General features: G+C 43.9%; 1 protein-coding gene and 1 pseudogene across 1 annotated transcript; both read left to right on the top strand.

Annotated features, from left to right (window-relative positions):
* Positions 1-25,143: 25,143 nt before the first annotated feature.
* On the top strand, positions 25,144-26,900 carry LOC146174443 (uncharacterized; annotated as a pseudogene).
* Positions 26,901-39,212: 12,312 nt separating this feature from the next.
* Positions 39,213-69,022, top strand: LOC146174442 (gastric triacylglycerol lipase-like). The gene is made up of 9 exons (XM_084585394.1): positions 39,213-39,272; positions 40,114-40,327; positions 45,869-45,983; positions 49,805-49,955; positions 52,774-52,866; positions 55,407-55,559; positions 60,530-60,601; positions 63,266-63,334; positions 68,759-69,022. The coding sequence occupies exons 1-9, from the start codon at positions 39,213-39,215 to the stop codon at positions 68,999-69,001; spliced, it is 1,170 nt and encodes a 389-aa protein (XP_084441520.1). The 3' UTR covers positions 69,002-69,022.
* The last annotated feature ends 3,067 nt before the right edge of the window (positions 69,023-72,089 follow it).

Here is a 72,089-nt window from a genome sequence, read left to right as displayed (position 1 = left end):
AGTACGCAGCGTCATTCTTTGCGTGCGCAAAACAAAAAGTTCCCGTAAGGCTCATGATTTTTTGCCGATCTCAACAGCTGGATATTTATGAATGCGGCAGCTGAACCGCATAAATAATGCTTTATTATTAGCTCTGCCAAACTGTGCTGAACAGCCTGCGCAGCCTGTGCAGTATTAAAATCACTGAAACTAGTAGGACAAGACATAAAAATGAAACCGAAAGCTTTTCAATAATGAATCTGCTTGGTTTTGAGTTGTGGTGCCCATTTTATTCTTATGTTCCTATTAGATCGGTTGTCAAATGAAAATTAGTGTCCGTAAAGTTTGTCCGATTAATTGTGTATAACCTTTGTCTCAAGGATATTTCAGGCTGATTATGTTAACCACCTCAATAACTTCGAAACACTGAGAATATTAGGTAAGAGAAGTAAAACATTGCGCATCGCTAGAACTACCAATTTAAAAACGTTCTTTTATCCAAAATCCGCGTAAAATAATAAAGCGCGACCATGTAAGGTGAAGCTTTCGTTGAGTATCATCTCTTTACAATGACCTCAGACCGCCATGCCCAGGCCTTGTGCAGTCTCGCTGATGTTGGCTGAGCCAAATGGTACAACTACCGCTGAGAAGTGGGCGTGTTCACCCGTCTGCGCTCCATATTAGTTACGGTCAACGGTCTGTTAAAACACTCGCCTCGTAGCAGTGAGGGCTGCGCGACTCGTGGGACCCTTCCTTTTTCTCTCCGAATAATTTCCTCTCGCGGGTAGAAAACGTCGATTGGACACTGGCTGATGGTGATATCCCGGCATTACAGGATCTCGTTTATTTGTATATGCCATTCAGAAAAGCTGCTTACCAAGAACTGCGGCTAAATCCTCCTCGAAATATGTTTGTCTCCACTTCTGGTGCGTGTATTTATGTTCAGTTCAGTTCAGTCATTCTTTCGGGTCCGACTCTTCGTGGCCCTATGGACCATGTCACGCCACGCTTTTCGGTTTTTCACCATCTTCCCAATATCACTTAACTTCATCTGCAGCGCCTCGAGGATGTCATCTAACTAGGATGTCATCTAAGTACCATGTCATCTAAGTAAGTGGATGATTTTCTGATTGTTCTTAACAAGCTACCAAACTCGACGTACACTGACGCGATGGGTGGGATTTTGGACAACTTTCGGCAGAATGGGAGAGGTCTGGTTTTCACTCATGAGCTTCCTTCACAGGGTTCATTGCAGTTTTTAGATATTAACGTTACTTTAGGGAATGATCATGTTTGTTGGTTGTACGCTCCGCGGGCACAGAAACAACTTTTGCCCTACTCTTCGGCACATTCTAAAACTGTTAAAAGAGCTATCACTAGCCAATGCTTAGGGTCTGCCCTCACGAAGTCGTGCCCGCATGCTGTGCAGTCGAGTTTTAATAGGCAAATACAGCAGTTGCTGTCTGCTGGGTACCCCTGCGCGGTCATTATGTCAGTGACGGAAGCCCTGCTCCAGAAAACCAAGCGAGCCATGTTTGGAAAGAAAACTGCTCCGGTGAGAAATACGGCTAAACCTGTTGTGGTACCGTATATGCATAAGGTTGCGCACCACGTGAAGAAAGTGGCGAACAGACATGGCGTGCCGGTGGTGTTCTCCGCTCCGAAGAAGATGGCGGAGCTTTGCTCACGCATTTCGCGTGCTGGAAAACCGAGCGGTTGGGAGAAAAAACATGCTAAGCGGTTTGTCGACTGCTGCATGGGGGTCGTTTATGATATCCCGCTGACCTGTGGGAAGGCCTACATTGGCCAGACCGGGCGCTGTATTAATGATCGAGCAGGGGATCATTTGCGGGCTTTAAGGGGTGGAGGGTCAAATTTGGCAGCGCATTGCGCGAACTGCACTGCGTGCGAGCCGCGACTGGCTGACATTAAGATTCTGGGCAGAGGCCGTGACAAGACAGCTCGTGAGCTTTTGGAGGCATTCCATATCGGGAAAAGGGGAGATAGGTGTGTCATCGATACGTCGGTGCGGTTCTGGAAGGCAGAGATCAGTTTTCTTGATCGGGTTTTGTGATATTCCTTGATAATGTTTTGTAATATTCCTTATATTTTTTTTCCTCTGTCTTTATGTGATTTTTATGTACTGCGCATGACCCCTTTTCAGCATATATTTGCTGTTATTGCTGCAATAAACCAGATGTGAGTTAGCGCGTGTCCTGTGTCTTCTTCTTTTGTGTGTGTCTTCCCGTGCGCTTTATCTTCAGTCAAATTACAATGCACCATCTAGCCCAACTTCAAGTTTTGTTAAGTACCACAATTCAAACGCTTCAATTCTTCGGTGGTAAACCATCTTCACAGCCCAACTTCGCATCCATACATCCCAACTGGAAAGACCATAGCACGCGTTATACGGATCTTGGTTGGCAGACTAATGTCTCTGCTCTTTACTAGGCGGTCAAGGCTAACCATGGCTCTCTTTCCCAGAAGCAGGCGTCTCCTAATTTCATGGCCGCAGTCTCCTTCCGGAGTAACCTTGGAGCCCAAGAAGAGAAAATCTGTCACAGCTTCCACTTCTCGTCCCTTGATGCTCCATAACTTGATAGGGCAAGACGCCATGATCATTGTCCTTTTAATGTTCAGTTTAAGCCCAAACTTCTCACTTCCTTCTTGTACGCGCATGAGAAGTCTCTTGAATTTCAATTCACTTTCTGCCATCAAAGTGGTATCATCCGCATATCTAAGGTCATTTATACGTTTTCTAGCAATCTTAACTACAGCTGACGACTCGTCCAGACCGGCCTTCCACATGATGCACTCTGCACATAGGTTAAATAGGCAGGGCGACAGTATGCAGCCTTGTCTTACTTCTTTATCAATCGGAAACCAATCAGTAAGACCATGCCCAGTTCTGACTGTGGCCTCTTGCCCTTCATACAGGTTCCCGAGGAGACAGATGGGGTGGATTGGAACTCCCATCTCTTGGAGAGCTTGCCACAATCTGCTGTGATCTACGCAGTCGAACGCTTTCGCATAATCAATAAAGCAGATGTAGATGGATTTCTGGAACTCTCTCGCTTTTTCCATAATTCAGCGAAGGTTGGCAATTTGGTCTCTAGTTCCTCTGCCCTAGCGAAACCCAGCTTGCACACCCGGAAGCTCCTGATCCACATACTGCTGGAGCCTACCTAGAAGGATTTTCAACATCACCTTGCTAGCATGCGAAATAAGCGCGATCGTGCGGTAGTTGGAACAATCTTTGCAATGCCTTTCTTTGGAATGGGGATGTAAACTGACCTCCTGCAATCATGTGGCCACCGCAGGGTTGTCCAAATCTTCTGACATAATGTATGCAGAATGTTAACAGCGCCACGGTTGAGATTTTGAAGCAACTCAGCTGGAATGCTATCAATTCTGCTAGCTTTGTTTTTAGCAAGGCTGGGTAAGGCCCATTCAACTTCCCTCTTCAGGATGCCCTGCTCGAGATCAGTAATCACAACCGTCCTATGTTGGGTTTGCACATCCGGGTCCTTCTTGTACAGTTCTTCTGTGTATTCCTGCCACCTCTTCTTTATCTCTGGTGCTTCAGTGAGGTCCTTGCCTCGTTTGTCCTTTATCACGCCCAGCTTAGCACAGAAGCTTCCTTTGATATCTTTGATTGCCTTATGCAGAGCTCTTGTGTTCCTTAATTGGCTGTTGTCCTCAACTGCTTGGCGATGTATGTTCAGGAAGGCATTCTTATCTCTCCTTGCTATTTTCTGAAAAATCCGCATTGAGACCCTTGTATCTTTCTCTTTCCCCCATAACTTTTGCCATCCTCCTTTCCTCAGCTATTTTGAAAGCCTGTTCAGATAACCAGTTTACTTTCTTGCATTTCTTTTGCTTTGGCACTACCTTAGTAGCGACTTGTATTATATCACGAACATCAGTCCACATCTCTTCAGGATCTAATTCTTGAAATCGATTCCTCACTTCCAAAGCATATTCTGATGGAATTTGATCCAGATCATACCTGAAAGGCCTTCTAGTTATCTGTGTTTTCCTCAATCGAAGCTTAATTTTGGCGACAAGAAGCTAATTATCGGTGCCACAATTGGCCCCAGGCCTTGTTTTTACTGCTTATAAAGTGCTTCTACATCTCTGCCGGCCAATAATGCAATCGATCTGAATTCTGTACAGACCGTCCGGTGAATTCCATGTGTACAGGCGCATCTTGTGGTGTTGAAAATGAGTATTCGCTATGGTCAGGGTGTTTTCTTGACAAAACTCTATCAGCCTCTGCCCAGCTTCATTTGGCTCACCAAGACAAGCTTGCCTGTAATTCCGGGTATCTCTTCCCTCCCGACCTTAGCATTCCAGTCTTCTATGACAAAAAACGACGTCTGATGATGGAGTGCGGTCTAAACGGTATTGCAGGTCCGCATAAAATATCACAGCGTCAGCTTCTTCAGCAGTAGTGGTTGGTGCATACACTTGGATAACCGTTATGTTGAAAGGGTGACCTTGGATCCGAAGTGAAATCATTCGGTCATTATTGGGGTTGTACCCTAGCACTGCATTGTCCATTCTTCTGTTTACTATGAGAGCGACCCCATTTCTTCTCTGAGATTCGTGCCCACAATAAAATACATAATGGTTGACTGAGTTAAATTCTCCCATTCCGGTCCACTTGAGCTCGCTGGTACACAAGATATCAATCTTCAATCTGTCCATTTCTCGCTTGACGACATCCAGTTTACCTTGCGTCATAGATCTTACATTCCATGTTGCTATGTGATATATCTCCTTGCAACATCCTACTTTCCGATCGCTTCCCGACACATCCACAACTGAGCGTCCTTTTGGCTGTAGCCCAGCCGCTTCATTTATCCAGGAGCTACTAGGAATCGCCTTTTGTTCATCCCCAGTAACATGTGGGATGTCTTTCAACCTGGGGGGCTCATCTTCCGGCGCCATATTTTTAATCTTATTGTGACTGGCCCTAGGGTTTTCTTGGCAGGAAATCCTGGAGTGGGTTGCCATTACCTTCTCCAGTGAATCACATTTTGTCAGAACTCTCTGCCGTGACCTGTCTATTTTGGGCGGCCCTACACAGCAGAGCTGACGACTTCATCGAGTTTCGCAACTCCTCCGCCACGACAAGGCAATACACAATATAATTTCGGTCTAACCATGGGGAGGACGATGCCATTCCCACTGTACTGAATCAAAACTCTCTGCCACCGTTATCTTCAAGAAAATATCTCTACGGTCCTGCAGAGCGCCTTTTTAATTCAGTGACTTTGCTGTCTTTTAATCATATTCTTCCCCTCACGTGAGTGAATGTAGGTAGGTATGAAGAATTTCTTAGGGCAGTCTGTGTTTAGAATGCAAGTACAGACCTCGTCAGACCGCTTTATCAAAACCATACCGCTGCTATAAATTGATAACAAACCCTGTTGGCGCCCGTCTTCTTTTTCTTGTAGTCTAGCTCTTTGGTAAACAAATCACTTCTTTTTCTTGTAGTCTAGCTCTTTGGTAAACAAATCACGAACTACACTCGACCTCTTGTTAAAAACGCTTTAGTGCCAAGCGTGCAGATACGCTCAGATGAAAAGTGACTACGGCAGGTGTAAAACAAAAAAAAAATTGTTTCATTTTTACTGAGTTGCCTCAGGCTTAATGCACGTTCCACGGTAATCTAATCCAATGCTCAGTACTGCACATCTGTATCATGCGTGGACGTTTGTCACAATGCTGGGTGTCGGTGTGCACGAAGAACACGCACGCAGGCTTGATGTATTGAGGCAATTCATATATTCACTATCGAATATTATAATTCATTTCTTAAGTGTTTGTTTGCGTATTTCATTATTTTACACCATTTATTTGGGACCATTTGCAAGCGAACGAAGGAGGCCAAGGTAAAAACTTCGTTCGTAGCTTCAATGGTCCTTGGCCCATTTATATATTAGCCTTCTTCACATACTACATGTACATTTGTTTTGTTTTTTTTGTTTATTCCTAAAGTGCCCTTGGATAGGGTTTGGGAAGTTGGCAGCTGCATCGAGAAACAACGCTTCATTTGCAACTTTAAATGGACAGGAGTGGAGTGGCGCACGGCTTTTTCAGGTAGACCATTCCAGTCCCTGGCTGTGAAGAGAGCATACCAGTATGCTCCAGTACCAGAGCGCATGAAGAGAGCATACCAGTATAAAAGTTTTGTGCGATAAGAATGGCTATCAGCGGATCATATGATGGTGTTCTCAAACGTAGCATGATAAAAAGCATGACAGAGAAAAAGTCAGAGAAGTTCTTGTCTGCCTTCGTGGCTAGAAGATCCGCATTACGTTTGAGCGACGTGACACTGCTACAGTATCAGCTGTGCGAGCGGCGAAGTTGTGGAGAGATTAGAGAGATTTAAGGCTATAGTCTTATCCCATACTCATACTGCACGTGTGTAATCTACGCTGGGCTTAGGAGTAGTTTGTAACAAGGAGGTTTTATGGAGGAAACAGCATATTTTGAAGTTCTGCACACAAGAAGCCAAAGGTGCAGTAAGACTCGTTAGAATTCTTGCCGTGTGAGAGGACTCTGAAAGATTGTATGCTAGAATTATTCAGAGTTTTTCGTATCATGACATCGGTGATGTTATCTATGTCACAGTTGGGTGTCACGCCGAAGGGGGGGGGGGGGGGCGAGGTGAAACCTTAATTATTGTTTTCTCCTATTTACCCATGTTATTTTGTAATATACGAATATACTGCAACTCAACAATTGTCAGGAAGGCGTTGCATGTTATAAATATCATCGGGAGGTCCTAATATAGATTAAATAAAGGAGGAGGTGAAAACAGAAACATTGTGCTACACTGGAAATTGATAGAGAAACTGCAGAAAAGTAGATATTGAAGAAAACGTGCTGATTACACCCAGTTTAAAAATTACGTTACTAAGTGATAAATAAATGATGATGATTTAAGCATAAGAGTTTCAAAAAAGTCTAACGTGAAGTACCTTCCCGAAAGGCTTTTTAAAAGTCTCAGAACACTGAACCTACCTGTAAGCTGAAATCTAACTGGGAGCTGAAGCCATTAATAAAATGAACCATTTATTTGTCACACCATTCATTTAGACATCCGTGCTAGCTGTGGTAAAACATCACGCGCTCCATTCATAATCATCATCACCATCATCATCAGCTTGATTATACCCACTGCAGGGCGAAGGCCTCTCCCATATTTCTCCACTTAACCCGGTTCTGTCCTAGCTGCATCCACTTGACACCTGCGAACTTCTTAATCTCATCCACCCGCCCAACCTTCTGCCGCCCCCTGCTACGCTTTCCTTCCCTTGGAATCCAGTTTGTTACCCTCAGCGACCATCGGTTATCCTCTCTTCGCACTACATGTCCTGCTCATGTCCATTTCTTCTTCCTAATTTCCACTTGAATGTCGGTAACTTGAGTTATTTTTCTGACCCACTCTGCACGCGAGTCACGTGAATTCTGGAGAATGAAGAAGGCTTCATTAAATAAATTAATTCGTAAATGTAGCAGGATTCATAGTTCAGGTGTTACTGTATAAGGTACCTCTTGAAAGTAAAGGTCATTGACCTTGACAAAACTGACCAAAATTCAATTTATGATCCCAGAAATGTTCCCACAGTAGCTGCTGATGATGGACGGCCTGCGTGGGAAAATACTCCACTGGGGACACATGCACACCCTGTTATCAGCTGTAGCGAATGTTGCAAGAGGCGACAATGCAGGCATCGATTCCAGCGTGAAAATTCATTTCTGGTTGGACATTCGGTACGCGTAAAATGCAAACAGTTAAGTGAGAAGACCAATACGGGTGAAAGCGTCTGCCTACCAATCTACACACCTCGACCTCACAATGTTGACTATATTTTTGAGCGTTAAAAACAAGTTATCGTATTTGAAAACGAAGGATCATAGGATTTATGGCGGATAGCGTTTTGAAATATTCAAAGGTACTTTCTCGCCATCAGCGATTCCCGAAATGTTACGCTACATTTGCCGCCGAATTAAAATGTGGGGAGCCATTCGGAAATATCAACTGGTTACATCGACCTCTGCGAACTATTATAAATGACTTACTGTACAATTGATTCTGCCAAGTTTTAACAGCTTGCTAAGCGAAAAAGTAAATCTCTATTTCGCTAGCTTTTAGAGTCGCCTAAATGTAAGAATCCACGTCAGGTTGTCCGTGCCAGCTGGATGCATCAAACCAACACTGCAACGCTTCAGTACCCTTTCACAAATACAACGCGCTTTATCTGGGCGAGAAAAAGTCTGGGTTATAATAAAAAGAGAATGTATATGACCGACCAGAAATGCCTGATGTGCCGCTATTACTTTCTATATTGTTAACCAAATGCTATCTGCAATAGTATGTTGTACTTGTCCGTAGCTTCAGCAGACGTGACATTCTGTAACCAGGCTTTGTGGAGCTGGCTTTAAAAGAGCGGATATAGGGATGATGTTCCAGCATAGCAAGGTTACTGCAGCAGTTAAAAATCCTCTCTGCTAACATTCTAGTAAACAAGCTGTTGACAGCGGTGTGCAGGTAGGTGCATGGAGATTAATACTGCCTAGCTTCAAGCCAGTGCCTTAAACGTGTGACCGCCAAGCAACATATTCGAATGAATCAATGTCTGATAAACCTCTAAAGGCCATCCACCAGACGAATTTTAATCTTTAAGGATGAAACAATGATAAGAAAAGGCACATCTACAGTATTGACGACTCGTGGATCTCAACTGTTCCACAAATTCTAGCCAACCGATGAGTGCCGTCTTTCCCAAGAACTAAACTTCAACTGAAACGGAATATGCACCACAAGTAGTTTTGTTTGCCACCATATAGCCAAGGAGCAAATCTGACGCGCCAAGGAGCTCCAATAACGCCAACAACTAGTAGCAACATTTGGTGAAATATGTGAAATACAAGCAGCACAGCTGCCAGGAAGTTGCCTTTATATTCACTGGCAAAATAAAATAAAGCTTCACCAGCCGTACTAGTATGGAGAAAGGAAATGCAGGGATTGTGATAACCCCAGCATTCAAACGGTTTCACACACAGTTACTTCATAATTTAGAATAGATCAAAACATACCTCTTTGAAATATTGAAGATGTAACAGAGCCAATAACAAAACTGGGGAAATACGACATGAACTTATTTTAAAGAAGTCTTTTTAAAGCGCCCGTTCTTTATTCTTTGGATGCATTCGGTCGCGATAAGCACTGCTGTCCGATTAGCATTTCTGACCCTTATCTCACAAAGCGCACTACCGGTATCCTAATCTCTCAGACGAACATCCTCAGTTTGCCGTCATCAACCGTCTGTAATTTCTCCTCAGTATTTGTTTTTAACACCTAACGAACGCCCGCAGAAACATTTCTTAAACTTGTAATTAATAAATTCAATCAAGACCGTTTATGAGCTCTATCAGGGTCTGCCTTTTCTTAACATGAATCGTTGAGGAGGTTATTCAGCATAAATTACGGCCGCGTGGAGATACGCCGTCACGTGTCCATCGGAAACAATTCGAGTTCCTAGAAAACGAAATAAAGTCAGCAAGTCCGGGGTGTAGCGAAATGGCCAAACCTCATGAATAGGGCCTCGTAATAGAATTAATTAAGACATTCCACTGTGATATGAACCCAGACGCTATGCATGTTGAACGGGCACGCTACACCGAAGCCAAAATGACTGGTTAGTCCAACCGCATTACAGGAGGGCCTACAGAAAGCTTTATGGTATGTGTGTCGTAAGTGCGTGTTGGAATATTTCAGTGGCGTAGGGCAAAAAAGAAAAGAGGACTGCAAGAAGAAGGCGTTTCACATTTAGGCCGAAGCGTAAGCGCCCTCCAAGCGTGTTGTATTTCGATATGTGTTCAGTATTTGCGATTTCGGCTTTTCCGGGAAATAAAAAACTTGTGTTCATGCTTTTATCACTGGCGACTTCTGCTTCATGGCTTGAAATTGTAGATAATAGCGCATTACTCAGACAGCTTCTATCTGTCGCTGCAACTTTGCAAATCTTCCCGTCCTTGGTAGGCACATTTGGCTCATTCAAATGCTGCTCCTGATATGACTGCATATGCGAATGCGATGTCGGCTACACCTGCTCGGGGCTGTGAACGCTTGTTTGCAAGCTGCGTCTTTCGCGTGAGGCACTGCACACATCTGTTCTTTTTTAGCGATTGACCCGGTATTCAGCCACATGCGGAATTAATGGGACTGTGGACAAAACAGACGCACCCACTTTCCAGCCTCATTTGTTTCATTTAATGTGTGTTCAATTTAAACTTCGCATAAAAACATTATGCGCTGTTCTTCAGCACGTGCTAGTGACTCAAAGCCAGGGCATCCGGGACAACCTTTTCTTTATTCCGCCACAGGGAGAAGCTTTCATTTTTTTATTATCTCAAAGACCCCCTTTGTACAATTAAATAAGGAGGTGTACAAAAATACAAAACTTTTTGAAGCGCGGCAACCCTTTCACGAAACATCAAGAGACACGTAATGGCAACAATATGGCGGAGAAGCTCGCTCCAGTCAGCTGCTTCTTCCGGAAAGAATGATGTTGGAAAGTTGGCAGTGCGGGCGCGAAGTTGTGAAACTTGAAGAGGGTGAAGAAAAGCGTGTAGCAGGGAGCAGTTGTAGGGTTTCTAATGAAGTGCAGAATAAGAAAACTTGTGATAATCACAGAGACTGTAAAGCGGCGGCTATGGGCAGAATGCTTTAGATCTGATTTTTTTTTTTTCAGAATAAATACTGACATTGCGTGTGTAACATAAATGTATCTTATGACTCTTTTTTGAAAACCCAAACTATCAGGATGTAATTGTTGGGGATTCCAAACTGCAGATGAACATTCAGTTTGGTTGAGCCAATGCTGTGTAAAGGGGCGATGACAGGGTCCTTCCACGTATTGCCGTTTTATACTTCTGTGAATAATATACAAGTCTGTGATCCCACTCGCAAAGTTTTAGTGTCTTGAGCGTGGCGCATGTTGCAAGAAACAATAGAAATCGGAATTGCGAAGCTGCTGCCGCCGAGAGTGACCACCATTTTAAAATGCTCGAGTGAGGTCACAAGATAACAGGCAGCGGAGCTTCGTCTGCAATGCAAGCTGCAGTATCAAAGGATACGTGTCTTTTTCTTTTCTAGACGATTGACAGAGTAGTCGTTCCATATACATAAGTGCTTGATGAAGATTTTACTGCACAAAAAACGATATAAAGTAAGTTTTCTTGGGCATAGGGCACGTTCGCACTCAGTGGGCTGGGCGGTTAGGTTCCTTAGCTTATCGAAGCACTGATCTGTCGCCTTACACCGGTGACGACGCCATCATCACCAACGGTAGCCTATAGCGTAGTGTGAGTTTTTCGGCCCCGCTAAGCCAACGGAACCGATCAACAGACGGTCGCCCAGTCTGTCTGGTCAGATCGGAGGCCGAAGCGAGAACTTGAAACCCGATTAGTTAAAGGCCTGAACATCTGTGCTTATCTGTAGCTTAACCGTTTTAGAAAACACAAAACAAGCAGCTACACTTTGTATGTTCCCCCTTCTTCTCAGCAATGACCTTGGCCAGAAATGTCAGTTGTCGCAGAACTGCCGGCCCGTTCGGCGACGAGTAGGCCTACCGCGAGTACGCGGGATTGGCTATAGAGTTTCGGCAATTACTAAGCGCACATTAACAAGCTTTAGCGATTGCTTGTTGCCATCGAGCGTCTTTCTGACTGTATTGATTCAAAATCTACGACTGATTACATTACAAAGCGCGTGCACATTGAGCGGGAAGCGTCTAGGTCACACTGACTGGCGAGCGCAGCCGGGAGCTGCCGGCTCCGCTTGTGGGTACTCGGCGCAGTCTGGGCACGTGGTACCCACGGCGCTTCTCGTAGAGCTGTTGCAGTTTGCAAGCAAATAAAGGTGCAACTGGTGTGAAAAGAAGTGGATAGTTTTGGTATTGCCAGCTCAGCTTGCTGTTTACGCCGTGCGAACCAGCAGCATATACGCAGTCATATACAAAAGCTATGTAAACAAACACGCTGGGGACGCAGTCGTAATCTGCAAACCGGCGCATTCCAGCGGGAGTTTAGGGCTCACACACTAAATAATAAATGGTAAGTATTTACGTATTTACGGGGCTGAAACGTGGAGGCTAACCAAGAGAGTTCTACTTAATTTGAGGACAACCCAGAGGGCTATGGAACGAGAAAAGGTAGGGGTAACATTAAGAGATAGAAAGCCTGCAGAGTGGATCAGAGAAATAACTCAAGTTACCGACATTCTAGTGGAAATGGACAGGACATGTAGTGCGAAGAGAGGATAACCGATGGTCGCTTAGGGTAACAAGCTGGATTCCAAGGGAAGGAAAGCGTACCAGGGGGTGGCAGAAAGTTAGGTGGGCAGATGAGATTAAGAAGTTCGCAGGGGTCAAGTGGATGCAGCTAGCACAGAACCGGGTTAAGTGGAGAAATATGGGAGAGGCCTTCGCCCTGCAGTAGATATAATCAGGCTGATGGTGATGATGATGATGATTTACGTTGAAACCCTCAAGAGAAATCTGCTGGACAAGGACAACAAAAGCGCAAGGCTAGGCAGGAGTCGGTCGGAGTCGCTCGCACGCGCGCAGCGGCTTGGCTGCGGAGTAGGCGAGACGGAGACGGGGGTGGCCGGGAGGCAATTGTTCGGTGCGGGCACTGAAACGTATTCGAATCGCGTTGGGATGACGCGACTGAAGTGGCGGTGGCGGCGCATGCTTTCGTGCACTGGCAGTGGCCAGACTCAACATAGTTTTGCAAAAATGCTTAACCAGCCTGAAATAATAAAGTTTGACAGGTGCATATAACCGCAAGTCAAGAGGTACTGCTTCGTTCAAAAGTTTTGACTGCTCGTTTAATGCCGAAAGATGTGCTGACGCGTCAACATGTGCTTGAGTTTTCTTCTTAGGTTTTGGACCGAAAGAGCGACTGGCAATAGCTCAGCAGTCAGCAACACCCCTCCCCCCTTTCGAGACGCACATACACGGCTGAAGAAAACGTTGAACATGTGCCTTTATATATTTGGGAGCGCTGGTTGCTAAAACAAGCTATCTCTTATAACGTACGAATAATATGATTTTGATTGTATGCCTAAATTATACAGCATGAGCCCATCAATTTGGGTCTCCACGACAATCTCAAGATAAAATCCCAAAACAAGTCCGAGGTCCACTAAAATCGTTTATTAAGACAAAAGAGAATATGCAAATAAAATCTTCTTGCTTAAGAACAAAAAAAAAGCTTATGGCGTGCATGCAACAGTCCAGCCGACACCACGGATAGCAGACGACATGGGGACAATATATCGTTGTGACGTCAGCGGCCAATGGTTGCGAAACAAGAAAGCTTCTTTGGAAATAATAAACCAATTTCATTTAAAAATTATCTGCTGCACCAAATTAGTTCATAGTTCGAGGAATGATAATTCAACCTGTGCGGAGTAACATGCAAAAATCAGTTTATGCTGAAATTTTGGCTGGCATGACTCAATTATTCAAATTGGCTTACATGGTAAAGGACACTACGGGGGGATACCTTAAGAAAAATAATTTTTTGTTAGCAGATGTAATGATGTTTGTTACATGGGCATTTAAGGATATATTATACGCGTGCGCCGAGGCACAACCTTTCTGGACAATATCTTATGTTCTGGTTTGTTACTTAAATAAGGGCCTCCCTAACCGCGAAGGTCGTCTTGTCCATTCTCGTGTGTGAAGATGCGGCCAATATACAGCTCCCGAAATAAATTTTCAAATACGATTTCTGAATGTCAATTGTTTGTGCGTGAACTTCACCCCTGTTAATGCCACGGGAATATATGTATTTGTTCTGTGGCAAAACCGGTACATTGTGCATTCATACAAATTGGTCTATCCAGCTCCAGAAGGAGCTCAAAACCGACATCATATGCCTGGGTAGCCAAATGACCTTCTTTGAACTTCTCACAAACTGCAAAAAAGAATTCACAGTATAAATCCTTCCTCCCAAAAACAAGTCGAAAGGAAGGGGAGGAATGTTTTTCTTTGTGTTTTTCGTTTCTTCCTCGCTGTTCAAGCTACACTTCGTGAAACATAAAGTTTGCAAGCAACCGCCCTTCTGTGGTGCAATTAAACATGTGACCAAATAGGCAGAGAGTTGTTTTTCACATGCACGCCTTTTTTTCTTTACCATCGATTGGCCCAGTATCCCACGAAACAGGTGTTGCTTTTTCTGAGCTCTGGGACATTTTTGCGCTTGTGGAATCTATATGTTATTTACGGCGACATGCATGTGAAACTCTGCAAAGCACATTATGAAGAAAAAAATAAAAGCTGCTCTGTTATTCCAACAGGTGATCAGCTTTTATAAGTGCCTGCTTACTGCAGTAGCACTCCAAAGCACACCAGCATGCTACGACGACGTCAAAAGAGCCGTGCCTTTATATGGGCTCCTGTTCTTTGGTTCTCATTACGAAACTTCACGTGCGAGGCCCTAGGCACCGATGTGGACCGACAAGCCAAGATGACTACCGTAAGTTCTTCGTCCTGCAAGTGGTTCGTGTTACTACGGAAGAAGTTGTGCTTTCCTAAAAATAACAGCAAGGCACGCATGCTTTACTGGGACCGTGTGTCAGATATGAAAGAATCGCACAACACGCGGTTAGTGAACAACTAAAAGCAGCACGCGCACAGTAAGACAGCAGACGACAGAAATAGTTTCTACAATTGGTTGCAATGCGAGCTTTTCTATATCCATCTTCATTTTGTCATTTACACAGGAAAAATGTCGCATTGTTCGCTTGCGAAAATCGCAACGCGTAAACAATAAGATATATTACCATATTAAACATGAAACGGTCTACCTTTTCACTGTCAGCTGATTTAGGCAATAGTTATCAAATAACCATGGCTGGCACTAAGTTGAATGTGGTGGCAAAACTAATAAAAAATAGCAAGAATTTTCCTAACTGTACGTGAGCTGACGGCTATGATTCTCTTCCCATTTCGCTCAAAACACGTTTAAGTTTCTACCTGTCTACTTCATCCGCCTATGCTTGCCCTGCAATGCCTGTCTTTAGGCTTGGAATCCAGTTTGTTACTATTGACGACAATAGACAACCGATAATACCTGACAGTTTAATGACCTCATTGCTGCGGCGGTGCATGCTGGTACACACGTAGAACTCAAGCCGCCGAGAGTGCCTCGCACTGCATTTCCAACATTTTTACTTCTTGTGTATGGCGGAAACATAATCATTATTCACCTGTTACTTTTCTGGATGTTATATCTACAGTATGAGGGAGTAGTTTTAGGTATTAAGCGATAGCTTAAACAGCTCGTTAGGGCGAAAAGTCGTCGGCGTCGACGTAGAACCTGTAGTCGGCACCGCATGTCAGAAGTACTTCGAAATAATTCCGTACAAAATCCTATTATAGTATTTTCTGCTTCTAGACATTGATTATTGCTGTTTGATAGGCAATGAAGACTTAATGAAATAATTTAAGGTAATTGTTTAAACTCTGAATTGAAGAATAATAACTGCAAAGATATTATTCAACTGTGTCAAAATGCTCAGAGTGAGAAGCAAATGCTTGATGGCTCTAATTAGTAAAATTAAAGATTGTGTGCTCAATGAATTCATTTTTTGCAATTGTACATCAAGGAGTTAATATTTTTATCGACGTAACGTGCTTTACTCAACTGTTTGTAATACCTTAACCGGGACTCTCTGGTAAAAGATCAGCTCAACTTTCATGAGCCATTCTCGGGGTTAGCGGTATCTATGAAACCTGACTCTTTCCGCAATGATCCGCGAACACAAAGAAAAGATGAAACGCAGTGTAATTATTAGTTCAAGTACCAAAGTCTGTTATCTAATATTGGTTGTGTGCGAAATACACGTAAGTACGCTTAAGACACGAACGACTCGGCGCCGCGATTCACAACTGTTGCCAACCACCGTTGTATGCCGATGATGTCTCTTACTAAGCTTACCTAACCGTACACGCATCGCAATTTACGCGTGCTAAAACTGCACCTGAAGCCAATTGTTTTGTATCAACGTGTGTTCATACATGACTGAAATGATATGATAGTCTTGGCGTAATGAGTTGGTAACAACGGAAATAAAGGTTAGGGGGCACTCATGCTTCTACGTTAAAGGTAAGACGATATAGAATTGCATTTTATTATGTATTGTTTTATTTTAATATTTTATAAAGAATAATGTTTTTATTTATTTTATACAAGCAGCTGTGGCGTAGAGATAGACCATCCTCTTCGCTTGCGCGAGAACCGTGGTTCGAATCCCATTGCCGTGCAATTCTCCACGGGAGAAAAAAAAAAAACTCCGCGTGGTGATGGAATTCCATAAACAGGTTTGAAGTACGACCAATCCAGTGAACACCTCCGAAATTACAATACTTCACCAGAATAGGCTTTAGCCTCCCTGGTGTAGTAATTGGGCACAACGTCCTATGAATACTCGAAAAACACCCGGCTCTCAGTACCCAGCGGCTGCGGAGCAATTGACCACGGCGGCGGTCAGACCCGTAACGCAACAGAGCGTGCTAAGAATCTCTAGCTCCGGACAAGTTGCCATTGGAAACTGACCCTGGCAACGTTTAACGTTAGCCGCTAGCCAGTGAGACTAGTTTAGTAGTACTGATAGAAGAATTAAAAGGTATTTAATTGGATGTGATAGGACTTAGTAAGGTTCGATTTGGTTTGTGGGGTTTAACGTCCCAAAGCGACTCATGCTATGAGAGACGCCGTAGTGGAGGACTCCGGAAATTTCGACCACCTGGGGTTCTTTAACGTGCACTGACATCGCACAACACACGGGCGCTTTGCTTTTTGTCTCCATCGAAAGGCGGCCGCCGAGGCCGACTAAGGATAGGAGGCCAAATCAGGCATATACTATACTGAAGGGCGGACATTTACTGTGTTATCGAGGTTTACTGGAGAGATGAGAACTAGGAATAGCGTTCCATGTCGATGAGGATATAGTTGTTATTATAGAGGAATTCTATAGCATTATTGAGAGGGTGGCAGTCTGTAACTACGCTTAATAAGCGATATGCACTGAAGGATGTAAAAGTCTAAGCGCCTACATGCAGTCATCACGACGAGGCAGTCCAAAGCTTCTACGAAGATGTAGAATTGCTAATGAGGAAAATAAAGGCGCAGGATACTTTACTAATGGGTGGCCTTAATGCCAAGCTGGGGGAAAAGCAGGCTGGAGGCAAGTAACTTGATGACTACGGCATTATATGGTTCAAGGAATAACAGGTGAGAGTCGCTAATTGAGTTTTCACAGCGCAATAACCTCGGAATCGTGAATTCTTTTTCAGGAAACGGAAGAACATAAAATGGACATAGAAAAGCCCTGAAGAGGAGACTAAAAATTAAATTGTCTTCACACTGTGTTCTAACCCCGGCATTATGCAGGATGTAAAAGTAATCAGAAAGTTGCGATGCAGTGCTCAAAGGTTGGTAAGGTATCAAATTAGTCTAGATCTGAAGAGGGAACGGAACAGATTAATTAGTAAGAAAACAGTCCATCTACAAATCAGCAGTGACGGGGAGGGCTGAATGATTCAGGATCTCTCCGAGGAGTAAATATTGTGCTTTAACCGAGCATGACGACCTTAGCATAGTAGCAATGAACAATAATTTCAGAGATATTGCTGAGGTTCTGGTAGAAGTAAACGGTTGGATAGTTAGAGAAGGTACCGGTAAACTATATAAGGAGAACAAAGATTTATTAAGAAAGGCCAAATTCTGAAAGTTTTCAACCCAAAAGAAAGAATAAAGCCGGTACAGATATCAAAGCTAATCAATAACGTCAAGTGGTCGACATAAAGTAGTACAACTTGGGGAAATTTGAGCATGCTGTCAAGAACGGGCGAAGCCTTAAAGCGATGAAGAAGAAATTGGGCACAGGCAAATTCAGATGTATGCGCTAAAGGACAAGGAGGGAAACGTCATCACGAATATGCACAGGATAATCAAAGTAGCCGAGGAGTTCAATACTGATCGATATAAAAGCAGAAGCAGTCAGGAGAATATTAAGACAGGCAGTAGTTCCGCCAGTGACGAAGAACCCTGTTAAGAAAGCTTTAGATAATATGAAAAGCTGCTAAGCAGCTGCTGAGGATCAGGTAACTACAAATTTTGTGAAGGACGGGGGAGGGGGGGGGGGATATCGGACTAGAAAAACTGGCCACCTTGTATACGTAACGCTTGGAGTCATCAACGCTACCGGAATAATGAAAAAACACTAGTAATATTTAAATTCATAAGGACTTAAAAAAGTACAGACCAATCAGCTTACTATCTTGTTACATATAAGGTGTTTACTAAGATAATCGCTAACAGCAATCTTAGACCTCAATCAAGCAAAGTATCAGGCAGGTTTTGGGGAAGCACAGTTCACTATCGATAATATCCATACCACCAACCCAGTGACAGCAAAATGCTCGCAGTATAACCAGCCCTTATACACAGCATTCATTTATTACGAAAAAACATTTTCTCAGTAGAAACCTCGGGAATTATATAGGCATTGCGAAATCGTGGTGTAGACAGGCCGTATGTGAAAGTACTGAATGATATCAATAGCGGCTACATATCAAATATTGTTGTGCGTAAGGAAATATTGAAAATCAAATAAAGAAAGGCGTTAGGCAAGGAAACACGATCTCTCCAGAACTATTCACAGGTTGCTTAGAGGAAATATTCTAAGACTTCGAATGGGAGCAGTGATTCGTTGATAGCAACGCCTTGGTAAGTAACTCAGGGAATGAACTGCAAGGAATGATAAAAGACCTAGACAAGAAAGGCAGAAAGATGGGCTTGAAATTCAGTATGCAGAACGCTGAGGTATTGTTCAACAGTTTCGGGAAGGGACAGCCTTTCACAATATATAGTGAACGACGGCGAATATGTCTACTTGGAATGGATAGTAACCGCAAATTCATACCATAGAAGGGAAATAGCTACTGGAATAAGAATGTTATGGGGAACGCATTCACATATTAGGACTAGCAGCTTTTCGGAATCGCTCAAGAGGAAAATATACACCTGTTGCATATTACTTGTGCTCACTTATGGGCTGAAATGCGGAGGCTAACGAAAATGGTTCTACCTAAGTTTAGAACAACGTAGAAGGCTAGCTATGGAACAAATAATGGTAGGTGTAACATTAAGAGATAAGAAGCGCGCAAAGTGGGTCCGAGAAAATACCTCAAGTAACTGACATTCTAGTGGAAATAAATACAAAAAATAAACATGGGCAAGACATGTAATGCGCAAAGAGGACAACCAATATGCGCTTAGCGTAACAATTTTGACTCCAAGGGAAGGAAAGCGTAGCAGGGGTGGCATAAAGTTAGGCGGACGGATGAGGTTAAGTTTGCATTGGTCAAGAGGATGCAGCTAGCACATCATCGTGCTAATTGGAGGAATATGGGAGAGGCCTTCGCCCTGCGGTGGTTACAGACCAGATGATGATGATTTATTTCATGCCTTTTACTTTTTTATACACCCTTATTTAGCATCACCAAACATTTTCTTTCCAATATGAGTAGTTTGACACAGTTAAACGATTTTTCATTTTATTCAATTATGTTATATTTTTTCTCAATTACACAATAATTTTCCTAATTATCATCAAGCATTCATTTCTCAATCTAAGCGTTTAGACACCTTTGAATACCTATTTTGCGTTTTTTTTCTTTTTCATTTCTACAATTAGTTTTATTTTTGATCAATTACAGAGTTAATTTGTATAACTAGCATCATCAAGCACTGCGTTTTTTATTCTGCGGATTCTGACAGTTTACGCCTCCCTTTTTTAATATTAATAATCTTTCATTTCGTTAATTCATCAGCCAGCCAATTTATTATAATCATTAGTTCAGATCATCATCGGCTATCACACCAAAAAATAATTAATCACAAGAAATCGCCAGTTGCCATGATATGATTTTCTACCTATTCCTCCATTAATTCCGATCCCCGTTGCCGAATACGCCGATGGCTTTTCGACAGGGCAAGCTGTATAAGCTATCACTTATACAGGTAAAGTATCTTTAGAACTTTTGTCTTGTGTAACCGTCAGTGTAATTTTGCACACTATTAAAAAGGAATTTTTCTTCATGGTGAAATATGAGGAATATGTGGGTACGGTTGTGTGGCCCGGAGATTCTGTAAGTTAGTTGAATATGCGCGGGCTGACCTGCCGACTAGAGCTAACATGGTGGAGGTGCACCTTACGAAAAACCGGCGCATGCGCACATTGATCGGTGGAGTCGGTCTATTGATTATCCATCCTTCGCTACACATGTCCTGTCCGTGTTCATTACACGTCTACCTCACCGATCATGATTAACATTAATGTCTTGAGCTGCTAACAAAGCAATGCCAATAATGAATCGAAAAATGCGAACAATATTTTTATTTATTTATATTCCCGGCTATCACCATTTCAAATTTAATAGAACCCCCTATAAACACATAGCGCTTTGCACTGCAGGGAATAGGTGTCGCAATGCCTGCTGTGATGTAGGCATTGCGCAATCAGGGGATAGACGAGCCGTACGTGAAAGTGCTGGAAGATATATATAGTGGCTGCACAGCAACCATAGTTCTGCATAAAGAAAGTAACAAAATTCTCATAAAGAAAGGTGTTAGGCACGGAGACACAATCTCCCCAGTACTATTCACAGCTTGCTTAGAGGAAGTACTCAGACTTGGAATGGGAGCAGTTAGGGATAAGGGTAGATGGAGAATACCTCAGTAATCTGCGATTTACTGATGACATTGCCTTGCTAAGCCACTCGGGGGACTGACTGCAAAAAATGATTGATGACCTAGACAGAAAAAGTAGAAAGGTAGGCTTCAAAATCTGTATGCAGAACCCTAAGGTAATGTACAACAGCCTCGGGAAGAAACAGCAGTTTACAATAGGTTACGAAGTACTGGAAGTAGTAGGCGAATATGTCTACATAGGACAGGTAGTAACCGCAGATCCGGACCATAAAAAGGAAATAAGAAGAATAAGATTGGGATGGAGCGCATTTGGCAAGCACTCACAGATTATGACTAGCAGCTTACTGGTATAGCTAAAGAGGAAAGTATATAACAGTTGCATCTTACCTGTACTCACCTATGGGGCTGAAACGTGGAGGCTAACCAAGAGAATCCAACTTAAGTTGAGGACAAACCAGAGGGCTACGGAACGAAAAATGGTAGGGGTAACATTAAGAGATAGTAATCGTGCAGAGTGGGTCAGAGAAATAACTGAAGTTACCGACATTCTAGTGGAAATTAAGAAGAAATGGGCATGGGAAGGACATGTAGTGCGAAGAGAGGATAACAGATGGTCGCTTGGGGTAACGAAGTGGATTCCAAGGGAAGAAAAGCGTTGCAGGGGGCGGCAGAAAGTTAGGTGGGCGGATGAGGTTAAGACGTTCGCAGTGTCAAGTGGATCCAGCTAGCACAGAACCGGGTTAATTGGAGAAATAGGGGAGAAGCCTTCGCCCTGCAGTGGGTAAGTCAGGCTGATGATGATGATGATGAACAGGTTTAACATTTCTTACCTACTTTTTATTGGAGGTTTATTTTCTTTACGTAGGGGAACCTTTGGTCGGGAGCCAGTGTACCTAAGTGCGCATGTTTGCATTTTTGTATATGTATGCGAAAGAGAAGGGGGAGGGGGGGGGGGCACGTTTCAGGCGGAGCCCAGTATTTTCACGTATGCCTCTTCTAAATCGTGGTTCCACGATGCCTGCACCTTTGGTACGGTTTCCATCGCGGTAAATATTTTTGTAATCTACCAATTTCCTAGGCATGTGCACGGGTCGGGTATATGCTCGCATATCTTCGCAGTGATGTGATTTATAGCGAGTCGGCATTAGGAAATTTTTTCTAGGCATTTTGTTGTTAAAAAGTTGTGGTTGTTTTGATTTCAAATACCCTGGAGTCATTGGTATGTAATGTTCTTATTCCTTCAGAACTTTGTTTTATCAAATAAAGTAATATTGGTGTTACTTCGATACTCCTGTAGGCTTTAGGTCCTGGGCTATTTCATAAACAGGTTGTCCAGTTTTTCGAAGCGATGTGTATGCATGCACAATAAAACATTTTCTAACGTCAACCAAAAAAGCACTTGATTGCCTTTTTAGTCACCGTGTTTTTTTCTCTCCCACTTGCATAGAAATTCGAGGGCAAGGCCATTCGAGCACATGCGAAAACATTCGCAGGGCGATCAAAATTTCCTACAGTGTATTGTACAACGCTGTTTTTATGAGTGGCTGCTTCCCCTGCTTAATGTAGAAGCTTGGGTTGTTGCTATCGCTTTTGCGAAATAAACATTGCGATGTTTTCGCAGCTGTAACTCCTCGACAGGCGCAGCGATTGCGTCTGCTATTAGGCTAAGAGTAAGCGTACATCATGTCAATCTAAAACCGCTGGGCTGTTCCATCGCATAAAAACATTCCCGTAGTACAGTAAATCATGTCTTTTTCGCTCCAATTTCCACCGTTCCTATGCCCTGAAATTCTAAATAAAGGTTTTTAATTCTATTCTATATGTTTTGCATCTATCATCCGACACATTTTATGAGCATAGAGTTTGGGGCTATTGCAATATAATAAAGACCGTTATGCATACATATAATGTCGCGCTTTAACAAAACCGTACGACGCACCTGCCGGATATAGAGATATGCTTTACTCGCAAATAAAGACTGCTGTTTAAAATTCTCATCTCACCATCATGTCCTTAAGCACCTCCTAGCGTTTGTAACTCCTGCTACCTCATAGCAACCGCAATATCATTACCCTGGAGAATTACCACGACTCACCAACTAATCCCACCCGTGTCATGTCTCGTAGCCTCCCAACTACGACCCATTGGAGGAATGCGCTTATTTCTCGCTCCAAACACTAACACCACAATTTCTGATATAATAGGGCCATTAACACTGTCGCTTTGACACAATTTTTTTTCTCTCCTTAGCCGCATGCGAAAGAACTTGCGTGTCTTGACCGTTATATTACAGAACTTGGTTTAATCTAACTGTTCTTTTTTCTTTATCCTTTGCAATGCCTGTTTTACCACAGAAATATATTTTTGCGCATCCGTTGCATGTTTTCTTAATAAACGATCAATGACCATTGATAACTTGTCGTCTGTCGCTATTTTAGGCGCCATTTTTCCGCTCGGTTCATCGCACGTACAGTGCTTCGACTCAGGTGAAGACTTGCTCAGAGCGTCACATGGACATCTCGTAGCGTTTTTATGATGTATTCTACGATGGAGTCATATTCTGTCGGACCTACGGCGAGGTCAAGACCAGTACCGACAGTGCCGAGTTCAGGAAATAAGTTTATTTGCGCCGCTCATGCAGCGCTAGTGGTGGACGTCATCTTAAACGCAGTGCGAGGAACGCTACGGACTCCTGTGTAGAGCGAGAGTCAGGTGCGCAGTAGCTATCGAGCGTAAATGGTGCTTCACAATGAACACCCACGACGATATGACAACAAACGTTGCACGGTGCGCAATACACGGTCTGCGTGAACAGGGGTGCTCATCAAATATCGCTCGCAAGACGGAGTAGGTACAGACTGTCTGAAAAAAGTTTTGAGCAGAGATAAGAAAGGGGAATGTGTAGGTGGAGTTCCTTGTCCCGGACATCAGCGTCGGCTGCTGCTATCCGTGCGCGCGTCGGGAGGGTCCGTTGGGCCACTAGTCCAGAGCTGGGTAAGGTGGCCTCCCGCCCCTCAATTGTTGGCACTGCATTTGGCTCATCAGGTGACTTGTGGGGGTAGGTCCACATCATGTGGTGCAGTCCTGCCTTCTGCCCGCAATATTTACACTTGGAGTCGCAGAAACCGGGTTGTATTGTGTTTAAACGGGCTGGTCTGTTATATGTGCCTGTCTGTAGGCCTCGCCATCTAACTTTCTCCGCTTTGGAGAGCCCCTTGACTGGGGTTGGATATTATTTCTGTGAGAAAGTCGGCAGTGTTGTAAACTCTCCGCGTATGTCGCCAGAGGGCCGGGACAGGGGGTGTGGAGGACGGAGGGGTCGATTCCCGTGGGGAGGAATGTTCAGGCGGCGGCATGGGCGCACTCGTTCTCTTCCACGCCTTGATGTTCCGGTGTCGAGACGAGGCATTTGTCTGGTTCAGGGTGTCCATTATTTTTTTATTATTCTGGCAGCCTGAGGACATATCCGTCCTTTTATGTAGTTGCGGTAGACAGTCATATATTATGTGGTTATATAGGCGCAGGTACTATGCCTGGCGCGCTAAAGCAATGGCCACCTGCTCCGCTGAAAACATCAACCAGTTGGTGGTGAATCACAACCGCTACCGTGTACCCCGCTTCTCACTTAGCTGCGGCTACGTAGTAGGATTCAGTATCTGTCCCATACTTTTCCTGGAGGTATTTGGCCCACGCCTTCCGGTGCTCTTCGTGAAACAGAGGATTATAGTGTACTAGAATAGGGGTAGTGGGACGAGGGCAGGCGCCGTCAGGCAGCGCGCGTGAAGCAAAAATCCCAGAAGACTCTAGCTGCCGCACGGCGGCGCTGCTGCTTTCACCTGGCGGTTTTGCCGCGGCGTCGCGACTGCTTGCCGGCTTGACAGTCTCCACGTGTTTGTGTTGATGGTGTGTTCACGCTTCGCTGTGCTCCGTGCTGTGTTTTTCTTCACAATGAAGCCTCGACGAAGGAACTACTGCTTCGCGCCTGGTTGCAGGACGGGATATAGTGGCACTAAAAATTCGCCAAAACTTTCTTTGTTTGGAGTGCCGGTGACGAAGACAAGCTCCGGATTTGGGAGCGCGACCTTCATCGCGCTGAAAAGGCCTTAGAGGTGATTGAAGCTGTTTGTAAGCTGTATTTCAAGGATAAGTGCATTTTGAGAGACCATGTGCATGTGATTGATGGAAAAGAGGTGCGCTTTCCGCGTGGGAAGCCATCGATTTCGTCTGACGACGTGCCCAGTATTTTACAGAATCTTCCAAAGTATCTTTCGAAGGCGCCCACTCGTAACCGCCACAGAAAAGACGATGTGAAGAAGCAGTTAACATAATGGCGCAAAAACATTCTGTGATGAAGCAATGTACGGCGGCAGCACAACGCCGCAACCCAACGAACCGGACGAATGTGCGGAGCCGATCCTTCCATTTGACATTGAAAATGTGTCCAAGCCGACTGATCAGTGGGCTATGCAAAAATTCCCAAATTGTGATGGTGCCGCATACGTCCAGGCATCATACGATAGCGAAGCACACTCTGTCGCCGTCGAAAAGACTGTTTTTGCGAACTGTGGTAGCGACCCAGGTGGGGTAATTTGTAGAACGTACTGCCGAAGGACTCTTATCTCGGAAAAAGTTTGCTGCACTGTGGATGAAGCGAAACGTGTGCTGGATGATGCCGAGTCCATGTGCATTTGCAAAGGAGTGGGCAGACAAGCAGATTTCGTTGCTGTGTGCTTGACGAAAGGACTAGAGAAACAAATGGTGCATGCCGACGGACTTGTCCTCTGTACGAAATGCAGAGGAGGTGTGACAAGAAAAGGTGAGAATTGTAATTTTCTTTCAAATAAGAATTTCTCCAAGTTTAACGATGAAGTGCACTACTGCTTCATATTTCCCTTATTGCGCTGCTACATTTAATGACTGTGCTATTTATGAATTGATTTAGCACTGGAAAGATTACCTCCTGTGCACAAATCTTCTTCATTAAGGTCTTGCTCTTTACAGGAACAGCCTGCATATCTTGCAAGTATCTAAGGAAGGCTTTGCTGACAAGGCTGAGTGAGATGAAGCGGAGAAGACTACGCAGTACACCTGCAGCCAAAGTGCGACTTCTTAGTCAAAGAAATCATAGGGTTATTGCAAAATTATTCACCCTGACTGCCCAGCTTGAAGAAATCAGGATGAAGAGTGGAAGCATTCAGAAAGAAGCATTAGAGAAGAGCATTTCATGTTTGTCGCTCAAGCAATAGCGAAGTGTACGGCAGTACTTTACAGCAGCAAAAGGGCCAGCAAGAAAGGTATGCACTACAGTCAAGAGTGGATACTCGAGTGCATACTCATGAAAATAAAAAGCCCTCGACTGTACCACCATATCAGGAAGCATGATATCGTGGTTTTGCCGAGCAAAACCACACTTAAGAAGTACATGAGGTCTTACAAATCGTCATACGGCTTCAACCCTAAAGTAGTAGATATTTGAAAGAAGAAGTCCTCTAGCATGTCCGTCTTTCAGAGGCACGGTGGGTTGCTTGTGGACGAGATAAAGCTGTCCGAAAACTTCAGCGTCACATCATCCGGACAAATTCAAGGTTTTCTGGACCTCGGCACGTTTACAAGACCCGAAGATAAACACATGCAGTGTGACCATGGTATGGTACCATTTACTGGAAAGTGGAAACAAATAATCGGAGTTTTTGCTACCAAAGGTAATGAAAGGTGACATTCTTTTCAAAATAATGATTGAGGCGGTCATCGTTGCTCAAAAAGCGGACTTGTTTCTGGATTACATTATATGTGATGGAGCGGCTTGGAACCGCAAGATGGGGAGATGGGCCGGGGTGTGTGCATCAGCAAAAAATATTGTCTGCAAGATGAAGCACCCTGTGGACAATGAGAGAAACTCACATTTTGTCTCAGATTTTCCCCACCTTATTAAGTGCCTGCGGAATTCTCTGATAAAGACTGGCTTCACTACACCAGAGGGAAAGGTATGTCTGCTTTTAGTGAAACGGCAGCGAGCAAACAAAGTGGCAGCGAGCAAAACATTTGAAGTTGAGCCGGGGCACGTAAACTGCGCTTTGAGCACTTTTTCCCCTCTGTGCTGTATATTTCATTGAAATAAATGCTTTTCTGTGTGTGGTAAAGGATCCTTCTTTTCGCGATGTCTCTACATAGTCCTATTCGCAAGTGCAGTTTCGCTAGCGAAGAACTTTGGAGCAAAACAAAAAGGATGATGGCATGATTTCTTTTAAGAGGTCGTAAAAATAGCGCAGAGTCCGCTTCATAAATTACATTTGGTGAGCCTGCCAGAACGCGCTTGCGCACGAAGTCAGACGACGACAAAGGTGAAAGGCACAGCAGCGCCACCTAGGTGTATCTGGGAGTATTGCTTCAAAGTGGCTCCGGTCCTCGGTCCTCGGCCCACTACCCCTATTCTAGTACATTATACAGAGGATGCATATTGCGAAAAAGGGAATTGGCTATGAACGACTTTGACCACCCGGGTGGTATAGCCTGTTTTTGTACGAGACCTTGCGGGCTGGTCAGGTTAAGGCCCATAAGAACGGCCTGGCCCGTGCGGGTTGCTGATAGCCGATTAATCTGGGCGTCTCGTTGGGCGACAAGGAGTTCTTCAGCTGTATTGTGCGCCCCTATAATTGCACAAGGAGCTCTGTGGAAGTGCTTTAGGGCAGGACAAGTGCCTTTTTAATTCAGCGTAAAGCGCACGCCCTACCTGACAGAAGGCATTACGAGAGACACGTGCAGTTGGTTGCCAGGAGATTTGCGGCACGAGCATCGACGCTCTGCCGGTGCGGCGGTGGCTGCTCCTAGCAATATGGGGCTAAAAATTGTAGACCCCCGCAGTTTTCGGCCGAAGATTGCCTGCGTACCTGTTGTAGGCCGTTATTGCACCTGCCACCGCTGCGGTGGTGGAATACCACTCTTGCAACCTGAGCCTTTCTCTCCCTCTTCTATTTCTTTCGTCTCTGTTTTCTCCTCTCTCCACGCGAGGCAGCGGAGGTGGCTCAGCTACCGAGCCAGCAGCTGGCCTTGTGCACTTTCTTTTCCTACTTCCTATAGTCGCAACAACAACAGACGGGATGTAAACTACAGTTTTCTGCCAAAAACTGGATAAGGCTTTTGATTTTAGTGTTGCCCATTACCCACTAACTATCTGCATTATACCCGATGGAGACCGGCTGTTGTTTGACAAAACAGGATGGCTTGTTGAGCGAAACAAGGAAAAGTGATAGAAATTTCGCATTATAAGACGCGTATGCGAGCACAAGTGAATGTCTGTTATCGTGCGCCGTGTGTTCTCAGTCATTACACACACCACAGTAATAGCTAACTGTGAGTTAATGGGTGAAATGTGGGTGCGGTTGTGTTTGGGTGTAAGTGCATTATTTCACGATGTCGTCTAAACCCAAACTTTTGCAAAGCTTGACGAGGCCTGCATGGTGCGCCTTTAACTACGAAGTAAGGTGCTTTTAGAAAAAAGGAACACCTGGGGATTCCCAAAGCGCTGCAGATCAAGCCTGGAAAGAAATATTCTACATCCTCTTTCTAGTCCCAAATAAGATGACACACATACCCTATTCATCCCTTCTTGCCGAACATACACTTCTATTTTGATGTGGACAAGTTTCTTTTGGAATTACTCTGATTTTTTAATTGAGCCAAATATGTATTCTTTGTGTTCCAAAGCAACACCTCACGGGTTTGAATAGCCTTTCATCACACAAAAGAACAGTACAAATAGTACGGTATGGCATGGTATGATATGGTGTTATGATATTTTATTTTCACGTGGTGTTGACAATGCCGTAAGCCTCATACGAAACGACAGGTGCAGCACTGAAAAGAATTCTTTGTTGGGCTTACTTGCGCCCCCAAAAGAACTAAGTTGTTCGGTAGCGGCGATAACAGCAAATGTGCCCGCTGGTCGTTGAACAATGAATGCCAGTTTGGCTTGGTTTAGTTTCGAGTTTAACGTCCAGAAACAACTTAGGCTATGAGAGACACCGTAGTGGAGGGCTTCGGAAATTTCGACCAGCTGGGGTTATTTAACGTGCGTGACATCGCATAGCACATGTGGCCTTGATGTTTGCCTCATCGAAAAGCGGCCGCCGCGACCAGGATTCGAACTCGCATCATTGAGCACTGTAGTCGAGCGAACTAACATCTGCAACACCACGGCGGGTGAATGCCAGTTTCACTCGTCAGCGCTCAATTTAAAGGCGAAGAACAAATCTTTATATAAAACCACAAACGGTGACTAGAATACCTTGGAACATCATAGAAACACCCGAGTGGCTGGAATCCTTCAAAATGCATCTCAGCGCATCTTCCGCCACAAAGGAAATAATAATGCCACGTCTCGCAATAAAGAACATGATCAAGAGCACTTAATCAATCCGCGCGCTATAATCACAGTGATAAAGCCGCATGCCGGCGGCTGTTGAAACAAATCTAGATTTCAATGGCTCGCGGCAGTATATGTTATGGTATCTTTAGTTGCGTTGTTTTAGATTATGTGGCGCATAACAACTGAGCCTCTCATGCACTGGTATGGTATGGTATGGTATGGTATGGTATGGTATGGTATGGTATGGTATGGTATGGTATGGTATGGTATGGTATGGTATGGTATGGTATGGCGTGGCATGGTGTGGTATAGTATGGTATGGTATCTAAGGTATGATAAGGCATGGTATGGTATGGTACGGTAGGCTATGGAGCGGTATGGCATGGTATGATAGGGTTAAGTATGGTATGGTACGATGTGGTATGATGTGATGTGGTATGCTACGTCAAGGCATGGCACGGCACGGTATGTTCCTATGTGATGTGGCATGGTATGATGTGAGATTCCATATGCGGAACAACGGTACGGAATGGAGTTTTAGTTTTGGCACCAAAGAAACGCAATTAATAGCAATGAATGTAGTCCGTACAATATATATCTATTTACAGATTTGCTTCCACTACTGCTGTTCCAAGTCTCGTAATTAAGCTTAATATGAGGTTTAGGTTGGAGTCGTTACAGACCGATGACGTTGTATTTAGGTATGATGATAAGGCATTTGAAAGCTTTTACTTGGATGTAAAAATGGCAATAGGGAAAGCGACACATGTATGTTAATAATAGGCGACTCCAATTCTAAGGTACCCTACTAAAAAATTGTATGAGGCAGTAACCTCACATTTTCTCACACAGTCTCAGTTAATTCACGTAAGAAACCACATAGAAATCACGTATAATTGCCTAAGATCTCATAGATTCTTGTACATCAGCATAAATTATTGAAGATATTTTATGATAATGATGTGCACCGCATGAGAGTCCATGGTTCATGGGATTTGATAAGATTGTGGGAGGTTATTGCCCTGTAGAACTTTTCATTTATCAGTAGGGTAGGCAAGACACAAATGGGAAAAGAGGCTTTGGGTTAGGATAATGCAAGCACTCTTTGTCAAAAAAGAACTACAGAACTGTGTCTAAGAAACTATAAAATATTCTGGCAGTTCAGTAGTAAAAATGAAATTTGGTGTAGATCTGTAGTACTTTTTTGTAGTTCTGTAGTTTTTGTGTAGTATATTTCTGTTGTCTGTAGGTCTGTGGCACATTTGTGCTGTAACCACGGAAAGTTTTGATGTTACAACAGAACATTCTGTTGTCCCGACAGGTTTCCAGTCAAATACCGCACAGAAATTCTGTCGTAACAACAGTAACCTTTCAGTACTCTTTTCCGACTGGGCTGGAAACTGCTGGAAGGAGTTATTAGAAGGTTGATGAAACAGGAAAGTTTGGGTAATAATACTTTCTTGTCTGAACGGGATAACAGCGGTTGGACGCGGTAGAGCCATAATAGTGAGACTGAAAATAAAATAAAACGCATACTATGAGCTCTCCGTGGCATCGTGAAAGGGGTGGAGGTCCCCTGCGGGTGCTGTGTAGGAACGGTACCATAGTGACGCCTCCACTTAGCCTAGGCTTCAAGTGAGAGCGGACAAAACAAGTAAGGCGGAAGACCGTTCATGTGTTATTGGTAACAGGGACCGCAACGAAATTCGAGATCTCACTTCAGAAAAAATATTCGGCTGCAAGTCAGGACGATCTTATTTGTGTCGAAGTAACAAGCATTAATTACACAGCTAATGTTACACTTTGCGTCGTACATCTATGTGCCAGGTAGGTTACAATGAATACCGGCAATCTATCTCATGCGACGAATTATCTAGTTAAGAAACTCTTCAAGTAATGGGGCCTTAATCTCTTCCTATAAAATATCATCGACACAGCTACCACTGAGAGGACCCTACCCAGACGGCCACTGACGTCCGACGGACAACCGAACTCGGCCGCAACTCGGCGGCCGATTTCGGACGTCCGCCGGAATTCCGGCGTACGTACGAAAGCGGATGGTCGAATCCGTTCGCCCAGCGGACAGCCGCCGTACGTCCGCCACTGGATTTGCTTTTACACAGCTATGATATAGTTTGTAGTCGTCGTGCTCGTCTGAACTGCGTATAAATCAGTAATACCGTCAAGTCTGCATTATATGATGCCAGAGCGAATCGATGCGATAGAAAGCGTTTCCATTAAACAGTTTTTTTTTTATTTTCCGCGTGTTTCATCGTTGAATTCTTCCATCAAAATTTTTGATTAAAAGTTAAATGACCATTAAACATTTTTCTATCATGATGCTTCGGTGAAATTTTAATCAGTGGCTGAATAGACGCAGCAAGCAGCAAGCTCAAAAAGAACGAAACCGAACCTATCCTAAAAAAAATCTGAAATGAGCCAATCCAATCCACCTGACAAGTTGAAGTTTAGTCATGGAAGATGGCTTCACGTTTCCGTGTTCTGCATTTTCTGCGCAGTTACAAATACCTACGGCTGTAATGCACTGCTAGCATTGTTTTTGCTGTGGCTTTGTGCGGCTGGCACACTTTGTTCACCCGCCGATTCCAAAGTAAGTATTTCACCGAACTTTTGTTTCTTTAGTGGAACTTTTCGATGCACCGATAGTGGTGAGCTTTTGGGTAAGGAAACAGCTCTGTACAGCAGCCGAACGGTCGAGTGTTTTAGGCGAGACTGACAGGATGGCTCCGCGCCGACTAACTAAAGTGCAGCCTCAAGTCTGAGGGCCATCTTTCTCGGCATTACTGGATGCTGCGCCAGTAAGCCGCGCAACTTCTCTGTCTCTGATAAAGGAGTGCCTGCCCGAGCTTTAAAGGAGTTAATTTGTTAACCATGCGCAACGTGCTGAGTTGTAAAAACTATACGAGAAAACTTTTGCACTCCTCGAGCCTATCGTGCGACATGTTTTTTTTTTTTCTTTTCTTTCTTTTTTTTTTTTTTTTTAATGGACAGCCGCTTATCTTTCTCTCTCGAGCTTTACGGCAACTACAGTTTCTAGAAGGAACGGCTGTAGCTACTAAATAACTAAAGGTTTAGTACTCTCCTTCAGCTTTGACGAACCAGGACAGCACCTTGCGCATGTTGGTTATGCATGTGGGACCGAACCGCGCAGAACAACCGGACAAGGAGATGAGAGAAAAAAAAAAAAAGTCAGCACTTCTTTTTCTTGACCCGTTGTTCTGCGCTATTCTGGGACGAATTTGGCATACCGCCGCCGCGATACAGTTGGGCTGTGAGCTCTGGTACCTGCAACGCCTTCTTTTATGCAAAACAGGCATACTGGGAGGCCATGCAAGCCGCGGGCTAAAAAAAAAAAAAAACCCGAGTTGAGCAAAAGTGAGATGAAAACAAAATTGTTGCTTTGTCCTTACAGATATTCAAAGGCTCCTCAGAACTTCACTGCATTATTGACAGCGAGATAATGCCAAAGCTACACTAGAGCCATGCAGCACCTTATAGTGCATGATACTGAGCTTATGTCTCGCACTGAAAGCTCTTACCATGTTCTTAGATTATCATATTAAAGTAGCTTTAAACCCATGCTTGTTAATACAGTGATAGCCATAAATTGAACCTAGGGCATCATGCTCACATACAAGGCTTCTGATAACTGCTGGTCACATGATGTGGGCTATAGCAGAAACCTGTACCTGGTCATCTTACAAGCATTTGTGCAATTGATGCTTTTAATGTGTTGTAAAAGTTTTTGTGTTCTGTTTCTGTATGGGAATGCTTTCCTTATTGAAGGCTAACATTTGGCTTGCTACAGCAAAACCTCTACCTAGTCATCCTAAAAACAGCTCCGCAGTTGGTGCTTTTAGTGTGTTCTAAAAGTATTTGTGTTCTGCTTCTGTATGGCAATGCTTTTCTCGTTGAAGACTAGCATGAGGCTTCCAAAAATTTTTCAGATGCCATTTGCTGTAGCCGATTTCGTAGGCCAACAGGAAGCAGCATTTTGAACATGGAAAACTGTCATCCACGGGGGAAAAACAGCAACATCTCTTTGCATTCTCATTTCTTTGGTATGGCTAAAAGTGAGTATTGTATCATTATCTATATTATTAATATTGAATCATGATTGTCAGTGTTGAAGTTGTTTGAGCGTGATGATTTTAAACATACAGGACATCCCTTCGACATTAAGGTTTTAGCTTGTTTACATGTAGGATGTAGAACTGGTTTCAACAAACTTTATGCAGCAAATTCTTTTTACATTGTCCACCATGTTACTTTTTGTCATTGTCCATTGAAGTAAATGACCAGTATTTTACGTTTACACAGTCGTCCACTCTTAGCTTGAATGGGAATGTGTGGCATGCAGTTTGCAAAATAGCAATGCATCCGTCACAGCCATGCATCAAGGCTAAGTGGCTTGTGCGTAGAGGGACCAGCCGCTCCAGCTTCACGTCACCTGCCTCTTTGCTCCGGTGTGCAGACATGCATTGAGGCAAAGTGGTTTATGTGTAGAGAAACCAGGAGCTTCTTTGTCACATCTGGCTGTTTGTTACGGTGTGCAGATGCACATCGAGGCAAAATAGCTGATGTGTAGAGGGACCAGGAGCTGCTGCTTAACGTCGTTCGCCTCTTTACTACAGTGCACAGCCGTGCATTGATGCTAAGTGGCTTGTGCATGGAGGGCCCAGGAGCTGCAGCTTCACGTCTGCCTCTTCGCTCAGGTACGCAGGTGCGTATTGAGGTAAGATGGCTTATGCATAGAGGGACCAGGAGCTGCTGTGTGGTGTAGTCTGTATATTTGCTATGGTGCGTATCGAAGTACAATGGGGGGGCTCATGTGTAAAGGTACCATGAGCTGCTGCGTTATGTCGTCTGCCTCTTTACTATGGTTCGCAAGCATGCATCAAGGCAAAGTGGCTTATGCATAGAAGGACCAGGAGCTGTTGCTTCACATCTGCTATGATGCGCAGCTGCATATTGTGGGTGGTGGTGGAAAACATTGCCATCAGATACAAATATAGGAGGTTACTCACTAGCTGACCCTGAGGGGGCCTGACCTGACAAAAACAAGGGGTCCCTAGTTTGGGACCCCAGTGGTGGTAGAGGGACTAGAACTGGTACTTCACGCTGTCTGCCTCTTCGCTACGGTGTGCAGCTGCGATGAATGCAGTGGCATCTCAAAAAGTGCATGCCACGCACTCGCATGTTCAGCCTGAGTGGACGACTGTGTACCTGCTATAGCTTTGTTATTCATAGAATAAACCTAGGCCAAGTTGGATAGCTCACCTCATATGTGGTCAGCAAAGAAAAGCCACTCCAGAAAATCTGATGCATTTACTGTCATAGGATTCTTATTCATATACATGCTACTGACAAGTCAGATTCTTCACCCTCAGAAATGCCAGAAAAATAACCAAGGGTGCGTCTGTAATAGTCTAGCTTGCTCTTTCTCTGCATTGCTGTGGGTGGGACAGGTGTGAATCTTTGATTTTAAGCTTGCAACAAGTATGTTATTGTAGTTTAAAGGCAAAACGGTACTAATAATCGTAGCCCCCCGTGGCCTTTATCCCCTTTTAATAGTGTTGCTAGACACCGAATTATTAGTTTACTCTGCACTGTTTCTGTCTAGTTAATGTGCGGAGATGTACAGCCTCGTCCACTTCTAGCTATAACATGCTCACCGCCTTCAAAACGCTGTTGCGTTCGAACCGGCCACACAATAAAGCTAAGTGGCAGGCCATGTGAAGCAGCACATCCGGGTCCCTGTGTGTGTGCACCGATTTGCATCGATATGTGGCTGTTTCGTACGTAATGTTGATTTGAAAGCAGTGTCTGTGTTATAGCTAGAAGTGGACGACCCTGTACATATATTTATATGACTTGGAGTTGTCGACTTTGCACTTAGAAACATTGTAGCGTTATCTGATGTGTTGCTTTCATTTCTTTAATGATTTCTGTAAGGGATCGGTGGGTATGCTAGGCACCTTTATTAGTCTGCTCTTTTTGGGTCACCTGTTCACTGCCCAGCTGCGGCCGTCTCCCACTTGCCCTCGGACAGGAGGCAGAGAGACGTGCACAGAGAGGCAGCTACAGCAGCTACAGTGCTTAACGGAAACGTAGGCAGAGAGGGAAAGAAGTTCCCTCTTCCGAGGACTTTGCTGTCGCACTTGAAGACGCGGGGACAAGCAGTTTGTTCTCGTTGCTGTGTCATGTAGGGGGCTCATTTTTATTTCAGGAGCTTTACGAACAGTATACAACTAAGGGGTCCTTAGTACTAAGCGTACTAAGGGGTCCTTAGTACTCTGACTGGACCCATCACCCGGAGGTAGCACAGCTTTGAAACGAGCACCTCTTTTGGAAGAACTGCTTATCGTTCAAAGAAAAAACACTGTCAGGTTGAAGGGTGTAAGGCCCTCTTCCTTGTTGGGGAGCCCATAAAAGTGACAATTATTCAGTGCAGGCGCGCTGAGTGGGGTCTCGTTGAGGATTCCAACCCTGGATGTCAACAATGGTAGGAGATGGCGGCGTTGAAAAAGGGCAAGTGTGTAACAGTGACGGTATGATGCGGAGCGGGAGGATGTGGGTTGGCTCTTCTGATGTGGTCCGCAATGGTGCTGACTCAGACGCCAATAATTGCAATAATTGCCCTGTAAAAGGAGCCGCCAAGGATGCAAGCTTTGGGCAATGGTTGCGCACGTGGGACACCGTTTTGATGGGTTCTATTTATTTTTTCTCTTTTTTTTCCTAGGGGAGAGAGTTTGGCATGTGACCTAGTGAGCCAATCATTTCGAGGTCCATTCTCTAAATTCCGTTTGTTGTGAAACGAATTTGTTGTCCCTTTTGCATTGCTTGTATTAGGGAGAGGATGAAGAACTTATGAAAGTGGAAAGACATGCCAAAACGTTTGTTAGCCAGTCATGTGTGAGTTCGTTGTCGTTGGGGATGAGAAATGTGGGCGGTGTCCCGAAGTTAATGAAACGGCCCTGCGGCCTGGAGAACTCGTTCTGAGCTAGATTTTGATCTCTTTCCTCTTCGGCATAGATCATGGTCATTGTTTCACCTGTTGTAAATACATACATTCATGTACAAAATTTTCAGTTCATCTTCCTCTCCGTGTGCAAGTTGTTGTGGCCAGATGCAGTAAATTCGCTATTTTCATTTCTAAATAACGTGCCTTTCTGAAGATGGTGAGCTCTTTTGTCCAATTCTGTAAGAAAGCAGCAAAGTGCTCCCAAATCTTCCACAAAACTGTGTGATATCTTTAATACTAACTGCAGCTCGGTGTCACTCAAAACATGTAGTTGAGGTAGATTTCTTCCCCCCCCCCCCTCTTTTTGTTCGTTCAAATGAGGACCAGCGGACACTAACTCTTGCTTTTGTAATGCCCTAGGCCCCGCCTTAAGGCAGTACTCCAATGTCAATACCATCTTTATAGCTATGGCTGTCCAACAGCACTAATGTCTTTTATATACTTCTTTTACTAATCTCTTACCCAAGTGGTGGCTTATACTACGGGGGCGAAAGTCTCTGGACAGTATGTCTGGAGATTTTGGACTAGAATCGCGATGTAAACGAATTGTGACCTTATTTCTCTTGCACACATGAAAGAACTAACGTTCAACTTTCACATCGACAAGTATGGTCCGAGTTTCCTGGTCGATGTAAAAGTTATGTGCTTTGATTGCAGTTTGTGTAGTCCACACACTTGTCCCCGATATTACATAGGGGCAAATTAGGTGCCTTTACAGGGGCAGTTTCTTTGGCGCCCACTACCTTCCCCATAAAAAAGCTACAGTGTTGCTTGTGAACAGCTGGCTGCATTTATAAATACTATTATTTTTTTTGTAATTTGTTGTGCGTAGTTGAGAAATCCATGACATACATGCACAGCTGGTTGCCAGAATTCTGCAACCATATTTCAGTAACTAACATCCATGCTGCATGCTGCCGGTAATACATCAGGAGCTTGTGGTTGTTAGCTTTTTGTGTTTTGTGTAACTATAAGCCTTGCTATTGTAATGTCACATATAGTGCTGTGGGTAAACAAATAACTTTACTTTTAACTCTTGTAGAAGCATGAACACTGCGCAGTCACTGCGGCGGGCTATGCTTCCACATTGGGCTTTAGCCACATGTCAAATGTCTATCTTTATTCTGCTGCAGCAGCTTGCATGTTATCAGATAAGTTACTTCGTCGCAGCTGCTCTAAGGAGACGCTTTCTAGACGCTTGTAGCCTAGATGTTGATGTCGATATACCCCCGACACGCCCAAGGAATGTCTTCGGTAGAGGGTACATGGAAACCAGTGAAATGTGCAGTTTACAGAACAAAAAGGTAACAATTTTAAATGATGTTATTATTGATCACTTCTTTTCAGAGCAGGAACAATGACTTTAGAAATCTGCCTGTTAAACCGCTCAAAATGCAGGTTTCTGCCGCCAATGCGTACCTGTGTAATACTGCAATGCTCTGGCTGTGCTTTATGTTCATATACAGCATCCTTTATGCTTAGTTTCTATGCATGTGCACTCCATGTCTTGGGCATTGCTGAGGGCGCATAGCAGCAAGCATAACATGCCATGTTTGGTCAGAGTGGCATGTTCAAAAAGACGACATAAAAACATTAAAATACTGAATGCCAGGTTCTGGTCAAACTATGTTTGTATCTTTTGTTATTCTGCATGGGTTTTGCTGCAGTTATATGACCTTTCTATATAGTATGTGACAGTTCTGAATGGAGATGCATGCGTACAGTGCCATCTGGAAAAAGCAATTGAGAGAAACTGGCAGTTGCCCTTGGAGATGTGTAATCAAAGTTCAGCACAGATAGCTTGAATTTCATTTTCCCTTCTATTGCAGGAGGAGCCCAGCCTGCTCTTTCCATCTTAGGCCTGAAAGACCAGCAACAGCTGATCGAGCAAATGCACAGGATAGTAACTGCTCCTGGAATCCCGGCCTGCGGAGGCCGCCCACAGAGAACTTGATCATCTCCTCGTTAATTCCGAAATATTAGGTTTCAATAAATACCTTTTCCTTCACCACCTCCCCAAGGCAAGAGCTGTCACGGCCAAGGATAATTAAAAAAAATTATTCAAGTAGATTCTTAATACTCCAGTTGGCCTGCATTTTACCATGCCATTCCTTAACATCAATATTTTTTTAGTGTAGACTATTTATGCATGCAGTTTTTGCAATAAAGCCAAAAAAAATGCTTTTTTTACAACCTCTCATGCTGGTATGCCTATGCACTTAGCATGTTTTCAGGAATGGTGCATTTGTGTGAAGCTCAGCTAGCATATGTGCCTCTTTGATGGAAGTTATAATTGCACACTACTGTTCAGTGCTTAGTGCGTGAAAGTAAAGCAGACAACAGAAAACTTGAACCTGTTGCATATTCTGTTGTCTGCTTTACTCTCACGACAAAGGCATTGAGCACTAGTATGTGACTGAAATTTCCATGGCACATGCTTGCTGAGCTTTACACAAATGTTATTGGCAAGTTTTTACACCAATAGCGGGCCCTGCAAGCATGTTCCGGGAAACGTCCGAATGTCCGCCTCCGGCTGCCCGTCGGACGTCCGTGGGACGCGATCCGGATCCACGAACGACAGTCCGACGGACGTCCGCTGTACGTATATCGAACATAACCGGACTTCCGTCGGATGTCCGAAGGTCCGAAAACGGACGTCCGTCGGTCGACCGTCGGACGTCTATGGCCGTCTGGGTAGCATCTAACGATTGCTCATACTAAATGTTCAGTATTCCTGAAATCAAAAACACATCGGATGAATAACTGATAACCATGTCTAAGTTTATGCCTTATAAATCTGGCATTTCCCTCAAAGCTGCTTACACGTAAAAGCCAGGACGGTTCGAAACATCGTTCAGTACGGGCACGTCCTCGCCCAACAGCTCTAGCCGTTCTCATTTCATGTCAAAAAAGGCATGGGCGCACCAGAGATGTTTCTAAACCTAAACTCTTCTAATTTTACCATTTTGGCCCACTTACTAGCCTATTCACGGAAGCGTTTGTAATAGTGCAGAAATGACCGAATGCTTGAGCCGCTTCTCTTGCGAAACGCAGTTCCCCATTTTAGGCGATCACGTAGTCTGGTAGCGTTAAAAATACAGTATTTCCTTTACTTTGTTCAATACCCTATGTGTGTGTGTATATTTCTCTGTTAAGATTTGTCTTAGGTTTCCGTTCTTTATAACAACGTATATTCTCACAAAGGTGGCCCAGTTGTCTGAGCATCCGCCTCACTTCCAACACATCCCTGGCGGAAAGTGTCGCCGGGTAATCACTACTGATACAAGTTTTGAAACTACAAGCTTTCCCCTGGTCTTGTGTACTGGGCTTACGCTTGGTAAAAAGGTTCTGAGTCAGCATTAACCTGCTTTTTACCATGATGCTTTTAACCAAATGTCCTACGCCCTAACAAGCATAAGCCATCAGCAGCAGCGTCACCACTGCACATAATTTTCGAATTTATTAGACGTGCATGCATTGACGCATGCGCATTTTTATACTCCAGCGCACTAACCGAAGCGCGATAGGAAACATGATGTGGCGTTTGTGCCATAAAGGACGTGGGCTGCGCGACACCATTTTCAATCACATGAAAACTAATATTCCTTGGTACTTAACCCTGACCTCCGTCTTTTGTTATGAAATTGTACATGCTTTATCATTATGCATGATCGGCCGCTATAGATATATTATGCATATCCCTCTTCCACATTGAGGGTAGCACACTGGAACCATTTCTGGTTTACATTTCTGCCTTCCCTGCTCCTAGTTATCTGTCTGTCTATCTATGTATCTGTCGATCTATTCTCTGTATTATCTGCGTATCTATCTATCTGCATATTAACTTTGGGCCGTGGTGTAAACAAACCGACCAAGCATGGCATTCCCAGCTTAAAACCATCTTTAACACTGACAGTGCGAGTTGGTGCGAGACTTCGGCTACTCCTGCGGGACAGTCAACGCCACTACGCAAGATCGATACGTCCTCGAAGTGGACAGAGTGGGCAAAGGGGGCCAGTGCAACACAACCCCGTCCAATGCCAACACGTGTGGGAGCCCCATTCTGCTGATCCCGGGAATACTCACAGAGTCCGGCGTGTGGTTCGTCAACTTTCCGACTCAGTCTCCAGGTAATAAGATAATGACAGACCCCCATGATACCAGATATTGTTGTACAAACACAATAAAACATAAACGGTGTTACCTAACGTCAATATTATCTACATGTGAGAATGAGTGAAAAAAATACCTTCGGTTATTATAGTATCTCTTTCCTAATAGCATAATCTCTCAAGTGTCACTCTACCAATATCTGCTTCTACGTGCCATTACCGTCGTATCTAGGCCAAAGACACTGATTATACTGTAAACAAGGTACCCAAGAACGTTTTTATAACCTCTCACAAACCTTCAGCACACATATTGTGTCCCAATACCTTGCCAGACGCCAGTGCTCCTATTTTCAGACAATACAGTTAATTCTGGACGCGTTTAGCGGAAAAGGGTAATGGAATAGTAACCGAACAGAAAGCAGTCTATTTACAACGGATATGATACAGTATTAGTATATTACGATCTAAATAAGTGTAGAGCCTAAAACCTTACTCAAAGCCGTTTTTCACTACCCAATTTTCACAGCAATTAGAAAAAGGTCATATGAAAATATTTCTTGACAGAATATTTTATTCTAAATTTGCGCTGATAAGTAGCGTCACATTCTCAAAATGACCGTCTTTCCCAGCGTGTAATAAGCGTTTGAGTGTTACTTTTTTTCTGAGAGACATCTATATTCAGAGACAATGCAGTATTTCGGCGCCCAAAAGTGGTGTCCAGGATTGGGTGCCATGTGCCACAAAGTGTGTCCACTGGATGCAAATGGGTACGTTTCAGCTGGACGTTGGTTTGGTTCCTTAGTAGTGAAATGCATGAATATACATGCCTATGTTAACATTGTACAAACAATAACCTAATAGGGAGGTTTAGATTAGAATAGGGTAACCCAACTTTTGAGGACCCAAGGAAAAAGCGGGCCACGGCGCAGCGTGTAAGCAGAGCGGCGAGATTAGAATAGGGATTTTTCCGACGCAGCCTAGCGGGGCTTATATTCATCGACAGCCACTTCTCTAGGGTAAGCAATGAAAAGGATTTAAGATACATAAAATCTTTTAACACTCTTCTATTCAGAAAAAAGTGTCATTAATATACAAAAGCAGTTTAAAAGAATCATTGATATAAACAATTTTCTTCGGGCATGACGACAGCAGCCAATCTTAGCCAATCCATGCTGAGCCAGGAAACCTTATTTGAAGTTTCTGCACTTTCCGACTTCTGGTCTCCATGACAACAAGACGAGGCGAACTCGCTAAACCTAAGAGCTCGGTAAATCCGAAAGCAATCAGAATATATTATGCGTTTTAGCACTAATATTTGGTGGTCCGGGCATCATTTGACATAGCACAAGCTTCGTACGCCTTTTGTTTGCCGTGAACACATGACACCATGCAGCGGTAACGACAATAGATTACGAGGCGAACGGCTGCCGCTTGACCGGGTGGGGCCATATTGTCGTAACCCAAGCGCCCTAATGGCGGCTTGAGGCGAACCCTATTTTCGAAAGCTGCGGTCCGCCCCAATCAGTAACACACAACCCCAGGCATGACTTACGTTCTGCACAGGGCTTGGGTCCCTCTATTCTAAAGCTCCCTAATGTAAATATTTCCATAAACATTACCTGTATCAAAGTGAGACGAGCTTGCTAATCGCAAAGATCAACTGAAACGTCTGACGTAATTACCTTAAATCATCGGTTTAAATTTATTTTTATGTTTTATGGCGTACATGGCTCCGATCTAGTTGGGAACATTATATTATCTACTTGATGTTTGTTATGATGAAAACAATTGTTTTGCGAAATACTGCATATTGATTCTTTTCGGTAACATTTTGTCTTTTTTGAGGGTTGTTTCTTGTCTGGCACCTTCAATATTTTTCTGTTTGGCGAATACGTTTCATCAGTTATTACTGAATGTTGCGTTCGTCGCTCTTCCCTAATTGACCTCTGCACTTGTATCTCATACTCTCTATAGCCCCGCTCTTCGTAAATCCCATCCCTAGTGGAAGTGCCAGAGTAGAACCGGATAAAGGCGGCTTTACAGTATGAGAGAGCACTGAACAAGGGTTGAGGAGAAGCCCCAGTTCTTAAGCCGAGCCAACGTTTCTACAAGGGGAATTGCTTCTGTCTGGGCTTTTCAAATATTCGTAAACATCACAGTACTACTCTAGTATATTACATGACGTGAACTGCACACGCACACTTTAAACATATACGGGAGGACCTAACTGAATACAACCAGGTAGGTGTTTTAGAGAGACGGTGTGTCTTGTCCCAATGAAACGAACTGATAGCTGTCGAATGTAACCCGGACAAGCCTGCAGCATCTAAGAGCAAAAGTTTCACTTCACACAAGGTCTAATTAGCTCCCTCCATTCCTTCATTATTCCTTGCCTCTCCGATATGGTAACTCGATATGGCAACTCCGATATGGCAACTCGGGCTTCGCCTGTAAGATGGGCAAATGTAATCACAATCAAACCAACCGAAACCTTTGATCCCCATTTCAACACACATTGTTACGACGAGGTTAAAGCCGCACTTTATGTCCGTGTTCCTTCTTGAAACTGGGCCACCACAAACAGCAGGCCTAATCACGAAACAATATTTCGCATATAGTGACGAGAAGGCATGCCGCGACTACAATCCAATAATAAACTGCGCCAAGCTAGGTCTTTTGCATGTCAAATATAATCAGCCACGTTAAAGGAATGAAAACCTTCCTGCTCTCTGAACTGAAATAGTAAGGAATTATTAGAAATAATCTGTTACTTTTTCGTTACTGATTTAAGGAAAAACTCGTACTTCTTCTCAGTCTCCTTATGAGCAGCAATGCGAAATTGTGCAAGGCGTCCTGCGTTGGCTTTGATTTGTTTGTTATGGGATCGTGGATTCCATTGTTAACTATGACTTCCATTAGGGTTGCGACTAACGTCTCAAGTTGTTATGCAATATAATGTATGCGTTATACTCAAATAATCAAGGCTGGATTTGATGTTGGCTCGGTGTGTCGACTTTTGACTAGATTGTTGGCTATGACTTGAATTATTGACGACTTAGATTGAAGATATGAGACTAACACAAATCATTATGCATTGTCATCAAGGCTTTATAGCCAATTATTTATGATTACTATTCGGTATTCCTTGTTGAGTATAGTCTGGATTGGATTGTAGGGTATATCTTGGATTTAGGCTATGGCAAATGTGGCAATTCATTATTCAGTTTTATTAAGGAATTATAGCCAAGTAATGATGACTGGTTTCAGTATTTTCTCTTTTGTTGATTCCTGTGTGAATTGTGTTCATTGGCTTTGGGTCGTCTTTTTGGTCACGCATTCCGTGGACAGCTACTTTCTTCCTATGCCTCTGATGAGTAAAGAAAGGCTTTCGTCTTAAATTTTTCAAACAAGAACTTACATATCGGGTTCAGAAAACGATGGCCTCTTTAGTATGGTTAGGCCAAGCGCAAATATACCTGTGCTAGCCATGCAGTTTCCATGTTTGGTCACAAGTACTAGCTATCGTAAAATCGTGAATCTACTATTAAAATATGTGAAAATAAAACCTCCCTGCGTGGCGTAGGAGTAATGTGTCTGATTCGGTGTCCAAGAGTTGATTGAGTAAAATTCCATCTAGAATGTGTTGCCCACTTTGGCAGCTTCTCTCAACGCGTTCATGTCATGGTGATGTCACACAGCTCGCCGACTAATCAGCGCCTAGGCATGTCACCGGCCAATTCTCACTGGCATGCTCGTGAGGAGGGGCAGGCAGCTTCCGCATCTATGGAGCAGTTCCTCCGGAATAAAGCCCTGCAAGCCATATGCGAGTAAAAATGTATAAGCACAAGTGCCTGGGGACAGGACATGGGATATGCCATAACGTGGCACTGCGGTTTGCAGACATGCCTCTTGCGGCATTCCAATTTTTCGAGCGCAGGGGTGTACTAAAAGAAGTGAAGCGTGCTATCTCCCTAGAGTCCAAGAGCCTGCCTTACGTGACTGTGCATTAGGATTTCTTTCTGGCTCGATAAAAAACGTCAAATGAAAAACGCTTATCACAAAAATCTTTTCCACGTGACTAGGGAAGACCACCTTCTTCTTAAAGCATGCATTTAGAAGGCTCGTAAATTCACTTTCTGCAGCCTACGCTAACCACTTTGAGTCTAAAATAGCAGCCGATATTCTGTTTCAATACTATACTCACTAACCCATCTCGACCATAACCAAATTCAGTGCGGCAAAACCAATAAGCAGTACTAAAGAAAAATGAAGCTTGCCACACTTGGAGTGGAACTTAAAATACCTGCGGAGTAGCATGGCAATTTGTCATGGCTACTTACACTGTGGCTTCAAAGCTCCGTAAGCATTCGGGAAGGTTGGTTCGACGTGCTCCGGGAGAAATGACGCAGCGGGAAAAGACGTGGTCTAAAAAAAGAGATGCACACAAGGCGCCTGTGAGTGCATTCTTTTATCGTCCACATCTTTTTCTGCCGCGTCATTCTTCCTATTCCAAAGCTCCAGGTCTTTTAAACACAATAGGGCCATTTGAATAACCTACACCAGCTACACCAGTGCAGCAAAAATTTATTGTAGGTATAGGAGAATTTCTACACCGGCGTAGCGGGTGTATGTTAAACAAACGGCCCTAAAATAAATCATCGTGCAGAAGAATGTTCATATACTCACAAATTCGAGTGGATAAACAGTTCAGTCAACCTGTCAAATTGTCAGCGTTTGGACAATCTTGTATGCAAGTGAATCAGTTATTTGAATTTATCAACCTGTTCTATCTACGAGGTTAGCTATCCTCGTAAAACTTCTGACAAGGCCAGGCAAGAGATGTGACTCATTCTTTTTAACCGCCATCAGTTTTCGATAGCCGACCTTTTCCGGGAGGAATTCCAAATTAGTGACCAATATGGCAACTTGGCTTTGCGTCTTCAACCAGTGCTTTTTGCACAATTAACGCTTTAAAGCCGCGTTTGGAGAGAAATGCAGGCGGCCCGTCGCACACACTATGTAAGCCCTAAACTAGCAGACGAGGTGTAAATAAAGAATAAATATTCAGAACAAAGTAAGACAATGGGCGCTTCAATTTTAAAACTGCAAACAATGCTGATAGTTTTGCTCTACTTGATGCGGAGCCATGGCCTCCCTTTGCAAGAGTGAAAGCGGAGAACAAGAATGCGTTTTCGAAGCACCTTAAGTGCTTTCACGTCGCCAACAATGCAGCTATACGTTCCTTTTTCACTGAACGCTTACCTGAACGGATATTTGCGACTAATCCTATACCACCTACAGTGTACGTCACCGAAACACGTGGATTGCCAAAGCGCGCAGGGACAGGTAGGGAAACGTGGCAGACGCGGCCTGCATATGCTTAGCCGGCAAACCAACAGTGTTACAGTCATGCGAATCCTTCATCGTTCTCAGCTTTTTCTGTTAAGTCATATTCCTGGAAAGCTAAGAGCCAGGAATGTTTTCCCTAAAGTCTTGCCTGAGCAAGTTGAAGCACACAATGATTATAAAACGTGTTATGTTTTCTTTTTGTCTGCACAGGCTTTCTCTTGGCGGATGCCGGCTATGATGTGTGGGCCATGAACACAAGAGAAATCGCGTTCCGCTCTCACAACCTCGATCTAAAGCAGGATAATCCCAAATACTGGCAGTGGAGGTAAGACGTATTAGAAGAAATGATGATGCTTACCAATGAGGCATCATCAGGAGGCATTAACAGGAGTGTAGTCTTTGTAAAAGTGTAGAGTCTAAAGGGTCTGCTGCTGAGCCACTTCGTGCGGATTGTCATGCATTTCCAGCGTTTCAAATATCTGGATTGTAAGAATATTTATTGTCCTTCCCTCTCCAAATGAAATTACATACACTAATGCTACAACTGCGCCACTACACAGCTAAAAGGCGGGCCCTGTGGGCTCTACACTTTTGACAAAGGCCGTACATTTTCGTACTCAGTAAACCTTTTGATTAGACTTCCCGTTCCTCCACTAATCGAAAAACGTTTACTGGCACTCTATGATTTCCTAATGAAGAATATCGTTAATTTTACAATCATGAAGTGTACATCTCGCCGTAGGAAAATGAATAACTGCAGAAGGAGGGTAAAAAAAAGATAAGGGAACGCAAACATTCTTAAACAAATACGCGAGATAGCCGCATGACCAGTGGTCGGTCAATCGTGGAATTCGTAGGGAACATCAGTTCAAAGCTGCCTGGACACAGTAAGCAGAACGTAAGAACCAGCAATGTTAAAACTTTGATATATACACGAACATCATCAGCGGATTGTCAGACGGGAAGGATGTGTGGCGATCAATAACAGAGTGAAGCTCTGTATTGTGACGCTGTTCTTTGCCAGTGACAGCAAACCTATAATATCCAAATTGCTGGAAAAAGGCTCAATGCCACGACTGCCCCTCAGGTCACATAGGTATGATGGTGTCAACAATCTACACCTCCTTCCAGTCGCTCAAACTTGTACAGCATCGCGTAATCATACTCTCATTGAAGGGTCCACAACCACCAATCCGGTCCAAATTGTATTTATGGAAAGATGACAAAAACAGCCTACAATGTTCCCTTCAAAAATATCGAAACCTCACAAATAGTACAGAATTTCTCAACGCCACAACATTACGACTGAGCTTTCGCGCTTTGTTATTGAGTAACTCTGCTCTTGAGTAGAAAGCATGCGATGCGGTTGATGGAGGCGATACCTATGTCGTCTCCGAATTGCTCCTGAAAAAGCCTAGCGCCGATGTCATTGCTATCGTCACCGGGTGGACCTGACCGCTGCTGAATCAAAATGTTTAAGACTAGCGTGCTGATGAGCGAACAGTTGTGATTGCCAAGTGCTACTCTTTCGTAGATTTAACATTTATTTTTGAAGAAGTCAATGAAGGGGACGGGCGAAATCATCGAAGCTTTCGACGAATCAACAGGAGGACCATCACAGTACCAACAATCCAAGAAATTGATATAACTGACATGGTGGTTAAACCTTTACAGCAGTGTGAATCATACGAAGGGACGTATGAAAACTGTAAAGCCGGTTGAACCCCGAATAGTCAGCTGCAAACCGGCATAACGTAAGAGCGAAAAAAATCTTAGAAAGGTCAGTGGCGTGGTACGAAAGTGCAAGCCAATAAGCAATAATGTTGGGAGGTAACACAGATTAACGCAACGCAAAAAGACGTTCATCACGGGTTTTAAGGCGGCCGGCTGACTCTTAGGACAATACTGAAACGTTTCAGATGTCGCATGGGCGCTTGTTTCTCGGTCATAGAAGTCCTGACCTATTTGACAATCACCGAAATGAACATTCAAGAAGGAGATTAATACCACAATTACTAGCATCATTGATTTAATTTCGGGGAACATATTAAACACAAGGGCGTTAGGCGGTAAATTTTTCTTTACAAGGATGACGATCAGGGGCTGCGATAGTAATGTATTATTCTAGCCGAGCAATTTGTTTATATCCGCCTTTACTATCTGTCGCCCAGTATGGTAGAAAGACAAGACAATGTCGGTGCCGACAGGAGAGGCGCCGTGATCTGAAATGTTGGGCATTTCGTTGTTCACTTACCTGAAATGGTTGACAGGAAAACAAAATAAATTGGGAGGATGCCTAAACTTCTCATCGAAAACAGACACTACAGCACCTTTAACAGCAGTTTTTCGTTGCACGAATTTGGAGCATTGAGAGGAAGTCACAGAGCTTGGCAAATAGGGTAAACGTTTTTAGTGGGAAAGGAAATCGCAGCGTATGCCGCTCTTCTCCGCAGACACCTTCGTTTACAATAAATGGCATAAGGTTGGAGGCATATGTCGTCCGTTCAAATCCGTATCGAAAGCTTGCTTCCATCTTGGCCAGCTTAAGGATGCTAAATGGGATCCGAATTTGTATCGACATCATACTGAACGTTGCACAAAGAACAGTTGCGCTGCGGTTTACATCCGAAATAACGTCCATATTTTTGTCCGACACGCTAGTGAATTCTGAATTTTGGCGCGGCCGAAGCCTTTTCAATCATAGAGGTGTATACGTTATTTCGCCCTAAATAATGAGGTGTAATCCGAGCACTTCTGCCGCACCCCTGATGTGTCGTAGAGGACCGAGCAAGGCTGCGTGTTCATAATAGAAAAGGACGCGCAAAGTCGGGATATTTTCTCGAGTTCACCTACTCTGCGTCACCCACGTCGTTCCCTCCCGCAGAAGTGAATAGAAATTGACAATACCGATCAACTCAACAATTTACGCTAGTTCAGATGATGTGTTCCGCCTCAATGGATATCCGAGTTATTCGCACCAGCAGGTACTCGCGTTTCATTTTTTTTTTTCAATTTGCGAAGCGAGCACGACGATAGCTTCAATAGCTGGTGGACTCTCAGCACATGACCCCAAGGCTTAACAAAATCAGTCAGTTAGCCGAACTTAAGAGTTTAAGTTTCACATAGCGATAAACAAATACATACTTTCGTATTCTCTGGGACGGTGTCGCAAAAACGCGGTATCAGGTGGTTTCCTGTGCTGTCATTAGCCGGCGCGTTATGATTCGACGACCCCTATGAACAGTACATGCCCCCATAACGTAATCGTTAGGCCTCGTGCAACTACTAATGCGATTGAAGAGGGGGAAGCTGCAACCAGGACTGGCTGGGCGAGCTCCAAGAGCTGCTAAGCACCACATTTGCTTAGAAAGATTTAACAACCTGAAAAGCAACAGTGCTACTGTTCTCGTTGTGTTTATAACGCCGTTCGCTGATGCTTTGTGTAATTGGTAGTGATGGTACAGACGAAAGAAACATTCTCCATACACCTATGACAAAACTGGAAGTTTTGAGAGATTACCAAACCACAATCCTTTTAGAACCATCAAGTCGTCGCAGGCACAAAATTCTCAGTACAATATCACTGCGTTGCGGTAAGGTTAATAAAGTTTTTGCCAGTTTTGTTTTGCGAAATCGATCCCATTTTACTTCTACAAAAAGGACATAACTCTAACTGTCTTTTTTTCACAGAGTAAAGTTTTCTGTTACTTTATTATTCCGGTCTCATACAGTTCTATTGGGCTCTATTAAAAACATTTCTGGTATAAAAACTGCGAATATTTGCGCTAGGATAAGAAAAGGTCGCGTAAAATGGTCTACGTAAAGGCGCAATTCAACCTCACATTAACGGTTAGAAAGACAGGTGAAGGTAAGGCACGGGTGAGTCATCTAAACTGAAGACAGGTTGGTTTGAAAACCTTAGGCGCGTAAACGCCAGTTTCAAAATCAACAGCAGGTCGTTGGTACGATAGTTCTGATTTCGATACCAATGACCGCCTCCATTTATGGGCATCTAACTTTCCTTCGTTCACAAAAATGCGTATTTGCTAAACCATGCCTTCAGTGATGGTTGGCCTTCCATTAAAGACCAAATGTCTACATGCTATTATTCTCTGTCGTTTCCCTTGTGTTAATCTCTTGGTGCAGCTTTGATGAGATCGGCCGTTATGATGTAGCCGCGGTAATAGACCTGATCCTCAACACCACTGGTGTATCCAAGATTCCTCTGCTGGCCTACTCTCAGGGATTCAGTGCAAGCCTTGTCCTCCTCTCCACCAGGCCCGAGTACATTGACAAGGTACGTACCTCATAACGAGAGATTGACACGCCGTAATGAACCGGAAGTGTGGAGATGCCCCAGTCGTATTTAAGCGGAAGCTGCCTTCTTGCTGGTAGTCCCTTTACGGCAGAAACATGTAGGCTGATAATGTTTTACTTTAATTGACAACAAATTACGGAGATAAGAAATGTAGAATTGCAGGCGTAAGATTAAAAGATAGGAAGCGTTCAGGGTGGGTCCGATAATGAGCACAAGTTAATGCCATTCTTGCCGAAATCAGGACGAATATATAAGCTGAGACAGGTCATGTATAGTGAAGGTAATAAATTGGGGATGTCTAACGGGCAAATATTGGACTTGTATGGAAGGCAAGCGTAACAGTGGCGGTAAAACATTAGGTAGGCGGATAACATTACGAACGTTAAGATGGTCGAGTGTATACAGCTGGCACAGTATCGGGTTTAAAAGAGGAATATGGGAGAGCCCTTTGCCCTGCAATAGCTGTGGTCAGGTTTATAATGATGATAACCGGCTTACAATTTATTTAAATTCTTGAAACAAGAAAATATTATTCTGTGCTCAGTAGGAGCAAACGATCCATGGAACAGTCGTTCTCAAAAATGTTACTGCGTAAACTAAAAGAGTGCTACCAGTCAAAATACTGTCGCATATCCTGAATGGTCAAAGAGCGAAGCTCTCTCTGTCTGAGCGGGGAGAGCGCGAACGAACAATATGCGAGGGCAGTCCTCCCCATTTCCAAATGAGCCAAGAGGGACGTCTACTCAGGTTGGCTTAACAAACGGCGTTATGACGGTCCCAAGATAGTAGCGAAAACAGAGGGCCAGCAACTGTCCCCAAAAGCAAGCAGCAAGAGCACGTGTATTCAGCGAGCGAACAGACTTCTTCCACGGTAGCTGTCCTGCAGGGAAGGTATCGCTTCCCTCAAACCACGTGTTGCCGTCTACTGGACTGATAGGAACCCTAGCGAAAAAAACCTATGAGTAAACATAGCCTCATACAGATTTCTCGTACAGAAACTCGTACAAATCTCATATCATCTCGTACAAATATCATTCAATGTATGAGAAATATATAAAATTGCATGATATTTGTATGAGTTTTGTATGAGAAATCTCTATGAGGCTATTGCGACTCACAGTTATTTCGCTAGGGAAAGGCTGCCATGGCAGCGAAACATGCAGTATAGTTGATGTCCACATGAAAATATTGTAATGCATTACCTGTACAAATTGCTAAGCATATAAGACTATCCTTGCCTCTCAGATTCGCCGCATCGTACTTAGCCTTTAAACGTAATTATAAATCCCCTTTATCGCACCCAGCATTCTGGTGCCTTTCGCAGCAACATCACCTGCGTCGACTAAATTGAATAATATTGATCATTTATTATCGTGCCTCCTTCAGGTCTGTTCGTCCATATTTTAGCGGAAACCTCGAAAGTGGAGTAGACTTGGTAGCATATGTAGCAGAATGAGTGTAATGAGCACGTAATCATAGCATAACTTCGCCGGTTTAGCTACTCAGACTGCAAATGCGAGTATTATCGGTACATTTCTAACACCGCAATTTGGATGACTCTCACTTTCAGTTAGCCTTTTTTCGTGCTAAGTAAATCTGTATTCTATTTTATTATTAAAACTGATTGCAAACAACACAAGGAGGCCAATATAACACTGACTCTAAGTTCTAATAAAATTATCATATTTCCAGAAAACTTTCTGCAATAACACTTATCGTCCGCAAACTCATTACAACGCTGCCTTCCCGTTAAGCCTGCATGGAAGGTCTGTCGCTGTGGCCAGTACATATCGGGACATCGCACCCAGTTCCAAAACGCCACCACCATTGAGCCTACGTAGCGAGCTTCCGAATGCGAGAAAACATCCGCAGATTGGTAGTTTCTTGTAGTCCTCTGCGCTCTGTGTTTCTGCAGATGAAATTTACTGTTCGCCCGATTATAACGAGAATTGTGTTTTCTAGGATGTAGAGCAAACAAGAACGCCAAAGAACAGGGTTCCTAAATCCACCACCTCCACGGCACATGTATTTTGCTTTTGCAAACCCGTCTCTTTTCCCGTCATCACTTCGTCTGATTCACTAAAATACACAGCAGCTGCACCTGACCAGTCTTTCGCCGGCCGTTTGACTCATTGATTAAGGGGCTCGGCTTCTTCACTCAAGGATGCCAGATCGATTCCTAGCCACGGCGGCGGCTTTTTGGTGGAGGCAAAACGAAAGGTGCCCCTGCGAAGTAATTTGTGAGTGCACATTAAAGCACCCCATGTAGTCGAAATTTCTTGAGCCCTCCATTACCACGCCTTTCATAACCTGAGTCACTCTGAGATGATAAACCCCTAATCATAGGAAACGAAACCGAACCAATCACAGGTAATTTTTGCTGTAATATGTGCAGCCTCACTTGAACTGCAAAAAAAACTTCGTATGTGTACAGATGTCCAAACACAATATCGGCCAACTTCTGATAGAACGTAGCGTTAAGAACGTGTTTTCTACTGCACTGAGCAACCTTCGTATAACACAAGCCGGCATGACCTACTGACGTTTACCTTATCTATTTTGACATAAAAATTCTCATCTGCATAGAACCATTTCAAAGCACTTTTTTTCATTTTATCTTCAACAGCAATGAGTGCCATGTGAGTAGATTTCACAATTACCACAGTATTATAGCACTCATTTTATATAAATTAACGCTTTGCTAGCTCTTGTAAACTCAAGGACAGAGTTAATAATATCCTTGAATAGGGTGAATAAATACATTCGTCCAAAACGTATTCTTTTTTTTTTTTTTCAGGTGGATATTTTAATGGGCTATGGTCCAGTGTCAAACATCGCTCACGCGGGCTTCCCGTTTCCACCGCTTATCGCCATCTCCGATATATTGTTTGTGAGTAAATCATTTCATGTGACTGTGTTTGCCTACGTAGCTTGGGTATATAAATGCTTATTGAATTCCTTCCCCACTTACTGCCATCGGACAATGATTGTACACTCTGCGCTTTTTATTAAAAGCCCGTCTGTACTTTGTATGCTCCAAATACATCTTATAGCTTAATTTATCTAAGCATTGGAGCTTGCGCACTACACGTAAAGAGTAGATCTCTATGACCGCTTTAACGTTTGCGCACTAGGGTCGAGACGACCCAGCACGACCACGGAGCGTCTTTTGCCATCTCACCGAACCAGTCAATGTAACATGTTTAATATTGCCCCGCCGGGGTGGTGCAGTGGTAAGACGCCCGACTACTGTGCCGGAGTTCCCGGGTTCGAACCCGACCGCGGCGGCTGCGTTTCGATGGAGGCGAAACGAAGAGGCGTCGTGTGCTGTGCGATGTCAGCGCACGTTAAAGATCCCCAGGTGGTCGAAATTACTCCGTAGCCCTCCACTACGGCTCCTCTTTCTCTCTTTCCACTTTCATTCCCACCTTCCTCCCTTCCCCTACGGCGCGGTTTGGGTGTCCACAGAGCAAGTGTGACAGTTACTGCGCCTTTCCCTTCCTGTGAACCAATTTTATTTATTTATTTTATGTTTAATATTGCAACCTGCTGAAATGGCATCCCACAATTCAAGCACACCTTTTTCTGGTCAAATTTGAGTTAACAAAAAACGCTTTGTTTTCCTGCTGCTACAATGTCACTTCTTTCTTAAAGAACTTATCAGAATGCAGAAGGGATCCATTAAGGCCTTATAGAATCTACAAAGCATATCAGTATTGCTTTCCGGACGAATAGAGCATGCTACTGCTGCTATGATATTCATTTTACAGAGGACACAATAATGGTACCGCGCAATCGTCAATAATTATTTACAAATATATCACACTCTAATTTTGTGGGTGGAAAAATCACCAAAATGTCCTTTTACAGACCAGCAGTGTTTGGCTCATGGCTCAGGACTAAAAGAACCGTCGTATAGCAGAGCGGCATTCAAATAAAACGCTATCGCGCTACCCTATTGAAGTGCTCTGAGCGATCTCAAAATATTTTAATACGCTACCGCCAATGTGCTCAATCATTCGTTTCGCCTACTTTTTACTTTTGCCTCAAGCTTCGTCATGAAACCATGGCCTCGAACAGAAAGCGACATGCACATTATATACTTTCACGCATAGTTCTCATTTGGCCAATTCAGGTATCTGGGCTACAGTTCTTTTTTTCTAAGCTCCTTAACGCCAGCGAAGCCCGGACGCCACAATATGTGCCTCTCTTATCAGTTTTTGTTGTGTATCTCATGGTTTTCAAGGGTGTGTCTGTATGCCATCTCTTGAAGCATACAAGCAATAAATAAAATACATGTGGTTCTCACCAGTAAACAACCACGAGGATGTCGATGTTCCCTCGACTGTGGTCTTCCAGTGCACGCTATAAAAAACGTAAATTGTCCAAGCACATTAGTGCCAAAACGGGCCACTTACACGCATGCAGCTTCAAAAACCAAGGAGGGTGGACAACCGAGCTCACCGTCTACTGATGGTCACTTTGTAACTCAGACTCAAGTTCCTTCATAATAAATTCATTCCGCACTACCAGTTTGCAGATCTGTTTATATGAACTTAATTCATCCTGCAGCTCTCCTAGCAGGTCTCGCAATTCTACTTCAGAGGAATAATGCGGGAATGTCGTCTAGAAACGAGTTCTTTCGGGTGTTAAACAAGCCACGGAGAGACGCTGGCTTACAGATTAGAACGGATTATTTGTTGCACAGAAATGCAGATTCTAGTTGATGCATTTCGGCGGCCGCCGCAAAAGAGCAGCGGGCATCTCAATCCACGCCTTGGACTGGTTTTCGAGCTCGGCGTTTTGTAGTCAATTTATTTATTTATTAAGGTACCTACAGCGCCGTAACAAGGGAATTACTGTGGAGGTAAAAACATTGCAAAATCGTACAGGTAGTAAAATTCAATAAATGGAGACATATTATATGTCATAATTAAAAATAAGACATTGAAAACATAGTCACACCTAAAGTGCATATAAATGCTAGAAAAACTGAGAAGAACGTGGATACGTAAATTTTATATATCATTCAATTAAACATAACCTCAGCAAAAGCATCTTCAAAGGAAGAAGGCAACGCGGTGACAATCTCCTCCGGCACGCCAGTACAATCGGGGGCTGAGAGGAATAAACTTAGAGGTTTTTCGTGAAACATGTGTGCTAGGCTAGCTACGATGAACATATCGAATTCGATATTTTTCGGTTTTAACCATTTTCATTGTTTTTTTTACCGCCGCATGTTTACCAGTGTTTTTCTGTCAAAACCGGAAAGTTCAGGCCTACTTATGAAACACTGGCTTCATTCGCACCTATTCTACCTATTACAACACACCGCGACCGATATTGTCTTGAATAATAAGAAAGCCTTATGACTGCGTTCACTCGCAGTTACTAATATTTGATCCAACGTTCTGATTTCTTCCAACGCAGTTCATTGTGGACCCTACAGGTGATAGCGGGTACTTCTACCTGCCCAGCATTCCCAGGGAAGCCTTGACGCTTGTATGCGGAATCTTTGGAGGACAGCCTTGTTCTCTGACGCTTGCCATTACGATGTTTGTGTCTCCAGAGCAACTGAACCAGGTAGCTTGTTGATTATTTTAGCAAGCAAACTGCGCAACACAAATATGGACGCTGAGACCAAGTTGAAAAAAGCTACAGAATCGTGTCAATCATATGACATAATATTTTGCAGTTCTGACGTAAATGTCCATTTTTTCTGTAGCTCTGTAGTAATTTTCTGTAGTTCTGTGGTTTTTCTGTAGTATATTACTATTGTCGGTTGCTCTGTAGCCTTTTCTGTTGTAACAACAGAAACTTCTGCTGCTACAGAACGTTCCCTTGTCACAACAGGTTTCCCGTCAAAAACCGCTCAGAAATTCTGTCGTAACAACAGAAACTGTTCTTTATTTTTTTTCCTACTGGGGTACACAAGTGGTGCAATTTAGCTGTTAATTTTGTTTCAGTGAGCTAACATGTTGCATATTTTCACGTCTGCTAAATCGTTCACAAAGCACGTACCTGCAGCTTCTTTTTTATTCAAATTAGTAAACAATATTCCTGTGATGCAGCCATGCCTTTATTTTGTTAACAAAAGTGCCTCAGCAAGGTCAGAAGCTATTTGGTAGGATTCCACCTGAAACTTTTTACTGCGTATTATTACTTTCCTCGAGCGTGCCGTGAACAAATGTTAATAGAGCTAATACAAAGACTCTGAAGGAGGAGGAGGAGGAGGAGGAGGAGGAGGAGGAGGAGGAGGAGGAGGAGGAGGAGGAGGAGGAGGAGGAGGAGGAGGAGGAGGAGGAGGAGGAGGAGGAGGAGGAGGAGGAGGAAAACTTTATTTAGCCCTATATTACTTGGCGGTTTTCGGACGTCTTCAGAGATGTCTGCTTGTTGAATCCACAAGAGTCTTCTCCGTCGACTTCTCCCACTTTTGCACAGTGGTCAGTTGCCCTCAGTCCAGGGCTCCGCTGGCTACTGCCGCCCGTTGGGCTCGCTGTACCAGACCTTGCTGGTCTTCGCAGCGGTCGCTGGACAGCAGAGTCTCCCATTTCTCCGCACTCGCGTTTCGAATTTTGGGGACCACATCTGTATTTTGACATGCCCATGTGATGTGATATAGTGTTGGTTTTTCATCGCACCACGGACATCTGTCAGCGTATATGGTAGGGTGCATTTTGTTTAGTATGTGTAGGTTTGGGTATGAACCCGTCTGTAACTGTCTCCATATGACAGCTTCCTCTCTGGTGAGAAAACTGTGTGGTGGGGGTATCGCATTCTTCTTCCTCTATAGTTTTCTAGTATGGCCGAGTATGCCTTGGGTGCTGGCGAAAGTTCCGCGGACCCGTCGGATGCTCGTGAAGTAGTGTATGCTCGAGCTATCCTGTCGGCCTCTTGGTTCCCTGCCACCCCCTTGTGCCCCGGTACCCACATAGGTTTTTGTCTGGTCTTGTTTTCTTCGTGGTTTTACATTCTTTCCCTCGCTTCGAGGAGTATACGGAGCGCGTGACGACCAATCCGATCATTCATGAAATTTTGACAGGCTGCTTGAGAGTCCGTGAGTATCGTAAGCAACCGCTTAGCTCTGTAGCCCTCCGCCACCGCTAGAGCAGTGGCTACTTTCTCGGCCTCTGCTACTTTGCAGTGTCGGATAGAGGCGCTGGTCACTTCGCGTAGAGACGAATCGACCACCGTGGCCACTGCAATTTTGTTGTGTCCTCCTCTCGAGGAAGCGTCTGCATACTCTGGAGGGAAAGCTGCCCGCTCAGCCAATGCATTCGAGCGTTGACCGCGTGACTGCAGCCATCATCAATCTATTTTATGGTTGCCAGAGGCCCTTTGCTTGCTAAACTTTGCCGGTGAACGAGGTTTGAACCTGGCAACATATATTGTTGGAAGATGACGGCGCGCAGCTAACTGACGGCTGCAGTAGAATAACTGCTGTAAACAACGGCAAAATCGTCGCGTCCGAAACTTTTGTGATGGTATGTTGCATCGCGTATCTATTTTAAGGTCTTATAGGAGTCAATACTGTTCTGTATCGTTATCTTAAGGCCAGCTAGCCCTGTGATTGTTACGAGCTTAGAGTGCATTTCGACCGTCGAGAACAGACGCATCTCACCCTCTTCCGCACAGCAAACGTGAAAGAGTGATAGCGTGTGTGATTACTGTTCACTTTACCTGCCATGTCTTCTTTAAAAAATGACGGTTGAGAATGCTGTAAGCAGAGCAGCGTGTTCTGGTCTAAGTGAGACGAGGGTAAACCCGTAGCGTTGAACCAGTCCGGCTCTTCTCGCAAGAAAATCGGCGAATAAAAATAAAACGTTCAGTTCGCTTGCTGTCATTTCTCTCGGGATGTTTTCGTTCGCCCGCTTTGCTGTCCATAGTTCTGGTATAGCTCTCTTAACGGAAAGAAAAACCTTCCATGAAATTTCTAAATTTAAGTTCAATGCAAAGACTGTCGCCACATTTGCGTGAGGCGATATAACGAATCTTTTAGAAGTTTTGGCCTTCCATACAACGCATGAAAGTTCCATCAAGATGCTTAAGAGCGCAAGCGCCTCTTTGTTACGAACAGCGACCTATTTTTAATGATTTGATCTTGAAACTTGAAACTGATGAGAAAGTCGAAAACCGAGCTTTGAAACCGAACTTCGGAGCGTCTCCTCATAAACAACATCCGCACTTGTCCGACATCAACTCCTTAAGCCCCAAACATTGTCTGAAAAGTGTTTAAAAACTTGAAAAGTGCGTGAAAATTTTGTAACGCTGCCTGCAGTTTTTAAAACTCCAATTCAAACTTCGCTCATTTTCACAGTGATAAATTTGATAATTGCAGCACTACACGTGGGAACTTCATTTTCGCCTCAGCTTTACCCCACTGCAAACTATAGTGAACCAAATGTCGACGGAATGTGTGTGCAGAATGTGTTCGCTGTTCCGTTGCTGTGCAGCGTATGCCGAATATAAAAGCACCAAGTGATATATTTTTGGATAGCTTATGTCGAAGAAAATTGCATTGTGTTAACTGCAGGTCTTAATTACCTACCATTAAATAGCTTGTTTTGATTAAAATGATCTTCATGCTAAGTCATTGGGTTATATTCGCTTGATAGCTTATGGCGGGTGTTATTGTACTGCAGATATTAGGGTCTTCATTAGTTATTGCGAATTATTTAACTGCTACTTAGAATTGAGCTTTACGCTACAGCATCTTCTTATATTGTGCGATATCCTAAGATTCGTGTAATTGTACTGGTCTTATTGCAGATACGAATTAATTACCATTATTCAGTTACTTCTGCATAAAGCTGAACTTCTAAGGGTCGTATCCGCGAGCCATGGTCTCACACGGGAAGTGCCATACCCACAGTCTTTATAAAAACTTGCAAAATCATACATGGGACGCCGCTGTGAAGTAGTTGCTAGTCTGAGGTTGTGTCTTCTACTCTCTTCTTTAAATTTACATTAACTTCCCCCTCAGTCAACATGAATGAAGACCAACTAGCCTCGTGTAAATGTTTTTGCAGCAAAAGCATGCGATAGAACCTCGCGACAGCGCAATGATAAGATTACAACTGAACAGCGGTCAGGACATCGAATAGGGCGATGCGGCAATGCTAAAGGGCTCCGAGCGGTGCAAGAGACATTGCTTCCCGCGTAGCAACGACGCCCGTGATAAGGATCTTTTATCTCGGGAGGCACAGCTTCAGTCATCGTCCTGGTAAGCGCCCACTCCACCTTTCGTGTATGTATACGGTACAGTCTTTGTCAAAAGTGTAGAGGCCACGTGGTGTGCATCGGAGCCGCTTTCTGCGGCTTGTAATGGATTTCCAGTGGTCCGAATCTATTGATGGCAAGAATAGTTTCTGCCCTACCATCTCCAATAAGAAGGACCTCCACTAATGCTAAATGAACACCACTAGACGGCTCAGAAGCAGACCACCTGGGCTCTAAACTTTTAACAGAGGCTATATCTACATACGGCTGAATCGTGCCGCTAGCCGACAGCGCAACCGCCCATAGCAGGGCTCGCGACGGAATCCTTGTCCGCCGCTGCCGCCGCCCATATCTTTCCCCGCTGCTGCACCCGTCGCATACCGCCCCGTTGTTTACAGCTCGCTCATGCGCAATTGCGCTGCACCCGCATGCACCTAAGCGAATGGAAATGATTCGCGCGTAGTTTTAAACAACAAGAGAGGCAGCGAAGGCCCAGCAATCTTTATGCTATAGTATCAAGTCATATACGTTGGATAGCTTATATCAAGTGCGGCTCTCTTATACAAACTGGACATAAGCGGTAATTAGTTCATTCTGATACTATTGGCTGCAACCACGATGGCCACGACGTCAGGGACGCACATCCGGTAGCTGCGAAAATTGTCTGCTCGAGTTCTGCATGCGTGAACCCCGTTTGGCGCTTTGGTTCGTGTCGTTAACTGAGATTGTGGTGGCGTGTGTGAACTGAAATTGCGCGTCTTCGCCTGAGAATGAAAAGCTTACAGCACGCAGCGAATCAACACTGCATCATCGTACATTTCTGCTTTAGGTTGTGTTTTGAGGGCAACACATAAAATAGGCGGCGTCAGCCTTCGAGCACCGACCGACGGCGCAGTAAAAGCATACTACAGTCCCGTTCCGTCTTTGGAGCAACGATCGATTGTTTGAGCGGTCTGTTGTTAACTAAACAAAACTTGCGTAAAAAAGTTAAGGTCTGCTCCCCCCTGCATCACGAAAGTAAACAAATTCGCGCCAGTTTCGTTCAGCACCGGACAACGCGATGTTACCGCAGATGCGCCATCCGCCAGCGCTCAGGGCTACGTACGGCAACCCCGGCCATGCGCTGTTCCCTGGTCGTGCTAAAAATAAAAATGACTAAAATGTTGTATGAGTTTTATTCAATACTATACGTCATTATTTTATTTGGAACAATTTTCAATCTCAGAAGTTGATTCTCTCCAACGGACTGAGTGTATTCGTACCCCCCCCCCTCCTTATTCTAATGCTGTTAAATGTGTGGAAGCTATAAGGCAAAACTTGTTTTTTTTTTTCAGACACGAATACCAGTAATGCTGGCCCACTATCCTATCGGCACTTCGTACCAAGACCTTCACCACTATGTACAGGTAAGCGAAACAATAACGACGCGCTCAATAAAAAGGACACTATTCCACAATCACACGAAGCACAATCAGAAGAGTCTCGAACTCGGTAAAAGCATCCGAAAGGCTGTTTTTGATTGCGTGAAAGGCCGAATGAGTGCTTTATTTTTAAGCGTTCCCGTTCAAGACGGCCAAGAGGTGGCATCGTGCTAAAAGCGAGAGCCAATATCCGGTCACCAATTTTAGCCATCCCTCGTCTGCGAGTTGTGTTCGCAAAATGTTTAAGTGAGATTCAGCGAGATGAGTCAGCGAGACGTCCGAGTACCTTCTGACGTTAACATACCCCGATAATGTCATCGCAATATGTTCTGATGATTAAGCCAAAGAAAAGAAAGTAATGAAATTATAACGGGCACGCAAACACGCAAGTTAGAGGAAGAAGAGAAGAGGTAGTCAGAAGACAAAGAAGAGAAGAAAAGGCTTTCGCCATTAAGCTCTTAAGCAAGGCTAAGTGCAATTCTCAAATTTTTTCATTATTCAGGCCCTGTTTGGCCGTCATTAGCGCATATATTTGCCTTTTTCTCTTCTCTTATTTCTCTTCAACTGGCAGGCTAACCATGAATATTAGGGCACCGAAGGAGATTTAACGATACAAGGTTTACAGTATGTAATGTTTCGGCACCCTTCCCAACGATTGCGTCACAGTGCCACACATTCACGCAGGTGTAACACCGCCCAACTGCACTCGATTTTGAACATTCACAGAGAATATGCCAAGTTGTTTCCTGACAGTCACAACTGTCGCACGATATTAGCTATGCTGATAAACAAAGCGTCCTGGGAAAGTAACACCACTACACATGAGAGACAGCAGTTCCTTCACGTTGTGCAGGACGGGTGCAAGTAGGAGTCGATCAGAGCCCACAGACTGTAGACGCCGCTTCAAAACCTGGCCGTAATTCCAATGAGATAATAATGGTATCTCTTTCCCACTTTCGAAGCTTCCCGCTGCTAGTGAAAAATAGACTGGCGCGGAAACACCTTCGTGGTTAACAATTCGCGCAGGGATTGGAATGATCCCGCTAAGATCCAGATAGCCATTGGCAGATAATGCTTTGCCCTTTAATGATTCCGGAATGGTGTAGCCGACCGATTTCAGCGGCCGGTTCTCGTGAAAGCCACGACGGCGAGCATTTGGTGTACACACCTAACGTGAGAGAGTAACAAGATAATACATGCGGGGTGACCAGCTGCGGCAATAGCTACGAGTTACCGTTCTCACTCGTTGAGCTCGTTGGGCTTGAGTGTGTTACGTAATGCACTTGCCCTAAAATTTTGGACGGCTCCTCTAGATTCCTCGACACTACAAGCGCGTGGCATGTCATTGCAGGAACTATTGCCGTATTCCGTGGAAAGCCAGGTGTCTCACCCAGCCATGCCGTGGTAGAACGCATTGACGTACCTTCCGCCCACCCTTTTGTCTAACTGCCACCGTCTCAATGTACATTTCGTTTGCAGTCACACTAGCCCCTCTTCTAATTGAGAATATCCGAACAGATGTTCTTTGCAATCAAAATGTATTTGCTTCGAATTCTAACCTCTGTCAATCTAAGCTAAAAGCATATAAATAGATAGCCTCCCGATGTATTGCAAAAGTGGCCGTAATTTCACTGAGCTCGCAAGGACTGTCAGACATAGTCACCTTGGTGCCCAAGCATTTTTCCGACAGAATAATAGTGGGTTTATCAGCAGCAGAAAATTTGAATTACTCTCTCAGTAAAGCAAGTAAGTAATTTTAAACCGATTTGAAATCTAACATTTGAAATTACACACTTATCCTCCAGATTATAAATAGATGTGCACCTCACTAATAAAAGAATTACACAGGCATTTTATAATTTATAAAAGGTTATTCTGCTGCGTACTTTAGGTCAACCATGACAGGCTTTATTAAAGTAGGCCGTGAGTGCATCGAGGCCTGGTGTGCCTGATAAAAAAGCAGCTCAACGCTTTGTGAGATGTAAACGAGACCTCTTAGTGTTTCATATATGCGGTTTAGCGGAATGGACTTGATCAATGAAAAATAGCAGAATCGCTCTATTAAATACTCGCAACTTGTATAAATATTACACCATGGCTATCACTTGACAGAGACAGATTATACATAAAACTACCGCTTAATATATCTAGAAAGTTGAACACCGCCCTGTGACACACTTAAGCATCTTCTATCTGGATGAATGTATATTCAGCACTATTTGAGAACGTCACTTATAGCCACTTATAACCACTGATACTGAAATACATCACATGTATCTGCAGTGGTGATGAAGGGAGTGTGATGGCAATACCACATAAAACGTTCCATGTGAAAAACAAACCTCATTTATTAATCCCAATCTGAACCCAATAGCCAATAATTTTTTTGTAGTTCCGTGGAGAAATTAAACTTAATGTCACTATATTTCCTCCGCCATTACTGTGTCGGTAATAGTTTTACCCTATTCACATTTTATTGTCCCCAGGTGGCTCGGGTAATCCTCTCCACCCCTTCAAATGTCTTCAAAATGAATTTAAAATTATGAAACAGCCATTTTATATCAAAATGCCGTTTGTTCTGGGGACTGTGAGTATACCGGTGTGTTTTCTATCAGCAGTGTATTTCACGTGAATAACGAATATTTCCAGATCTACAGAAGCGACAAATTCCAGATGTATGACTATGGTGCGAAAGAAAATAAAAGGCGCTATGGACAGGTGAGAGAACATTCCCTCATTTATTTTCTTTACAAAATCAGAAAGATAGATTTCGAAAAATATATATTATCCGAAGTGCAAAGTTCTGTATTGAATATTATGTTTGGTTTCTATTACCTACGGAAACTGTGCTACCAATATCCCGACTAAATAAGGTTCGAAATGTGTTGCTTCATTCAGTTACATATACCTAAACAACTTACAGGACTTAAAAGTTAGTTGCCCTTTGAAGCTAACACTGTCTTACTAATGTGCAAAGTTTATTTAGTAGCTATCGATCATGAACAGCTTTTCGTAACGTGAAGCAGTTTGAGTCGTTGTTGACGCTACAAGCCCGCTCTAATATGTAGTTATTGTTTTTCCGCTTAATCAGCCAAAACAGGTTTACGAAGCGCTGTGAAAGCTACTGACATGTCTTTTTAGCAGCAGCGTTGATAGCGGTAACAAATAACATGGGGTTGCAGGTTGTACGCCTAACGACAAGGAAGTCAGTGCTTTGAAACACAGACCGTATCTCTTAAGACCCCGAACAGTATCTAATGATAGCGCTCTGCAGTTTGCCTTTCTGTTTGAATATTTGCTTCCTTAAATGGGCTAAGAAAACAGTCTTCAAAGGTGGCTAGAAAAGACCGGAATACTTGGATTTTGAAGGACCTATTATTTCCTGAAGAAATTTTCAATATACTTCTAACAACACCTGAGTTACAGGTGTTTAAATTATCCTTTCCCCTTTCCTTCGGAAATTCTGCACCAGCAGGAGTCCCAAATATATGTTATCTGTTTGCACAGCTTTTGCACAGCTGGGCTAAAAGCTGTTTGTACAGCTTTTAGCCCAGGCAACCATCCACTTGTTGGAAAATAAATCTGATTTGATTTGATCATACTGTGCCAACGGCTGCTGCTCGCTTCCTCGTTATCTATATTTTGCCTACGCGTCTGCCACATCTCTTCGGCGTCTTAGAGTTTAGTCTGTTTTGTGACTTCTTTTTGGTCTCAACAACAATATACGCAGCGACACCAGCGGATGACTGATGAGACCGGGAAGAAAAAAAATCAATTTTCGGGAAGCACTTCTAGATAAGAATTGTTAGCTCGATGAGAATACGTCGTAAGGCTGTGGCCTTGTATTCCAAAGCTGCCGTGCACATGTATTGTCAAGTCACAAATTTTTGCGCCTCAATTACCGCGTCACGGAGCTTGCGCAGTGCGGTACCTTTTATCTGGTGAAAACCTTGGCTATGATACTTACCTGGTCCGGCAACGAGTGCTGCAGATCAGTAATCGTCTGCGCAGTGATCAAGAAACCAAACCCCTCATCCCAAGTGCTTGCATAAGAGAAATTGTGGCGTCATCACATCTCTTTCCAAAAATTACTGCAGGATGAAAAAAGGCTCCGAGACAAACTTTCCAAGGCGCACGAGTCCAGTGCATCTGAGATACGTGAGACCGACGCCGTTTGTGATAACCTGGCTATGTGTGCTCTCGGTTCCCTGATCTTAATGCGGACATTTCGTGATTGATAGCGCGCGTTCTGAACCAGATAAGCACGCTTGGCAAAACTGCTGCAAGTCAAAAGTAGCCGTATTTATTTAAATAGTTAGTTCCGTGCGCAGTTTCACTGCAAATGACGCAGCGGTTGAGGGGGTCATTTTTTTTTTTTGCGGTTCCGGCATCAAGTGCAGCTTCATTACATGGCGCCCTGACCACTCCATGAAGTCGGGGCTGCTCCAGCCGTGGAACTTTGTAACCGTCTAGTTGGCACATGTTCTTTATTAATAAACTGTGCGCTAAAGAAACGAACATTGAAAAAAGGAACATTACAACAGCACATTGGAATAGTACTGAAGTGATTTTTTCCTATCATCTCTCATAGCTTTTAATGGGCGCTTCATCATCCAGAAGCAACTACTACGAGACGATCCACATTATTATAAATCATCTGGCTATCTTTAACATTCATTTAAATCCACGTCACACTTGCCCCTAAATTCCTTTTTGCCTCCATCCAAATGTCCTCGCAGTGGCGGATTTCTACCGCATGTTCCGTAAAGCCTATTATGAAGAGCGTGCAAGACTATATTTTTCACTAAGATTACGATAGTGTAACCGATATCTGTAGCAGTGTATTTCGCATCTGGAGGCAAAAAGTGTCAAAGTTTGCAGAGCTATATATTGAGTCAGCGGAACAGTCTTCATGATTAGTCAGGAATATGCAAAAAACAGATACCAAGACGCCTGAGAGAAAAGGCGGCGAATTTTCTGAGCGCGCCATTGGGATACTTAGATGGTATGTCGATGAGCCTTTCGTTAGCTCAAGATATGCTATTTAGGGACAATGATGCTAGCTGATCAGATTACGTCATTCACAGAAAGGGTCAATGGGCGTCGTGTCGTAGAAAAAATTGATCATGTCCCTCTTCCGGAATTGGTTTACTTTATATTGCAGTAGTTGTCGCTCTAATGGGTGGTATATTTTAACCTTTTAACGCTAGAACGTTTTGGCCCCGCCTTTTGCAGAAAAACTGGTGTCGGCCTTATTTTTGTTCTCCATTGCCGTAACATGACAATCAGCGCCAGCTTGCGGCGCGCACAGAAAAACCCGCTAACGTTACTGCGCTGCCACATGAGAGAAGGTGCGCAAGCAGTCTAAAAGGTCCACATAGTGTATTCTTTGACGTTCGAATGTATGCTAATGAACAGCTATGTCAAAAAAAGGGCATTGACGGAATGAACAGGCCGTGTTAAAGGAACTGTCGCGTCTACCCTTAATGTGCCTATAACTTAACCTGACGCCCCAAAGGGTGGCGACTTCACCACCAGCCGCGACATGAAATCGGCGAACGTGGCTATTTTCGCTGTTAGTGTAAAGTTGAAGAGCGCAGGAGGAGGAGGAGGAAGATGAGGAGGATAGGCAGGGAGGTTAACCGGTAAAGGAACTGGTTTGCTACCCTGCACTTGAGGAGACAGGTAGGTGGGTATAAAAGTTGTGGGAGAGATAGCGATGGGTGAAGAAAGTATGGTTTCATCACAAACATGTCACATCTCGTCACGTCACAGTGTTATCACGTAACATAAAAACTCATAGCCTTTCGATCAGTACTGTGCTTTCCAAAAAGCGAAGCAGTGCCTGGGAGGTCTTCACCGCAGACGATCACCGTGGCCAGGGACCTAGGATCTTAATTTCAGTAGAAGAACGGCTGATTGGGCGAGTTGGTGAACCATGATGGACAGTAATGTATATTGCGCAAAAAGACGAGACAAAGAGGAGAAGTGGACAACGACGGCGCAGAACTGACAACTGAATTTATTCGAAGAACGGAAGAGTATATATATAAGTACACACACTTGTTGTACCCACATGAGCATAGTCAAAAATGCATAAAAAGCTATATCAACACAGTAAAACTCCCCCCATCACACGCACGTGGTGAAAACTGCCGACGCACTAACGATTGTGCAGCATGGTCATCTCATTTTCTGTCAATGCGACGGACGTTTTACTAACACAAACATTTTGCTTTCGGTTAATATGGAACGCCTCGGCGATTTCTCGAGTAGTCTGGTCTTTATGAAGAAACAATATATTAGTATCAACGAAGAAAGGTACACACTCACACGCGTTACAATGTTTTGCTAAGTTAGTATCATTCTTTTTTAAGGACTGCGCATGCTCCATCAGCCTAATGTTGATGCAACGGCCTGTCTGCCCAATATACGTACGGCCACAGGACAATGGTATTTGGTATACTACACCCATCCTACAACTACCAAATACCATTGTCCTGTGGCCGTACGTATATTGGGCAGACAGGCCGTTGCATCAACATTAGGCTGATGGAGCATGCGCAGTCCTTAAAAAAGAATGATACTAACTTAGCAAAACATTGTAACGCGTGTGAGTGTGTACCTTTCTTCGTTGATACTAATATATTGTTTCTTCATAAAGACCAGACTACTCGAGAAATCGCCGAGGCGTTCCATATTAACCGAAAGCAAAATGTTTGTGTTAGTAAAACGTCCGTCGCATTGACAGAAAATGAGATGACCATGCTGCACAATCGTTAGTGCGTCGGCAGTTTTCACCACGTGCGTGTGATGGGGGGAGTTTTACTGTGTTGATATAGATTTTTATGCATTTTTGACTATGCTCATGTGGGTACAACAAGTGTGTGTACTTATATATATACTCTTCCGTTCTTCGAATAAATTCAGTTGTCAGTTCTGCGCCGTCGTTGTCCACTTCTCCTCTTTGTCTCGTCTTTTTGCGCAATATACATTACTGTCTTAATTTCAGTCAGTGGGCGTCCATCTAGACGCTCCAGCGCACGGCACAGACACTGTCTTTCCTCGCTGTATATGGGGCACTCACAAAGAATGTAGCCTATGGTCTCGTCGCACCCGCAGTTTGTACATGCAGGGCTATTTGCCATACCTATCACAAAAGAATAAGAGTTTGTAAATGCTACACCAACCCACAGGCGACACAGCAATACACACACACTGCGCTTGTGTGTGTGTATTCGTGCCTTCTTGTCCCGTTTCCTTCGCGCAGTTCTGTTTTGTTATAACAGCAAAGTTTCTTCACATCGGAGTAGACCAGGTGGAAGCCGGAGCTTCAGCTCAGGGTCCGGGGATTTTAAGCGGCAGTTCGTGAACTGGTTAGAATTCCACAAGGAGAGCGTGCGTTCCCGCGCAAGAGTGCGAAGCCTGCCCGCTGCGTATGCCCTGGAAAAGGGAATCAACCCACAGTCGCTGTCTTGGTGGGCTGTTCGTGCGACCTCGTCCGCCCGGAGATTGCCCGCTATGTCACTGTGTCCTGGAAGCCATTGGTAGATGATGTCATGTCCTCCATTTATGGCATAGTGATGAAGTTGTCGTATTTCCGCGAAGAGTTGCTCATGGGCTCCACGACGAAGAGCCGCTTTTAAGGCTTGCAGAGCTGCTTTTGAATCTGTGAAAATAGACCATCGTTGAGGGCTTTGCTGACTGATATGCCTAATAGCGATACGTAGAGCGGTTAGTTTAGCGGCTGTTGAAGAAGTGCGGTGCATGTCCTAACTTTTATTTCTCTAGTAATTGCGGGTATGATCATGGAGCATGAAGAATTCACGGCATTCACTGAACCGTCGGTGTAGATGTGTATACGATTTGCGTAGTACTCATGGTATTATTCAAGAGTGATTTGTTTTACTTCTTTCGGCGATAGCTCGACCTTCTTCCTGATGCCGGGTATTGAAAGAATGCCGTGTGGTTGATGCAGGCTCCATAGTGGGGAGGACATCCTCATCTAGGAGCGCAGTATGTCAGTGAATTCCAATGACCGCAATGCAAGCCTCTTGCTCTACGTTATCTGTTCCTATGAAAATTTCTCAACATATGGCCTGACCAGGCCGTGAATAAATTTGGGCATGTTCATTCTTCCAGACGGATCCCCCTGCTTACCCTCTGGAACGCATATCCGTCCGCGTGGCACTGTTTACGTCGAAGGGTGACGTTCTCGCTGACCCACGTGATGTGGCTGGCCTCGTAGAGACGTTAGGCTCGAGGGTGCTCTTCAACCGCGTCGTACCGCAGGATAGCTTCCGCCACCTGGACTTTGTCACGGGCTACAATGCGACAGAGTTTCTCCACAAGCCACTTCTGGACGCACTCAAGAATCTTGCTTAACAGGGACAATAAAGGAGGTCAGCAGCGAGCTGCATTTCATTCAAAAAACATGCGCTTTTGAAGTTTCTTGCGAAGCGCTTGCGATAGTTGGAGGATTTCGTAGCCTAAATACAGCGCGTCTACTTGTCTCAAAAAAGCACGTCTGCAGCAGGCGGTCTCAACGCCTTACTATGAGACGAAGCAGTTTGACGTGTTTGCGCACTTTATGCGCGCCTTGCGTAATGTCATTTCTCATGTACTACATCTAGATTTCTCGAAACACTTCCAATTAGTGAAGCAGTTAGATTCCAATGTGCCATCGTAGGGGTAATTAAGCTAATTCGATGAAGATGCAGTGGTAAACAAGCGACAATACAACAGTGTTCTGTGTATTATCGTCGTTCTTTGCGCTCCACAAATGTTGCCTCACATCATACATGGCAAAATTACTTTTGAAAAGGAATTAAATACATTACTAATTACTTTGCTGAACATCGCAGAAAAGTGATTAAATTACATTACTCCTTACTGCTACCAAAAAATAATTAAATTATGTTAGAATGAATTCTACTGAGTAATGCAATTGCTTTTAAATTATTTCCTGCATTCCATCAATGCAAAATCTACGTAAAGCTAGTAAACAAAACAGCAACTTGTTCTCAAGACGTGAGGCACACTAGTTAACGTAGAAAGACGTGCTAGTTGGTCTTGATAATTAAAGTGCATATTTTTTCAGTGCAAAATTAAAGACAGGACAAAGAGAGGAGACAGACAAGGGACAACGCTTGTCCCTTGTCTGTCTCCTCTCTTTGTCCTGTCTTTAATTTTGCACTGAAAAAATATGCGAAGCACACATATTCTTTCGTTTTCGCGCCAAATTCGGCCCTAGAGAGCTATTCCCTTACTCTTTTCTACAGCACTTGCCATTACATGAACAACGCAACAGAAAAAAAAATCTGAAACACAGTCAAACGATCCTAAAATGACCGGTTACACCAGCCTCTTGCTAGCCCGAATCCGCCATTTGAAGGCCCGAAGAAGCTAGGTTATTTATTGCTTCCGCAGCCCCAAGAATCGACGTTGGCGCCTTGTGCTCACTGCTCAGTTATGCTCAAACCACGCTGCCTCACGCCGTGGACCCATCCACCTATATCCCCCAACCTCAGTCCTCCCTCGCCCCGTGGTGACGAGTGTATAACCAAGCACCATTGTGCCGTAGCTGACGCAACAGGGAGTGCCACTGCGCCGCCCTCCCAAAACAGTTTTCAACTCCATCCTTCTTCCACCATCTGTCCCTTTCTCTTGGCGCCTTGCATCCTGCTGCTTGGAGAATGGTTACCATGGACAGCCGCACTAAGTGACCCTGCAACACACGAGGACTCAGACGCACTGTTCTACTCAATTCTGTCTTCCATTGTCAATCCGTTACGCTTGCTTCGGCTCGAAGCATGTCGTTCTTGCTTTCGCGGCACTTTTCTTTGTTGTCTATTGAAGGAGTAGTGGCGTACTTTAGTCAAAGTAATTTCAAAAAGGAATTAATTACTTCTGCTGTAAAATTACAACCAATAGTAATTTATTACATTACAAATTACCAAAAAAGTAATTCAGTTAAAGTAATTTCATTACTGTAATTCAATTACTGCCATGTCTGCCTCCCATATGCCTCCACTCAAAAATTAGTCCATCAAAATGAGCATCCTTTGTCATTTGTATTTTAAGTTAGGGACGCTTGCAAGGGAAAGCATGATCCACAATAACTTCCTGCTCCAAAGCATGCCGATGGAAAACCGGTCATGCCCTTCTTCTCAGAGTTTTTTTTTTTTTATTCGCTAATAATCTACGTTGTGACTCAATATTTCCCTCCCGCTTGGGGGAATGTACACTGCCCGCTGCAAGAGCGAAAGAACGGCAGGTGTGTAAGTTCTTGTTGTGCTACGAATATTTATTAATGACATTTTTTGTATTTCTGCAGATAAAACAAGGATAGAGAATTATGCAGATGAAACACAGGAAGCTACTGTTTCTTGACTGCACCTTATTACGACTCGCAGATTTAACAACCAGTATAACTCAGGACATCTAATATATCCAAAACGTATGGGGCGCGATATGTCACTGGCTTCGCGTACTGCGCTGTTTTTCAGAACAGTTACCTTAGTGCAATCGAGAGTACACATAAGCAGGAAGTGAGGTTCGCCTCGGCAGTGGGAGCCATGCACTCGTCGGGACCCTCTGCCTTTGGACTCTTACCGCAACAACAGAACGCGGTTTCTTCAGTCTTAAGAGCGTATTAGGATCTTAACTTATGGATTCTGGGCGCAGTCAGTGGGTCACGTAAACATTTGTGCTCATTAAAAATCAGTCCTTTCCATTTTTGTACTTTAAAATCATGCTGGATTATTATTTCGAGAGTCCTGAATACATAGCGCAAAGTACGTGACATGAAATAGTCATCTGTTTCACACAAGCATCTTTCTATATTTCCCACGATTGTAGACGTCATGCACAGGAAATTTTTTCGCTGCCCAACAGCCTACTTTTACCACCATTTCTTCATGGCTGCGTTGTAATTACAGGATATTGCATCTACTCTGTGGGCGTGTATCTATGCAACATTATGCTTAAGGTTCATTCGGCTTCCATGCTGCATGCCATAACCATGAAGTGCTGCGAATGCACTGATATAAGGTTACATCATGGAAGTCAGAGCACATAAATTCAGGGCAGTCTTTGACTCACTAAAGTGCCTCAAGACGGAAGCCTTCTCCGCCGCGCTGCTTAAGCATCGGCTGCGAGACCCGCGGTTGTCTAGAATTGTGACATATACAGCGCCTTTATTTTTTGCCGTCAACAAATTTCAAACGCCGTTAATGCCTGCTGTAATACGTCTGTTTCTATATATGCTCCATGGTGCGGCGTTGGAGGAAGCGCCAAATGAAGCGTCGCACGAACGCCTGGATCGAGCGCCCAGAGGGGTCAGCTTCGTATAGGCGTGAATCTCCTGAGGAAGTCATCCCCACTCATGAAGTCACTGTCGTAATCATGTGATGGCGTCATAATCAGTCATCTGGCATCACTAATGATTAATTAGAAGTAGTAAATGACTACT

Source organism: Amblyomma maculatum, chromosome 11 (assembly GCF_055883805.1).
Source record: "Amblyomma maculatum isolate TAMU_Amacu chromosome 11, ASM5588380v1, whole genome shotgun sequence".
Taxonomy (NCBI): domain Eukaryota; kingdom Metazoa; phylum Arthropoda; class Arachnida; order Ixodida; family Ixodidae; genus Amblyomma; species Amblyomma maculatum.
The sequence above is the reverse complement of the archived record's forward strand: the minus strand, read 5'-3'. Positions and strand labels throughout refer to the sequence as shown.

Coding starts and splice junctions, on each gene's coding strand:
- LOC146174442 (XM_084585394.1), top strand. CDS start 39,213: ATGACCGAATGCTTGAGCCGCTTCTCTTGCGAAACGCAGTTCCCCATT. Junction 39,273..40,113: donor TCCCCATTTTAGGCGATCAC/GTAGTCTGGTAG, acceptor TAACACTGACAG/TGCGAGTTGGTGCGAGACTT. Junction 49,956..52,773: donor GGCCCGAGTACATTGACAAG/GTACGTACCTCA, acceptor TTTTTTTTTCAG/GTGGATATTTTAATGGGCTA.